Raw genomic sequence first — 70,590 nt, forward strand, 5'->3', positions numbered from 1 at the left:
AAACCTGCAGCTTCTTGTCTCTGACACCAGAAATCATTGCCACAAGGCAAAAAAAAAGTGGTGTGTGGAAAGGGAGTGATAATTCCCCGTTTGACTCAGCCCTGTTTAGAGCTGCAGTCTATCTCCGCGCATCGGGAGCTGTAAGCAGCCTGCAAGCTACGTGCTTTGCCCCAGGAAGTTTGTTCATGGGGGAGGTTGGAGCCTGGCGGTGGATGGATGCTGGAAGATGGTGGGTCTGAGCCGAAAGAGAGCGGCTCCGGCTGGAAATGAAGAGGAGCTTGTCCCGGAGAGGACGGTCCAGCAGCAGAGGGGGCTGCCCGGAGGAGCGGAGCCGTCCGCCTGGAGCCCAGGCTGGCAGAGGAGCCAGGGCATCGCACCCCAAGCCTTCCTCATCCCAGGCCTTCCTCACCCCATCCAAGCCCTGGGAGAGGAGCCGTGGCCTGACGGGGAGCAGGCAAGTTTTTCCCTTCTTGTTTCACCCGCATGAAACACAAAGGGAAAAACCCGCATGAGCCCCCAGCCCACCTGTTTCACCGAGACCTGTGTCCGTTAAATGCGGTGTTTCTGCAGGCTGTTAGCTCACGAGGTCACAGGCTCATTCCCTTCTGCTCCTTGGCTATCCGCCCCAATTAACCCCCCACCCCACACCCTTTCATATGGACACCTGGCAAACAGCACCTTGCTCACCTCTCGGACGCGTTTCCTTTGGGAGCCAGGCTTTGGATGACGATCAAGGGACTGGAGCATCGCTCTGCTGAGGAAGGGCTGAGCCCTGGGGCTGTTCCGCTGGAGAAGAGCAGGCTGAGAGGGGACCTCATCAACGCTCAGCAGGAGCTAAAGGGTGTGGGGCAAGAGGATGGGGCCAGGCTCTTCTCAGTGGTGCCCAGGGACAGGACAAGGGGGAACGGGCACAAACTTGACCATGGGAAGTTCCATCTCAAGACGAGGAGGAACTTCTTTGCTGTGAGGGTGGCAGAGCCCTGGCACAGGCTGCCCAGAGAGGTGGGGGAGTCTCCGTCTCTGGAGACATTCAAACCCGCCTGGACGCGTTCCTGTGCCCCCTGCTCTGGGTGACCCTGCTCTGGCAGGGGGCTGGAGGGGATGATCTCCAGAGGGCCCTGCCAACCCCCACCAGTCTGGGATTCTCTGACACAGGGGAAAAGGTTGGGTTTGGGTTAGGAAATAAGCTCATCCTTTCTCCCGTTGCACCCTGTGAGTGCTCGGATCACCTGGGGCGGGCCGGGCCGGGGCAGGTCTGGGTCGGTACCTGCCACAGAAGGGTCTGGAGGTCCTTGCTCATGCGGTGGAGCTGGCTGAGAGCACACTGTGCCTGCACCGAGCCGCTCTCCGCCTGCTTCCCGGCCACGGGGAATCTCCCCGCAGCCTCCTGCTGCTGGTTGATCAGCGCCTGGACGATGCTCAGCATCGGCGAGGTCAGAAGCGCCCTTGGGAAAATGAGCCCCGGGATTTCACAGGGGGTGGGTGCGTTTGGGGTGGTTTGGGGTGACGGGAGGGTGGCAGCGGAAGCGAGGAAGGAAACCAGCACCAGATGGCAGCCACCGCTGGATCTTGGCAACGCAGCTCCCCGACTCGGCCACAGCGATCCGGCCCCGACAGCCGATCCCATGGGACCGAGCCAGCCCCGGGCCCTTCGCCATTGCGGCGACATCCTCGGGGTGACGGGAAGGGCCACGCTGCTGTCACCGTGGGGTCAAACACGAACCGCTGCCCCGAGAAGAGACAGTGGGAAAATCCAGGTCCCAAATGAGATGCTGCCAACAAAGGTTGATTTCTGTATGGGTTGTTCTTAAGTGAATAAACACGTAAGATTAATCTGGACGTTTCTCTAAACACAGCATGTTTGGAAAGGTGTTTTCAAGCCTTAAATGTATCAGCATAAAGGTGGTTTTGAAAACGGGCACCGAGGAGCAGAAAACTGGGGAGGAAGCTCAGGATGTAAGTAAAGGGAAACAGAAAAGAATAAGCAAATTCCATCCCTCGTGGAAAATGAGCGAATATGAAACATGCGCCATTGTTAATTAGATCGACCACTGGAAGCAACTTGAGCAACAATTCCAGCCTGACGTCTGTCCCAACAGAACTAAATTAAAATAAACATCAGGAGAAATAAAATAAATAAGTAAATCTTGTAGTTACTTGTAAATTCTGTAAGTTTACTTGTAAATTACCGTAAATTCTGTAAATCCTAGGGATGAAGTCCCTAGGAACGGGGTGGGCGCGCGGGCCGGCCCTGCTGCGTTCCCAGGTCCCAGACCCACGGGCGGCCGCGGAGTCCCTGTCACCGAGCGTTGGAGTGATTCCAGGTGTTCCCGAGACAGGGAAACCCATCCCCCTGGGGTATCCCAGCTTTCGTCTCGCGGGCAGGCGAGAACAAAATCCAACCAGGCTCCTTTGCCTGCATGAAAACAGCTGATGCGGTAAAATAAATGGCACTAATATGCCATATAATTCCCTTTTTATAGGCTGTAATTATACAACGTGGTACGAATTCAACCCTCCCCGGTCGCTGCATGCACGGGGAAGGCGGCCGGGCTGGGCGACGGAGAAACATCCCCCGGCCTGCGACGGAGGAAAACCAGCTAATTGCTAAATGTGGAGTCCCCTCCTCCAGAAATTAATGTCCTCGGCCCCATGGAGAGCAGAGGACGGCTGCGTCCCCTGCTGGGGGGGTCATATGTGTGCTGCGAGGAAAAAAAGAGGAAAAAGAGGGAAGAAAGGTCTGAAGTAAGGGCAAGGGGAGATCTGAGAGCACAAGCCGGCGCTCCCGGCAGGCCGGCGGGCGCAGAGGGCACCGCGCTGGGCTCTGACACCGGGGCTCGGGGCCCGCCAGAGACGCTCAGCGCTTCCAACAAACCGCCCCCGCAGCCGGGCTTGTGCGGTTCGATCTCTGCGCATTAAAAAAGAAATAAAAATCGGTACATTCAAGGGATGGGGGAAAACACAGAGAATTCGCTCTTGCGCCCTGAGCCGTGGCACTGAGGGACGGGGGGAATTTACCGTCTGGGGAGGAAGGAGGGAAGTTTTCCCGCCAGCCCTTCCCGGGGCGCTCCATGCTTTCGACGCCACGGCATTCCCAGCGCGTGAAGCAGGGGCACTCTGGGAAGAGTCACAAACCGCTTCCCAGCGGGAAATCCTGCTGCATTTCCACAGCCTTCTCAAGCGCTGAACGCTGCCAGCTGCCGCCGTCCCCATCCCGGCTTTCCTTCGGGATTCTCCCTCCTCCCGGCAGAGAACCAGCGCCGCATCCCTGCTCCAGCAGCGGCCTGGGAATGGCGGCGAGCACGGCTGGGAAAAAAAGATGGATTGTTGATGAAATTATTGTATCATGAACCATATTATCTACAGGCACAGGGAAAACTCAGAGCAACGAGGAAAACTCCTCCTGAGAAACTGCCCGGAGTCCCTCCGGCGTTTGCCCGGGGGCCGGGCTCTTGTCGGCTTTGCTCTGGGCCATCACAAACCTGCGCTGGGGTCGGTGACACACGTCTCCGGCGTCCAAAAGACGGAATTAATTTTAGACAAGAGGCGGCTGGGACCCGTAACAGCCCTTCGCCGGGGACGCGGGCGCTCGGGGATTTACGGAGACGCCGGGGAAGGGTGTCTGGGACGGCGGCACCCGGCCACTGCCTGCAAAGCAGCGTCTCGTTCCCTTTCTTGCCTCATCATAAACCTCCTCCGAAATCTTGCACAATTACCAGAGAACGAAGTTTGTGGGATCCAGGCACCGCGAAGGCGGGCACTCCCAGTCCTGCTTTGCCCAGGTTTTGCTCGAAATCCTTTCGAAAACACCTCTCCGTGCGAACAGCTTGTTTGTCTGTTTTCTAATACGCGTATTCCAGCGCTCCGGCCGCTACGGAGAGCGGAAAAAATACTCATCGAGATGCAGGCTTTTGTCAGCATCGTTAAATTGATTTGCTTTTAAGAACTATTGGGCGGTCGAACCCGCTCCAACTCCAGCTTGTTTTTGCAGAACACTCTGGAGAGGTTTAGAGAAATATTAAAATTAAATACGAAGCCACAGAATAAATGGTGCCTCCATTCGGCGTATCTTGTAAATCCAGTTTAAATTGTTTCCTTTATTAAATATCCTTTCCTCTTAAAAATGGATTAATGGCTCTCACTGGAGGCTCTGACGGAAACCCCACCGTTTCCATAGCAACGAGCGACACAAAGGCACTGGCTGCCCCCCGGCTCCTCGGGAGCACCGCCCCCCCCCCAGCACCCACATTTGCCCTTGTCAACGGCCTCCCCGAGGGCAGCACCGGGACCCACGGCACCGGGGCTCCTTTTCGCGGGGGTCCCGGCCCCTGCGGAACGTAGGGATGGGAACGGATGGTGGGCGCGCGTGTCTCCCGGCGAGGCAGGCCATGCCAACCGCATTTTTCCTCCATTCCTAATTTGGGGCTCGTTGTTCTCCTTTTTCTCGAGAACCGTCCTCAATTTTTCCAGGTTGCCCGGCAGCCCCTCGTGGTAGCCCTGGGACTTGCCGCTGGCCGCAGCTTTGCGCGGGGGGGTGAAAGCGAGGGCCCCCGCCGAGGTCTCAACCTGCGCTTCAGGCTGGCATTGGGAAGAACAGACCCGCAGCCCCGCGGTTAAACACCCTGGTGGCGTCACAGGGAGAAGCGACGTGTAAAGGGCTGGGTTGGGTGAGTTTCTGGGGTTGGCAGGAGCCCGGAGCAGCGTGGTGCCGCCCGGTCCCGGGTGGCAATTCCCTTTCTGCTGGTGGCTTCTGTGGCAGGAGACGGCCTCCGGGCACACACATCTTGGTGTTTCAGGAAAGACGGAGCCGAGCAGGGTGATGGGTGGCTTTCCACGGCTCCCGGACCCCGAGGCCGCAGCAAGGGCCACGTTCCAGTCTCCGTTCCCCCGCAGAGGGATGCAGCAACCGGCAGAAGCAGCAGCCAAGACGGACGTTAAAAACAACCTCATTTTTATTCAGCTTCAAATGAATCAGCAAGCGTGGGAGCAACACAGAAAGCGGCGCCGAGAGGCTGCGGCCGTTTCCCGTCAGGTGGAGCCTGCGCCGAGCGGAGCCGGGGTCTTGGGAGCACCCGGAGCAGCACGGGCCTCGCGGGGGCAGAGCCCCCACCAGCACACAGGGCTCAGAGCTTGGGCTCCGTTATCCTCCCCCAAACCCCCCAAACTCAGTTGGCCAAGCCTTTTTCCTCTGTCGACGGGGTGAGAAGGGCACGGTAAAGATGGGGAATCGCCCCCGCTTCGGGTGCCGGGGGATGCCAGGTTGAGGAGGGGACATGTGTCCCTTCCCCCTGGGTGGCACCTGGGCCGGCCCCGCCACCGGCGACGTGACAGAGCCCTGGCAGACGCGCGGCTGCTGCGGCACAGCTCGTTTGTCAGCAGCCGCTTTCGAGGGACCCAGCCGGGAGAGTGACTGAGTGCTCCGTCACCTTAATATGACAGTCCAAATTGCTGCCGTCTCTTGGCTGGGATGGATTTTGGTGCAATTACAGTCAATTATAATTAGCGGCATTAAAGCAGCGGTTAAACGTAACCAGGAGCTTGTGGCTTTTGCTGCGGGTGGGAAGCCACAAGCGGAGCGCGCCCCGAGCGGCACGGCGGCACTGCTTGGCTGGGAGAGGTGGGGAGTGCGGTGGGAGCCCCGGGGGGGCAGCACTTGCCAGGAGCCCAGCTGGCACCTTCCCTGCCAAAAGGGGCTACGCCAACGTGAAGCCATGAGCCACAGAGTGAAGAGCCACAACCAGCATCCCCCAGGCTGCGGGGAACCCCGGCGACAATGCCGATGAACCGTCCCCAAGGATGGAATTCCCAAAGCTCAGGATGTGCTTTTCATAGAATCCTAGAGCTGCCCAGGCTGGGAGGGACCTTTCAGACCATCGAGTCCAACCACCAACCCAACGCTGACAAACCCACCACTAAACCATGTCTCGAAGCACCGCGTCTGCCCGGCTTTGAAATCCCTCCAGGGATGGCGACACCACCACTGCCCTGGGCAGCCTCTTCCAATGCTCGGCAACCCTTTCGGTGTCAAAATTGTTCCCAACATCCATCCTAAACCTCCCCTGGTGCAACTTGAGGCCATCTCCTCTTGGCCCATGGCCTGTTCCTTGGGAGAAGAGACCGACCCCCCCTGGCTACCCCCTCCTCTCGGGGAGCTGTAGAGAGCGAGAAGGTCTCCCCTCAGCCTCCTCTTCTCCAGGCTGAACACCCCCAGCTCCCTCAGCCGCTCCTCACCAGACTCCTGCTCCAGACCCCTCACCAGCTCCTCTGCCCTTCTCTGGACACGCTCCAGCCCCTCAAGGTCGTTTTTTGTGGTGAGGGGCCCAAAACTGGACACAGCCCTCGAGAGGGGGCCCCACCAGTGCCCAGTACAGGGGGACGGTCGCTGCCCCAAGTCTTGCTGGCCACACTGTTCCCGACACAGGCCAGGATGCTGGTGGCCACCTTGGCCACCCGGGCACACTGCTGGTTCACATTCAGCCGCTGCCGACCAGCACCCCCAGGTCCTCTTCCCCCGGGCAGCTCTCCAGCTGCTCTGCCCCCAGCCTGGAGCGTCCATGGGGTTGGTGTGACCCAAGGGCAGGACCCAGCACTTGGCCTTGTTGAACCTCATCAAGATTTCAAAATCTCCCACCCATCAGCGCACTTGTCCCAGGGCCCAAACCTTACCAGAGCCTCTGGAGGTGCTGGCAGCTCTGATGGCTCCTTCCCAGCACCCCAAGTGCCACCTTCCCACCGTTCCCGTGAGGCCGGCAATGCTCTGCCACCGCCGACACCGCGTGTGGAATCAAGGGGAGACGCGACGCAGCAGCCTGGCTCTGCCAGCACCTTAGATCACCCTCGGGTCATCAAACCCAGGCACGGAGCCACCACGAGATCCTCCGCTGGCCAAGGCGGTGCGGGGTTCAGGTGACAGTACCCCTCAGTGCTCCACAGCCGGGTGAGGCCACCTCTGCCGACGCACGGCGTCACCTCCAGGGACGACCCTGTGGCTGGTGGGACTCAGCCAACGTGGCAGCAGAAAGTCCCTGGCAGCATCAGCCGCGGTACAGGAGCAGGAGTTGGGTGAAGCAGACACAGGAGAGCCGGATACGGCCCAGCGCAGCTCCCTCGGGTAGCAGATTTCAACAGTAAATCCAATTTTGTCTGACATTAATCCCAACTTTTCAGTCCGCCACAGCTTATCCTTTTGACGACAGTTCGCCACGCGGGAAGAGCTGGGACAGAAAAGCTTTTTCTCAGTTTTCTCGTTAATTGACCCCTTCGAGGGCCTGTCCCTGCCCGGCGAAGCGCCGGCGCTGCCCAGGGGCGCGGGGCACGCACAGGGCGCAGGTTCCCGCTCCCTTCCCAGCGCCCACATCACGGATCCCTCCGGGCCGCCCAGTCACGTTAAATACAACTGGAAAATTTCCAATTGGTTCTTCAGCAGAACTCCAAGGCCGTGGGGTCAGGGATATCCCGCCTGCTGACCCCACGCCGGCTGGCAAATTTAAGTGTGACAGGACGAGCTCCTCACTCCCTTTGGGAAGACAATTCCCAGCTTAATACACTTCAGTATCAAGGCGGTTTCCTTTTTCCACCTGAATTCTCTGGTTTTTATCCGCTCCTCCGGGTTTGTGCCCAGCTGCCCGCGGGTCCCTGCGAGGGGCTGTGCTGTAACGCGGCTCCTCGCTGAACGCGATGGGTGCAGAAAGCAGAAACCCTCTAGCAAAAGCCCTAATCCCATGAAGAATTCCAGCCAGGAGCTCAGCGAGGGCAGGCGGTGGCGCTGGCGGGGTGAGGGCACGGCGAGGACGGCCGGCTGGGAGCAGGGTCGTGGCTCCCCTGTCGGACAGGCTCAGAACCCGCCACTGAAGGCCACCCAGGAGCGGAAGGTGCTGCAGAAGGCGGTGGAAGACGCTGCAGCGGGATCCGAGGCGCGTGCTGGGGATGCGGTTGCCGTTCCCAGCCCATCCGCATTCATCCCACAAACCACGCTCGCCGCTCGCCCCCCTCCCTATAATTAGGAGCCAATTCAGCGCCGGTAACAGCCGTTACTTGTTCTTCCTGCTCACTTTGTTCCCAGAACTCATCCTCTCCCTCCCCAGGCGCGCAAGGGTCCGGCTCTAATTAATACACGGCATTATTTCCAGAAACAGCCAATTCCAAGGGCCAGCCCCGGCGGCTCCCCAGCCCTCGGCGCCCACCCGGGTGTGGATGCTCGGCCCCGCCTGGTGACAGCAAGGACACCGAGCCCTCACCGAGGCCGCCACGGTTTCAAGGTGAATTCCCCTATTCCCGGGGAGAATCCCGTCCCCAGGACGAGCACAGGCAACAGCAAAGAGGGGCCGCAGCCCCAGGAAGACAAACACCATCTCAGCGGGGACTGGAAATCACGGAAGGCGCAGAGGAGCCTTTCCTGGAAGCGGGGAGACAGGCAGAGCTCGCTCCGCGGCCAGCGAGTGCTGCAGAGGACAGACAAGGCGGCCAAAGGACAAAGCTAACACAGCCAAGCGAGCGCGGCCGGACCAGAGCCCCGGGTACACGGGGAGCTTTACCGGAGTTGTGTTATCGTACAGAGAGAGCGCGGAGAGTCCCCACGTTCACCCACCGCCACAAAGGAAACCTTGAAAAAGCCTTTTTGCTCACAGAGAACACAGAGCCTGCGAGACAACGTCCAGGGGCTGCGCGGGGAACAGCCGGGCCACCACGCGGGACCGCACGAGCTGTTCCCAGGAGGACGGGCATGCGAGAGCCCTCGCAGCCCTCGTGCGCAGCCCTGGCACACGGCAGCAGCCCCGGCCCCGCCGCTCGCTGTGAGCGCCCCGAGCTCAGCGCCTGCAGACAGCTCGCGCCCGCGCTGAAATACCGGCATTTCCATCCGCGCCCCAGATCCCGCTCCTCGCTGCGGGACTTCGGGCAGGTTATCCCACGTGTCTCCTCCTCCCGGCCGTCGGGGATGGCCGTGCAGACCGCAGGGCTGTCGCACCCGTGCCCTCAGGACTCGGTGCCGGGACACTCCTTTGCTCCTCCAGAGCCAGCGCTCCAAGTGAGACGCTTTTCCACGTCCTTCCAGGATCCCTAACGCACAGGCCAATACACCAAGCCTTGCGGAGAGCGGCTCTGCCACTGCCACCGCCACCTTCCTGCCTGAAAGCACAGGCTTCAGCATTCCTGCAAGAGCAGGTTGGGGAAAAGTCAGTCACCCCCGCTCCGAACCTCCTTCCGCTCGCCCCATTTCCACCGCAACCCCCCCAGCAGCTCACCTCCGGGCTACCCCCGGCCCCCCAGCACCCGCTCGGCTCCCCCATCCGCACCTTCCCAGCGCTTCTGTCTCCTGCTCCCCGCCGGCTGCGAGCGCAGAGCTCAGGCAAGGAAGAGAAGAACAGCAAGAACAGCGCAGCACCGCTTTGTTTTCTAAATCAATACCATTTTTCAAATTTATTTTTTAAGAATTACTTCTAATATATCTTTCTCACAGAAGGAGGGTATAGGGAATGTTCTCATTCCATCTGTAAACACTGAAATACAGATCTGGGAAACCAGGGAAGAGACACAAAAAAAGTGCATTTTACAAAATTATCAACTAAAATATATTTTACATGTATTACGTTTCAATTTAAATTCTACCGACTGCATTTTCAGTTTCAAAAAATATTTCCATATCTAATAGATTAAAAAAGCATGAAATATTTTCATTATGGATAAGACATTTCAATTCATTTACATGCTGTTTGCACAACAGCATAAGCAACCACGTGAATCTCGAAGAATGTTCTTGGCCTGAAGCAGATTCTAACACGAGAAGAGTCAGGATTTGTCCTCTCCAGACGGGGGCCAAAGCCCGTTCCGGGCCCAGGACAAAGGGGGACATTTTCTCTTCTACCTGGAGAGGAGCCAGGACGAAGGCGGGAGCGGGGGGGAGAGGGCTCAGAAGGAGTTGCAGGGAGCTGCTGCGGTTCCCGGGGCTGGTTCCAACCCCTTCCCCGACTGCAGCGACGCTCAGGGTTTGCCGGGCGGGTGGGTTTTGAAGCATCCCCCGTCGGGTGGCACTTTCGCTGAGGAAGGTGGCCGCGGGCAGCTCGCCTGCTCCAGGCTGGGTGCCGAAGGAGTCCCTACCGAGTCAAGCGTGTGCACCAAGGGCTTCCCGTCACCTTCCAGGCCACCACCCTGCGCCACGGCCCCAGGGTGCGGCTCTCCGTCCCCCTCCACGATCCCCATCTGCGATGGGCAGGAGCAGCTCCGCGTCCCCAGCATCCTCCTGCCCTGCTACGGAGGGCGGCCGCTTAATCTCCTCCCCCAGGGGCATCCGACACCACCTTCTCCAACACCTCCTTGCACTCCCCGTGGCGCTTCCATCCGAGAGCCCCAGCAGCGCTCCCGACTCCCATCCCGCCACCCCGCTGCCGGATCAGCCGCCCAACCGCGTTCTTCCAAGAGACCACCAGTGCCCAAGCTAATTGTTAAGGAGAAATCTGAGCAATTACTTTGACACTAACAGTATCTTGAGGTATAAATGAGAGAAGACGCTTCACCCCCGAATTCTTGCTCGCACACCTAGGACCAGACCTCCCGGAGCAGGGTGTTTTCCCCCGGGCTACGCAGGCAAGAACAGAGAGGGCTCTTCCAGCATCCTCTGCAACACCAAGCAGGAATCGTCCACCAACGGCAGGGAGACACGTGCCCTGCTCACCTACTGTGGTGGGTACCGGATCTTCTCATCTCCTCTCGAGTCATTGTCTTCTAGACACGTTCCCCTCTTTGGTATGTAGAGCAAATCTCTGGAGAACTCCTGCGTTAACAAACTATCTCCACGTAACGGATCTGATGCTGGGGTTGGCAGCCGCTGGAGCGAGCAGCAAGCCCTCCGGTCCCACGGCGCCGGCGGGGAGCACGGGTAGTGCCACTTCCACTGACAGGACAACGTTAAAGCAGTATGAACACTTCCACCATTTAACACGAGTTCAGAAGCCCCAAAAGACGGGTAAAATGCAGATCCCTAGTTTCAACGAGCGACTCCAGCAGCAGGAACGTGGGCTGAGAGGGTGCTGATTCTCCTTCGTTACGTTAGTGCAATCTAGAAACGGACTCCCGGCTCGGTGCGAGTGACTCAACGGACTGTTGCGCTGGCCTTTGGTTTGCTTTAGAATTAACTCGAACAGTTTGCATGAAGATAAACTAACGTCTATCTAGGATCTATACAGGTAAGGCAAGAGGCAGTATCTGTGGGACTCGGGTCGCATCTGTCCATGCGAACCTTGACCGATGCTCAGTTCCTTTCAGGAGCCACAACGCCACTTTGGTGAGCTCGCTCGGACGCCGGGATGAGCTTGGAGGGGGGGAGGCTGCAAGGCAGCGCTGAGACAGCACTGCTGATGGCTTCAACAGTACGCCAGGGTCAGGACGGTCACGTAAGGGGGGTTAAAATCTTAAAAAAAATCCTAAAACACTCAAGAAAGGGTTTGCCATTTCACCCTCCAGCCTCTAGCTTCTTCACACTGAAGACGTATGGGGTTAAACAGGGACTGTAAACGGCGTTACAGGAGAACAAACTGGGAAGAAAGAGTGAACCCGCTTCTATCCATACGGCCCCCTAAGCCATTAGAGGCAGAGCAACACTCGGAAGGGAAGAGAAACCATGGTTCTCGCAGGTGGAGCCCACTTTGTGTGCTCCCAGCTTCCGAGCGCCGCATGGCTGCTGGCACCGTGCTCCACGGGGCAGGGACCCTTCGGGGCAGGGTCAGGGCATCTGTGGCCAATGCCAGGCTCTCCGGAACACCCCACTGGGATGGGTAAAGCCTATGGTCTGCCGGCTCCCTCTCTGCTCCGCCTCGGAGTGTGTTTCCAAGCCTGGCTGCCAAGCCCCGGTCCAGGCGGTGAGTCAGAGAAGGGCAAGGTGAGGGGAAGAGGAAGATGAGGGAGAAGAGGGGTCACCTCTGCCCCGACAGAGCAAAACCTATTCAAGCACGACGCAACGCCACTCGGCATCCAGGCAGCTTCCAAAGCAACGGCTGTATTTTGAAGCAGCTCTCACCCAGCGGGAATCCTCAGTCTGTCCTGCGGGACAAAGGAGACTCTCCTGTGCTCTCCAAGGAACTGGTCTGTCCTCACGCTCCATGTCCGGGCACGAAAGCCCACAAAAATGTCACAGCTTGACTCATACAATGCACCGACGCATCCCTCCTGCGCCTTTCCACCATTCCCACCAGTGATGGCTCTGGATTCAGTTTACTGGCTTTTATCCCCTGCAAATCCCTCCCAATATATGCATCTCTAGATACATATATAGATATAGATTTACATATGCAAGTACCTATATCTATATACATATATTTATTTTATACGTATATATTTTCATTTATGCTTTTAATGAAGTGCTGTGCTTTCAACTGCTGCCTTCCTCCACAGGGATCCACTCCTGCGCACGCTTTTCAGTCCGAGGAACGAGCGCTGGGCGCTCCCATCTGCAAGCAGCACAAGGTAAGTCGTCGAGAGCGCAGAGATGTCCCGGCCCGCCAGCCTGCCCTCGGCTCTCCGCTGCCGCTCATCCCCACTCCGCTCCGACCGCAGGACGGTGCTACTGCGGGTTCTTCAAGATGCGCCCGTGTCTGAAGTCGTAGACGTGACGACAGAGAAAAACCAGCTCGGGGTCAGTGTCCTCGGGCACCTTGCGGTGCAGAGGTGTGGAGTACTCTTCCGAGGGAGGAACCATAATGGTCTTCCTGCCTGGGATCCCTTCAACGCGACGCTTTGCCAAGGCACAAAATCTGCAAGGCAATTACGTTAGAAGCGTTAACACTGGCTCGTTTCATCCACGGGTCGTGTCACAGACTGCCTCGCCAGAAGCCGTGGCCATGGCTGCCCGAGGCCGAGGGGTGGAAGGGCAAGGGCAGGAGTGGGGAGGAGAACTGAGCTTTGCCCAAGAGAAGGACATGAAGTAACTGCTGCTTTTGATCCCACCCTGAACTGCGGGAAGCAGCACAACGGTTTATGTTTCTCTACTGGTGGATCACAGAATCATAGAGCTGCCCAGGTTGGAAGGGACCTTTCAGATCATCGAGTCCAACCATCAACGCAACACTGACAAAAACCATCACTAAACCATGTCTTTGAGTGCCACATCTACATGTCTTTTAAAGCTCTTGAGGGATGGTGACCCCACCACTGCCCTGGGCAGCCTCTTCCAATGCTTAATGATCCCTTCACTGTAAAAATTGTTCCCAATATCCACCCTAAACCTCCCCTGGCACAACTTGAGGCCGTCTCCTCTTGGCCCACCGCCCGTTCCTTGGGAGAAGAGCCCGACCCCCCCTGGCTACCCGCTCCTTTCAGGGAGCTGCAGAGAGCGAGAAGGTCTCCCTTCAGCCTCCTCCTCTCCAGGCTGAACACCCCCAGCTCCCTCAGCCGCTCCTCACCAGACTCCTGCTCCAGCCCCCTCGCCAGCTCCGTTGCCATACAGTACAGAGGATGACTGTAATTAACCCACGTTGCTTCTACTGCTTTGGCGCTGCTGCTTAGGCAAATGAAGAGCCTTAGGTTAGGAGCAGAAGGACTAAGAAGAGTGCATAGGGCTTAAATATCCCCTCCGTGGTAGGACTGCACCGTCAATAAGATGCAGCCAGCAAAACTGAAGAGATGTAAAGCACTTCTGCATTATGGATTTGGGTGTCCCTTCAACCCCTATTTCCATTCTGCCCTGCGCATCCATCCATCAAAGGACGGCAGCCTTGAATATGGATGCTCAGAAGTTCTTACTGACAGTTTCCGTTCAATCAGCAGGAGCAGTAAAAGCCTCGGTTGCTGCTCTGAGCGCTGCTGCTGCCAAAACACCCAGATCCGCGAGCACATACACCCGTGGCTAGGAGAAACGCTGACAAAAGCAGGCTTTTTGGCTGGCTATGGCACTGCGGCCCCCAGGGACAGATACATACACCATCTCCTGCCTTGCTTAGCTTTCAGCCCCGAGTTATGGGTTTTGCTGCACTGTCCTCCCCTGATGGCTACACGCTGTGGTACCAAGGTCAGACAAGTACAAACATTTGTGAGACCCTTAAAGCATAGATTTTACACAAAACAGACATGTAATGAACGTAGAGCGGAAGATGCACCCACAGGCTGCAGTCCCAAACTTCTACGTAGAGCGAGTCATTCATCCAGCTCCAGCTAGACCCAAGTCTGTAGGGCTGGGACGGTTCTGCTGGGTGATGGGGAAGAGTGACAAGAGCTGGAGACAGACGAAGGTCTCGGGAACAGCAGCAAGTTAAGAGCACCACCTACCTGCAGTACTCTGCAAAGGTCAGCACGTAGCATTTCTCCTCTATGCAGGCAACACTGTTTTCGTCCTGATGCCGGGATGCAAAGATCTCATTCTGCAAGAGAAGGAAGGAAGAGGTCACCCCGCTGACCAGGAGCCCCAGGGAGGCAGGGCCAGCTCCACACCTTCCCCCTTCACCTTAGAGGGGAGTCTATCAAAGCATGCTCAGAGCAGAGCCGAAATTTCACAGAATCCAGCCACCTTCCAGGTGTTTTGGGACTGACTGGCTGACTGGGAGTGCGCACCAGAATTTTATCCAGCAACGCGCGAGCAAAGCATGAAGAGTTCTCCCATCGTTTAACACTGCCCAGCACACTTTGTCCAAGTCCCACACATACTGCCAGCCTCACAGAAGCACTTCAGCAGCGAGGCCACCCCCAGGTACAGCACTCAGCCTCCTCTCTCCTCCTGGGGACGGCAGAGAGCTTGTGGCCACCGCTGAGAAGTGTCCCAGGAGACAAGCGCTTGCAGCGCTGCACTGGAAAAAATAAAAGCAGCGTTTTGAAAGTGCTATTGCCATGCCTGGGAAAGACAACGAGACAGGTAAGAGGGAGGAAGGCTGAGTTCATCACGGGAGGTACTGCAGAGAAAAAGTTCTCAGAAAGAGAAAAAAAACACTGCAAGAAAAAAACCTTTGCCCCAGCGTATCCAAGATCTGACTCCGTGCACAGACTCCACGTGGAAGGAGCCGCAACCAGAAACCCCAGTGAACAACGCTCCTGCAGGCAGGAGGTCGGAGCACTCCCCACCCGCACATTCCTCCGCGCTCCTAGGGATGCTCCTCATTCATGCTCCCTTTCTCCGCTGGAAACCCTTCCAATTCCTTTGTACAGCTAAGAGTTTCAGTGGAGGTTGAATGGCGCTTTGCTGTCCTTACTACTACCTGTGACACACAGCCGTTCTCATCCATCTCTGTATCGAAGCTAAAGGACTCCCTTCTTTTCCAACCCTTTCCTCATCCCAATTCAATTAAAACAGCTGGTTTAGTGAGGGAAGTAGCAATAACCTTTTTTCCCAGGGTAATTTGGGAAGCTTGGCTCTCCGGCAGGCAGGATTGGTTAGATATGGGGCAACCCAGAGGGAGCCACCTGAAAGAATGTCAGGCGTGGTTAGATCAGCAAAGATGATCTCTGGGAATAAGGATGCTCCGCACCAGTCTGGAAGCGTTACCTGCAGGCTTTGTTTCTGCTCGCAGCCCCGAGGAAGGACGCTGGAAGGAAAGACTGGCAAAAGGGTCACCGTCTGGGGACATGCTTAATCGGAGAAACGGGAAACGCCGCCCCTTGCTTCTGCATATGGGGGTGCTGCTCTGCTCCTTAAATCAAAACTATCTGAGTCATCTTTGGCAAGCCCGTCCCAGCTACTCAGCCCAAACGGCACCCTCTCATTTGCAGTCTTGTGTAATTTAGCAGGTGTGCGAAAAACCGGCCTAATTCCTCCTGGCCAGACTAGTGGTGCTCGCTCTCCGCTCTAAAATGTGACTGGATACAATCACGAGTCTTTTATGGACCAGAAAACTGTAACGTACCACATTTTGGTTTAGAAACTCACCTGTGCCAGCAGGTCAGGCAGGTACCGTCCCCCGGCTGTTCCCCACTCCTGCTCTCCCCCCCTCCCTCCTCTTTAATTTAAAAAAGGAAAAAAAGGAAAAAGGCACCATGTATGTTGGTGGGTTGAAAACAGCGGTAAATTCTCCATTCTCAGTTTAAAAACAGCTTGTTCTGTCACCCAACACAAGCCCATGCAAAGCAGAGCAAGGCGTGAAGTCATAATGATTCACACGTTTTTCCTTTTAGAAAGCGAACTCTATTACACTGGCACAACATCCGCGAGTCAGTCTTTAATTCTCATCATAAATCTATAAGGGGGAGGACGATGCACCCACGTTTCTGCACAAAACAAACAGGTTTCTGGAGGGTTAAGAAGAAGATTAAGGGATTTATGATAAAAAGGCAGCGCATGATATAGGTACTCCAACGGCCTGCAGAACTGCAGCAGGAGCTTTTGCGGGGAGCTCTGTGTCTCTGAGTGAATTCAAATGCCCTTTTCGGAAAGACGTCTGATCTTGATTCAGTATAAACTCATTTTTCCTTACTCCTAAGGTAGCAGCCAAAACACCTTCTCACTGAATGCGCAGGATTTTCTCACATTAAAGGGAGAAACATTAAAACTTCACAAAGGGGGCCACGTAAAGAACGCGGCAGCTTCTCTTACAGCCCAGCGTTTCTGCACACGATAAACTGGGAGAAAGCCCATCTCTAGGACACCACCGCTCAGCACATCTGGCAACAGCTGCGTCGCAGCCAAGAGACAGGTCCACCGAAGCTGAGCCTCAGCCCCCTGCAATTGAGGCCACCTGGGAACGCGGGGAGATACTTGGGCGAATCCCCTCTTCCCGCAGAAATCCAGACACAGTGGGATACCCGAGCTCAGCACTGGGATGGCTCACCTGGTGCATACTGGGATTGCGGCCGCCCTGAGTGTGCTCCGGTCTGTAATACCACAGGAGGCTCATCATCAGCTCCCCTGCAAGGAGATTTATTAAAATATGTCAAGCCTCAGTTTTCTCGTAGTGTTTTCCCACTAATACCCAGCTTCCTCCTCCTGCCTCCTCCCTTTCATTCCCATAGCGCTCCCGCAGAGGCAGCTGTGCCGTGATAAATATTTCATGCCGAACTAGGTGTCCTTTTGTTACAGCAAGGAGCTGTATGAATTCGGTCACGTTGCTATTCCGTTACACCTTCACCCCCTTCTACGTGTGTTACATCGTCACAAAGAGGTCAGTTTGCAACCACAAGAAAATAAAAATACAAAAACCAAACGTTTCCCTCTGAAAAAAGTATCTATCAGGACTGCAAGCTGGAAAAGATGCTCATCCAAAGCTCGGCACTCGCAGCGTTAGCTCCCAGCTTAACGCAGAACTGCTGCCGCAGGATGACAGGACCGAGATGGGCCTTGCCACACATCAATCACTGCTTTTACATGTAACTTTTTAATTATTTTTTTTTTATTTTATTGTTAAGGATGACCTGTACTTTACAACATTTGGCACAGCTTCCTTGGCTCAGGTATTGCTAGTCAGACACAGGATCTTAACAGCAAACCCCCACTTCTCCAGTCACCACCTCCCCTCGGGTCCCATCCAGCTGCTGCGGACCAGCCCGTGCTCCCCACCAGCCCCAGCCCAGATGTTGGAGACAGCATCCGAGTCAACAGCAGCTCCCGAGATGTGCGTTGCAATGAAATAATAAAGGAGATCATTGCTAAGACGGGCACTTGGCAGATACTATGTGCTTTCACGACCAGACAGATTTTGATTACCAGTCCCAGGCCAGTGATTAAAGAGCATTTCAGTTCCTGGAACCATCTGAATGAAAGCCATGGAGCTAATCTCTTCCTCTTCATCACCCGCTCTGGCAGCCGCGCAGTACCCTAACAAGCTCGCAGCTCTCCCGAGATCCATCACTTCCCCGCTTCCAGCTCACCCTCATCTGCCAAGCACACAGGCAAGGGGTACTCTTTTGGCACAGTACCTGTTTTGGGGTCTTCCCACAGCGCCGAGATCTTTGCGACGTATGGCATAGATTTCTTCCGGGGTCCTGATTTCAAGAGGACAGTGTCTCGTACCCGGATGATCTCCCCATCTCTCTCCACTGCCTGGTAGCTCTTGCGAACAGCCGGCTCTGGTTCATTCTGTACCATCAGAACACACACAAAAGATAAAGCAACCTGGATGTAGAGGCACAGAGTTAGTTTATGTTTTGCTGCCCCAGTCCAAGTCTCCTTTAGTCCTGCTGCGAATTAAAAACTTGCCTAAACCCACCCAGAGCCAAGGGCTCCCACTCCAGCAGACCTCCCAGAGAAGTCATACAGCACAAAACCACTCGTGGCATCTCTATTCCCACCCAGCTTGGTTTATAACAAAGATCAGGTCAAACAAGTTATTTTTTTTATGGGTAGGGCATTCATAGGTAAAGAAAGTTCATTGGGGAATAACATCCGAGTGCTCACAGGTCATACACGACCATCGTTTTTAAATTAAGCAAAACACAACTATTTCTCCTACGTAGCGCTGGCACTAAGGCGCCACTCACCAGCGGGACAGCAAGTCTCATAAAAGCATGTATTTCTGAAATTAATACCCTTATTTAAAATTAAAAAACAATTTCTCCTCCTATTCTGCATGCAAAAAACACCAAAATTCAGAAAAAAAATCACCATTTTATCTGCCTACCTCTAGGTACGAATTTCCTTCATATTCAAAGGCAGGGAAAACTAGGCATATTTTGAATGCTATGCATTTCTCCGATACACACGTTGCAAGAAAACAAATAAAACGTGAAATATTTCACATGAACAGGGCAGGGAGGGGCAGGGAGGCCGTGACATAAAGCTTAACAACATTGCTATCACTTCCTTTGTACCCTCTAACATTACAAAACAATCACTTTTTGGACTGTGAACTGGGGTTTCGTATTTTATTTTAGTTTTGCTCCAAAAACTCACTTCTGAATGCCTGAGCAGGATGGGTTTAACCTCCTGCCAGATCGCCCAAGCAAAGTCAGAAGCATCAGGCGCCGGGACTTAAGGAGATTAACGGGGCGCTGCTCCCTTCCACGTGTCAAGTCTGAGCGACGGACGCGAGAGGCCCGGCTCTGGCTTTCACGGGCTCCATCCTCGCACAGCCCCGGGACCCGGACACAGCCCCGAGGGCTGAAGCTGCGAACCCCGTCCCAGAGGATGCTCGCAGCAGCTCGGGCTCACACCACCGCGGCAGCGCAGGCGGCTCCGCTCGGCCCACAGCTCCTCTTCCCGCTGACATTTACTGCACGCAGCTCAACGCCTTGTCCTGCCTTCCCAGACAGCACGTGGGCCCAGATTCCAAGTCCACAGCTCTTCTGTTTTAGCAACATCAAGTATGCTGCCTCCTCTCTCAATTGAAGCGGACTTTGTACCAGAGTTAATTAAATTTTCTGGCAGGAAATCTCCCGTCTTGCAGGAGCCAGTCTCTGTCCCTGAACACAACAAATGGGAACGCACAGACGTGAAATCCTTGAAGGAGTGACTGGCCATGCCACCAGAGAAGCTACAAGGAGGAGGATACTGGGTGCTAGAAAAATTCCATCTGGGAGCCAGGACACTGTCTCAGTCCTCTGTGCTCTCTGGGAGATCCCGCTGGGCTACAGACACCATCAGTGAGAAGAGCCACCTTATGAGAGCTACCTTTAGACAACCGCCCCTTATAACAAGGCTAAAATGTCCCTCATTTTCTCAAACAGGTTTGCCCTAACTGAGGAGGAAGAAGCTGGAGGACTATCTCTCTGTAGGATGGACTCACACGTGCGCAGGTGCCACCCCTGCAAATGCCAAAGCCAGAAGTGTTCATCATCGTGGCATTTCAGCTGATGCTAGCACAGGAGCAGCAGGTTCTCCCTCCTTTCCAAACAGCCCGTCATGCTGTGCGGGGTAATACCAGGGTGCACAAGAAAAACAAAGCCAAGAGCAGCCTGGCCTCAAAGCCCAGCCAGAAGGCACTATTTGCTTGTCCAAGAGGTTCTAGATGGCATCTAGTGACCATCTCCACCTTGAAGCAAGGCCCAAAATGCTCGCGAGCCTTCATGATCCCTGAAGCTGCACGAACGGAGTGCTGGTTTTTGTGCATGTACGGCAATACCCACAGACACCTACCACAACGTAGACGGCCTTCTCGCAGGCTGTGCCGACGGGTATCCAGCCGTTGGTAGCTCTCCGCCGGCTGATGCGCTGCTGCTTTGGATGGGAGTGACCTCCTGCCGCTTTGCTGTCGGAGGCGTGGAGACAGCCCGGAGTATTTCGGAGCCCAGATTTGGAGCCGCTGGGAGGCTTTGAGCTCTGTGGACATTCTCGGGCCATGGTCTGAGGGTCAGAGTTGGGGGTCTGCAGATGAGGAACGGGTTCTGCAGCCGGTGGCACGCTGGGTACAGGACATCCTGAGAGCGGGTGGGCAGGTGACGCGGGGTGCCCTGCCACAGGGATTGTGAGGTTCAGCTGGTCCAGAGACTTGCAGCCTTCTAGCAGAAGGGAAGAAGAGAGACACGTATCTCATTTGAAGTATAAGACGACTACACAATCAAGACTGTCCCAAACCACCACTGCTTTCTCCCGAAATTCCCTTGATTGCATTATAGCAGTAAAGGCTCTTCACGTTGTAATTTCATTCTGCACTGTCACTGGATTCTAAAAGCAAAGATATTTCTAAGCCTGCGATGCTCCAACGTGTCGCTGCCGATGACACTGCACTACAACAAACCCATCTGAAATCCCCCAAAGTAATGCCAGCCGGGAACACACATAAGGCTGGCCAGTGTCCAAAGCAGTTCCAGCCTGTCAATATGTACAAAAGAAATAAAAGGCTTATCAAAACGATGGGAAGGATTAAACCACGCTGGCAGAAGAAGCCAGCTTCTTTCAAAAAGCCAAATTCTACTAATCAGGGAAAATTGAGAAGATTCTCTGAATTAACTCCAGAAAGAGGAAACAACATGGAACAGAAGTACGTAAGATGATGCACGCTGCTGCCTTCAGCAAAACCATGTCCCTAGAGCAGGCGCATTAAACCACAGGTTCCTAAGTTGGCTGACGCTGCCTCTCAAACGCATCCCAGGACACCTCCCTCCGCTCCAGGAATCACAAAACAAGCCCTCAACCCAGGCCAACGCGTCCGACAGAAGAGCAAGTCGGGTTTGAATTACCCACTGTCAGCAGGGAGAAAGCTGCCGGCCCAACATACAAAGCACCCCTGTTCCCTCAATCCGAAAGCGCGCTTTTTGGGGTGACCAGGAAGGCGGCTTCAGGCCAGCCCCAGGAGATGCCCCCGGAGTGGACAATGCCCGAGCAGATGTGTGTTCAGGTCTCCTGCCTGGCCCCGGCAGGCATGGGACCCACAGAGCAGTGAATCACCTCTTGAGTATTTTGCTTACAAAAGCATTTTCAAGCTGGAACTAAAGCAGGATGAAGCTTCACAAAAGTATCTACTGAACTCCAGGCGAGCAGCGCAGAGCTGGCCCCGCCGGCACCCCGGGACGCGGTCCTTGGCTGCTCACACACACACTGCTGGCCAGCCCCCACCCGCACGGGGGCTAAAGCATTGCACAGCCCATCCCGTCCCATCCCCACCACCCTGCAAACCAGCCACGGGACGGGGAAAGCAACCCCTCTCCCCCATGTATGGCAGACCACGACCGCCCAGGTCACAGCCTCACCCCTTGATTTGTCCCAAACAGACACCGGTGTTTCCATACGAACATCTCAAACACACCAAATAAGACAGATACAACACAAGGTATGCGACACGACTAGCTGGATCCCCTCGTACCAGTGCTCTCAGATGGGAGGCTCGCTTGCAGCCAAAGTACTCCTTTAATTCACCAAAATAACCCACTCCAGGGAAGGAGGAGATTTCAGAGGCACGCTCATATATAAAAATCAACTCCTAAGCACAAGTCCCTGTTAATATTCTAGGAGACCTCCTTATACACCTCAATCCACAAAACAAAGTCTAAATTATTCCAATGTTGTAGGCTTTTAAAGAACAAAGTTGCTCACAGGAAGGAAATGAGAATCAGCGAAGCATTTATACTTACAGCCAGCTTTAACCCAGAATGCACCGCATCCCAAAAATGTGCTAGGAAAGGAAATTCTCCTGCCACTTACAAACCTACAGCGAGAAAGATGTCAGCAGCGGGGTGACACGGGGCCAGTAAATACATGCCCCTGGAGCCAGCACTGCCCCTGCCAGCACCATGAGAAACCGCCGCGTTCGCAGGGAGGGCTGAACTCCAAAAAAATACTGTTCGCACCACCTGCACCCTCCCGGTTGCGCAAAGGTAGAGGCACCAGCATGCAAAATTTCAGGAACAAAGTAGACTGACGTGACCCGGGGGCAGTACAGGGAAAGCTGTCAGACGAGAACACGCTGCTGAGCGAGCGAGTTGTCTTGCAAGCATCCAACAGAGCAGCGAAGCCACTAGCCAACACCGTCTAGCTGCCGCCGTAGGAAGCGGCACCGTGACAGCGGGGATATTAAGGGAAAACGGAAATTACACTTCAACCAAACGCTCCCGGGTTTCAGCAGCTTCCTACGGCAGAAGACGATAAAGCCTGGCTCAAACCAAGCGCTGAACCAAAACTTCACCCACCTACCTGAAAATGTGTTTTAAGCGGGTAAGTCATGTCTCCTCCTGACTCGAGCACGTGGCTACGCGGGAGCCCGGTGTTTACACTCCCGGCGGCCGAAGCAGCCTGCTCTACAGACCGCCCTGTCTGCAGACCGCAGCGCTGTCTAGCACGATGGCTTTTATACAAAGTACTGGTGTCTGATAACCCCCACACAACAGCCACTTTTAAATATTTCAAAAGATATTTTTCAATAGCAAAGGCAAAGCTCTGAGATAAAGCACGTCGGAGGACAAAGTCTGAAAAACAGAGAGGGGACGGAAGAGGGCCAGGCAAGTAACTCCATCGCCTCTCACACCGCCACTGGGCTCATTTCAATGCCTCATTTTCAGGCGTTGTTTAAGAGCAAGGACGGGCCCACCGCTTGCCGGACTCACCGATGCTGCGGTCCCAGAGCCAGCTTTTGGGAACGGAGAAGCACCTCACCCCGACGGGCTCCAGACCCTCCGCTCAGGGCGGCACAGCAGGATGGCGAGAAGCCTTGCAGAGCACGTAGGAACTAAAACCCACTCATTTTACCCAGATCAAAGCGAAGCGGTTAGCTCCAGCATGACAAGTCATGAGTCACCTTCTCACTACCCAAATCCTTTCACCATTTCTATGCTTTCCACACCAATAAGAGCTTTCAGCGGGAAAAACCCTCAGGGCTAAAAATGGGGGAAGGGGAGGTGAAAGGCAGATTCTTTTCCAGCCGCAGTCGGGCTGTGAGGCACCACGCGCAGAGGGAACTTGCCTCCTGGCAACGAGATACCTTCATTAGCCACCGCGCCAAACCAGCCCTCTTCTCCTAGGAACGCCGAACGAGATCTGCTCGCACTTTGCACCTTACCTGCTGCAAAAGGCATTTTGTAGGGGTAGCTGTTCCGTCCGGCGTGCACGCTGCTGATCCTGCCCTCCGGCACGTGCACCACGCCGCAGACGCTGTAGCTGTTAATGGCCGTTCCTTCTCCGCAACAGTACGGGGAGTTACACCAGTGGAGTGGCTGGAAATGAGCACCTGATGGCAAGGAGCCGGGCGACACCAAGAGCCCCTCGCAGGTCGCAGACTGCGAAAGCTCCTCCTTGGGGTAAACGGAGCAGTGAGAGTAGCCACTGTATCCACTTTGGCCGTAATACACATAAAACCCATTCAACGGAGTCAGATCGGAGGATTCATAGAGACATCCACAATCCGTGTGATTCCCGGGCACGGGCAGGGGAGGGAACTGCTGCACGGGAAAGGAAGGCTGATGAAATTCCTGTTTGGGGGTCGGGGATTTCTCTCCGGGTCTTCCGTACTCCGGCTTCATGGAAGCTTGTCCACCCATGAGCAAAGGCAGTCTGTGGTAGAAACCCTCTGTGCTAGCATAGGAGCTAGACAGCGACTCGTAAGGGACGGGTTCTGTCGTCCCGTAGAGCCTAGAGGAGTCCCGCTGCTCTCCTTTCCCAAAGGCGCCTACAGCGAGGCCTCGCCAGCCGTGCTGACCTTCCATTTTCAAGCTAGCCATCTCCTTCTTGGATTTGACGCAGTTCTTCCTACCGGCTTTGGCCCATTTGAGCGTAGATTTTGAACAGTGGTTCTCGGACTTGCCCTCTCCATCCGATTTACTCCTCTGCTTCAGGGGTTGGTCTTTCTCATGGGTCAGCTTCAGAAAGGCCACGGCATTCAGGCTGGCCAGTCTCTTTGGGGTGGGATGGTAGGAGACGGCACCGTCCTCCCTCTTTGTCCCATCCTCAAAGACCTCATCCAGTGAATGGTCACAGCTATTGCATTTCTGACTGGGCTCGTGCCGGTTTTTGCCTTTACCTGTTTTCACGGCTGTTTTTTCCAGCGCGGGCCAGTTGTCCCCAGCTTTGCAATGCAAGCTCTTAACGGTACAGTCTCCACCGGCTTTAACGGAGTCCCTCCGAAAACGCCTGCCGGATAATAAGCCATCGTCCCGTTCAAAAAGCAGATTGTTGACGGCCTCTGCGTTCAGCGAGGCCAGCCTGCGTTTCCTGGGCTCTGAAGGAGCAGCATCAAGGTCCTGCTCTGTCCCTGGATAAGTTATTGTGCACTTTTCCCCAGATGAATCACTCTTCCCTGCTCCCACAGGCTGAACTTGTTCAGAGGAGAACAAAGCCGGTCCCAAACCCTCCATCCAGCTGGGAAGGTCCTTTTTTTTACAGCTCTGGGTCTGTTTGGACAGAGAGCCGGCCACATCCTCCAGCCTGGTGAGGAGCACTTTGCAGGTCTTTTTGTTCACTGAGGGGAGCAGACGTCTCCGCAGTGGGTACGTCTTTCGCACTTCATGCAAATTCTTGCTTTTATTTGTCCCCACAAACCCACTTGGACAGTTCGGAGCCTCGGTGGCATCTCCGTCCCTCTGCTCGCCGCACTCCGCGTCGGTCCTGTCCATCCTCCTGCTGCCTGTTGGTGACGACGCTTGGCCAGCAGAACCAGCTGGGTGTTTCAGAAGGAAAAGTTGTTTCTTCCGGGCATGCGTCATAGGATCAATGTCCAATCCTGAGAACAAACAGCAGAAAACATCTATTAATATCACTGAGAGGGACCCATCTCCTCACAAAGCGCCAACTGCCAATTAGGAAATATTTGGGGAAGCTCGTTTCTATACACAGTAGAGTTTTTTTGGGCGATGGCCAGTTAAGCCAATTAAGAGACAGGATGCAATGAGATGTGGTTTAATATCAAGCCATAGAACATGATGGTAATTAAAAGCAAGGTGGTGACGGCAAATGCCACAGCAGCTGGGAAAACCAGGGTACGGCCAGAAAGCTGTTTCTCCCAGCTCCCGGTCCAAGTACGGTCCCCGTTACAGCCATGCTGTTTCTAACACGTTACAAATTCTCATCAAATCCACTAAAGCCGATCCGAACGCTGGTCCAGGGCATCCAGCAGCAATAAATCCCAGGTATTTGACTGCCTGCATGTTGATACAGGCAGGCTGCTTCATTGTCATTTTCTGAAACAATTAGACAAAAGAAAAACAAAAAAGTCCACCTACTCATGTGAAAGGTAAACTTGGTCTATTAAGCAGAGATCTGCCAACATTAATAAATTAAATAGATGCAAATCCCTATGCAGGTTAGAACCTGGCTACTCGCTGCTGTTTTTCCCTACAGTTATATTTTATAAACGTTGCGGACATTAAACAACCAAATCATCACGTTCAGCAGAGGCGCCCTAAAAATACGTTCACGGGAGGAAAAAGAATTACTCAGCTGTATGTCATTCCCGACTTTTCATCTAGATGCTATGTCAAGTCACTCTTCAAAACCAACACAAATTACTAAAAGAAAGCGATAAGAATCTGCAGGCGGAAGAGGAACCGCCTGGCTGAAGGCCGGGCTGAGCGAACCAACACCCAGCACCCCGGGGAAGCTGCCGGCAGCCCCAGCACCCCGCACCTTCCCGGCCAGGTAAAGCACGACAGAAGCGGTCAGGCTCTGATTTACCGACAGAGGGAATTCTTCCTGCAGAGGCAGAAGCCGTGCCAGCCTCGGGAGGAGGACGGCTCCCTCCGAGCGAGGGGTCTGCGTGGAAAGGCGGGGAGGAAGCGTCAGGCCCAGGGGGAATGGAGACAAGTGCCGACTGCCTTCCCCAAAGCACCCGGAGCAGAGGCTTCTGCTCGCCTCCTCACGCAGGGAGTACATCCCGGGCTTTTGCCCCACACCACGGGTAGGAGCTTACCACTGAACGGCCTCCAAGTATTTAGTAAGCAAGCGACAGGAGAGGCACAGCACCGGCCGGAGACCCCGTCAGCTACACGTCGGCTTCCTGAGTTATCACAGAATCACCTGGGTTAGGAGGGACCTTTCAGACCATCGGGTCCAACCACCAACCCAACGCTGACAAACCCACCACGACCCCACGTCCCTCCGTACCGCGTCTGCCCGGCTTTGAAATCCCTCCAGGGATGGCGACCCCACCACTGCCCTGGGCAGCCTCTTCCAATGCTTAATAACACTTTCAGGGTAAAAATTTTTCCTAATATTCATCCTAAACCTCCCTGGTGCAACTTGAGGCCATCTCCTCTTGTCCCATGGCCTGTTCCTTGGGAGGAGAGACCGACCCCCCCTGGCTACCCCCTCCTCTCAGGGAGTTGTAGAGAGCAAGAAGGTCTCCCCTCAGCCTGCTGTTCTCCAGCAAACTAAATCTAATTTTCAGTTGTCCTGTTCCATTTTTAGCAGAAGGGTTACCACGTCTCCATACTCTTGCATTTCAACCTCAGCAAGTGACCTGCAGCAGGCTTGCGTCAGGGATTTGAGGAATTGAGCAATTTTGCACTCTGAAGGAGTGGACATTCACGTAAACAGCCGTAGGTCTAATGCTAAGAAAGGATATGGGTAGGTCATACTCACCTATAAACATTAAAAAAAGACAGCCTAATTGGGTGATAATGGAATAGATTTAATTAAGTCTGTATCTGAGCATCGGAAACAGCAGCAAAGGACAATCGCTTGCATTTAATGGTATTTATGAAATAGTCAGATTCCCTTTTTTAGCACCAAAGAGTTGGTCTTCATATTAGCATCAACCTCGGAGCGGTTTTATCTTCCCTGCAATCAGGTATTTGGCTGGAACGCTCCTCAATTGACACCATCGACGCTGGTCTGCCACTTCTAAGGCTCTTAATTAAAGCTACTACCGCTTTTGCAGTGATTAGAACAAAGCTACTGAATTACAAGAACCGTTCATTTGATATGGTTTAATCAAGCTGATAATTAGATTATCTATTTGAAATAAGCCCAATGTGTTTTAACTGACTTGCTTATATACACATTAATTAAAAGAAACTTAGGAATTGAAACCCACTGTGGTTTGCACATTGCTTTTCTGGATGTCAGACTCTTCCCAACATGCTTTGGGGTAACTGACCCCTTGCACCCCGTTACACACAGGATATCTCCCATGGCTCCTGCCCAAATGGAGTGCTCTGTGGGGAGCAAACATTTACCAATATCCACGTTTTTCTGATAAGAAAAACAGGTTCTGGAAATTAGAAGGATGCTTATCAAGTCAGACAGACAGTTTCCCCCCAGATTGGAATTCTTCTTGCACAATAGGTCAAACTGACCACACACAAGAGGACTGTAATTTAAAAAATAAATCAGGCAGAGTGGGGTTTGGCAGCGGTAGACCAGGCATCCTACACAACCATACCCTGCGGAGGCTATAGGGACCAGTGGTTTCCTACTTTCTGTTGTCCCTACCGAGAGACTGAGCCTCCGGCAGAGATGCTGAGCAGAGAGGTGAGAAACCCAAACTGAACAGCCGTGGCTTCTCTTAAACCCAGCATCAGCCACCTCCCTCTCCTCAAGCTTCCACAAGCAGCAGCCTGACCTTCTGGCCCCTCACCACACACCCTTCACTCGCTGGGGCTTTAGAGCCCGTTAGTAGTCAAATGAGTGAGAGTATCAATCAAAACCCCAGTACTGTAGGCATGACTTTGTTCACACCACGTCTGCTCTAAAGTTAGAAAAAGTCCAGCAGAGATTGAAGGGGATTTTTCCAATGGTAGAGTCCCATTAACAGCACAGTGAGGGCCTGCCCTCTTTGACCCCACAAGGATCGCCAAGACAAACAATAGCTTAAAGACAATATGCTTTCTGGAACCTAAGCATAGGAATGCTTTAAGTAGCAATACCCATAATGAAAACCGATTGCCACCCTCCCCTCTTTTTTTTTTTCTTCTCAACATACATTTGCTAGAACTGCGAGAAATCCCCCTCCCTCTCCAAAGGCCGGAGCCAAGACCCATCTCCCAGTGCGGAACAGGTACCAACGTCTTGCCGTGTTGTACCGCATTTACAGCTAATACCGTAACCCAGCTTGCAGCGCTGACAGCCTGCAACCGGCAACGTCAAGAGAAACACTCGAGTTGAACATGCAAAGATGACAATAGAGATATCGAGTCAAAAACGCATTAAAGCGGGAAGAGCACCACGATTCAATGCAATCTGCTTTAAGAGTCTCAGTCGCTTAAGCCCTTTGACACGACAAGTTCTTAGGCACAATAGTAATCAAGCAATCACAGGCAGCTGGCGTTTTTTTATTTCTTATTTTTTAATGCAGGGAGGTTATGCCTGCATAGATCTCCTTCTTGGCATCTGGTCTCTTGAGTTCTCTCCCCCACACCCGAGTTCTGCTGCTCTGACACTACGAAGCGCTTATCTACAGATGAAGAACTAAAATATCTGGGAAGTTGTGGAAAGACAAAATAAGCCAGCCCCACACATTTTGGCATTATAGCCAAGTAAATCCTTAAAGTGCCAGCAAGGAAAACACCAGCACCATCCAGCAACACTTCCACACGACTGTAAACCCTCCGAAATCCAGCTTTGCGGCAGAAACACAGGACGACATGCAGAAATACAATCAAAGTAGCTTAAGCAAATGCAGAAGTCAGCATTACTCTCTAAAAATTTCCACTGTGGATTCCTTGGCAAAAATCAGCCAAGTTTCTCCCCGACATGCTCAGCTTGGAGACGGAGAGAAGGTCATTCTTCCAGATCACACCCCACTAAAAACCCAAGTCCAAAGTCAGGTGAATTCTGTTTGTCTTCAAACAACTGAATGCCATTTGCTCTGCGCTGGCTCAATATTATCAGTATATTATTGGCAGAAATAAACCAATTTTGAGTGGATCAGTTACAAAGTGCGGTTAAAAAGGTACAGTTTCCACACAGGGAACTTCCCCATGGTATCACCACGATAAAACAACCACCGTGACCCGCAGAGCGGTCTGTAGAAGCTGGGGCCTTGTTTATCCTCCCAAGCCCTTTTTCTGACATAATACTCTAATGGAGGTGAGAACAATCAGGGCTAGCATCCGTAATGAACCTTGTTATTCCAGGGCCATATGCAATGTGAATTTATTACAAACCATCGTGTCCAATTAGGAGGAAATGAAAAAGATGGCTCCATATCCCACAGAAGGCAAGTATAATGTTTTAAATCTGTTCCTCGACATCTCTTTTGGAGAAACTCTCTCACCTCTCCACAGAAGTCACTCTCAGTCTGGAGAATTTCACGCATTTTTCTGTTCTCCATGAATTGTCTCACGCGGGTGCAGAAAGAGCCACCCCGAGCCTTGCTAGGAGGCTGCTCGAGCAACGCCGCTGCCAGTTTTGGAGAGGTATTGTGATAGGCACGAAGAAAAAAAATACTAAATCAGCAATTCAGCCACATGGCAAGCACACACCCAGCAGCAGGCGCCAAATAGTCTTACGAGATCGCTGTATTGAACACAAGTCATCGTTAGGATGCTGGGCCACCAAGTTTTTCCACGCCTACCAAATGTCCTGTGCCGCCTGGATGGGTTGCTACGGGGATGCTGCTGCTCGTTCCATTCCTGGGAAGAAGCAGCGAGCGGCTGAGGCTGCTGCCTTTCCTGGGATCTGACAATCCCTCTTCTACCCCAGCATGACACAGGAGCGGAGCTTTTGAATGCTGCTCCAAACTAAACCATCTGACAGTCAAGTGTATCGTGCCTCAAAATCAGAGTCCTGCCGAGTCGACTTACAGCACGTATTGTACGTGTTTCAGCTGGGCAGGGAGAGTGTCAGGGCTCTTCATCCTCTTTCCACCTTTGTATTGCTTCACAAAGCAAAGAAGAAAAACCAACTGTGCCCAGAGTCTCCAAGAAGTCATGAGATAATCTGCAGAACTGAAAGTGAAGATACTTAAACCAGAACTACCCATTTACTGCTTGCAGCCGAGGAGCTGGATCAATGGCAAGAAGACATTTAGGTGTAAATATCGGAAACGAAACAAGTTCCACAAAGCAGCTTGGTGTACGCAGCTGCACCCAGAGCCCACCAAGCCTTTTAAAGCTTAGTTGGAATCGCGGCCGCCTTCCTCAAACCGGACCAGTTCTCCAAATTGTCGTCACAGCTGTCGAACCCAAACCAGATCGGAATAAAGACAAATTAAAAAAAAACCAACACCGGTCCAATTTTCTGCTAGAATAAAACCACTACCCAAACAGCAAAATCAGAAGAGAGTTGATGCCTCATTAGTAGGAAAATAAGCAAGTGTGTTAACAGCTGCATTTTCTGTAATCACGCAGCTGCAGCATCTGTCTCTCCCTCTCCATCACTTGATTGCAAGTGAAATTAGAAGAAACTAGTCTGGGACTACCCGTTCAAGCACCATTTCCTTTCCAAGGCTTCACTACGGAGCTGCGCTTGTTCCAAGGAGACGATGCCAAAAGCACGGAAATTTAAAGCTTTTAAAGCTCCTAATCCATTTGGCACTTCAGTAATGTACAAAGAGTTACGACAACACGGATCTTCCTCTCCGTGCAACAGCACCGTTCTGCCGAGTGTCAGCCCCTGTCCACTTGCAGAAGTTATATCCATTTAAACCAGCGCAGCTTATGCTACAACAGCAGCCCTATAACTATAAGTACCTGGAGGATTGGCTCCTTTCTCCCTGCTGCTTTTACAGCCGAATTATTCTCGGTGCTACAAGGAACACGTTGCATGAAGGAAGCCTCCCAGGAGTTCTTGGAAAACCGGATAAATCACAGAAGCGTCAGGTATCCCAGGCTGAATTACACAAACGCTGCGCCAGCCCCACGAGTGGAAGCATCGTTTCAATCTCAAACATTTAGAAAAACTGTAATTGTTGCAGGCTGCAATTTGTCTTCCCAGAGTCCAGCCCTGATTTTTCTCCAGAGGCCCATCGGAAGCTCCATCATCCACACGCTCCAGAGAAAACTGTTTATACAGAGCTCATTAGGCTGCAGAAAAGGCTTGTTTCTCTCTCGCATCAACACAGCCCTAACCATTTGCCAGCACCTCCTGAAAACCATGTGAATGCCATACCGGAGGATGCAGCCCATGTCTGCGTAGCTTCGGGGAGGCTTGCAGAAAGGGATGTGGGGCAACTCTGTCACCGTCACCAGAGACCTCTGGAAGCAGCGTGGGACTCTGCTCCACTCCCTGGTCCAACACCAGTAATTACAGCTTCGTTGCGAAAGCCTGTGCTCCAGCCACATAGCTGGGAGTGTTGCAGAACATGTGTGGCCGTGATAAATTACAGTGCTCACACAACTGCAATTATAATCCGATGCTTTACAAACAGAAGCGCTCTACCTGCCTGAAAGCCGTGGCAAGCTGCGAGCGAGACTCGCCGGGGCGCAGTCCCTGCTTGCAGGGTGACCACTTGCAGAAACACGAGCCAGAGCCGGTAACGCCCCGTGGAGAAGTTCCCCAGCTGATTTCTTGGGAGGGCTTGTCCCAGCCGTGACTATCTGGTTTCAGATCTTGCCTAGTGGCAGTGCTCTGAAGTGCTTTGCAGGGAAGCCAAAATTAAATTTCTCAGGCTGTTCTCACACTCTCTACAGCCCCAGCGAGCAGCGCTCACAGGGGGAAAGAAAAAAAAAAAAAAGTAAAAAAAAAAGAAAAAAGAAATCCCAGCTGCACCGATAGCCCCAGCTACAGGGAGGTTTACGTTCAGGGTTTGGCATCTTTCGGCAAAGGCAGGCACGTGCTTTCGGAGAAGAGACTGTGTCAAGAACTGGTCAGCCAACCTCACTTGCCGAGTAAGTTTTTTCACTTAGGAGTAACTGCTTCATTCAACACATACCTAGCTGAGAAAAGCCAGCTCTTTCCATACCAGCAGAAAAAAACCCAATGTATAAGTTTGGGGGAGAGGGGGAAGATGTTTCCTCAAAAAACCCCATGACGAGGTGCGTTGTTTGGGGGACTGATGCAATATCTGGAAAAAGCACCTTCCTTTTTGGAAAGGCGCCAGCTTTCCTTCCCCCATGACTGATGCTAAGAAGCGTATTGCTGTGCTTTCAGTGAAAGGCTGCCACTTAAGTTGAATATTCAAGTAAATGCTATGGTAAAAAAAATAAATGTGGGAAGTAATATGTGACCTCAGCAACTCAAACATCAGTCACCAAAACCAGATCAAGCCTTGCAGACGCAGCCTGTGTACACATTGGTATTGAAGTAAACCCAAGGTTTCTGAGTGCGAAGCCTCCACTGAACATCTATTTGTAGAGCCACGACCAACACTTGCAAAATCCACTTCCTATGGCCTATAAGAACTACAGATTTCCACCCCCAGTGGTGGCCACACACCTTCTGCTTGTGACCCAACCATAAAGCAGTGTTTTGCATGTCCGTGGGGCGCTCTGATGGTTCTGCTGTGGTGTCCAGCCTTGCCCCGCTACCCTGGGAAATGGGTCCAGCCCGAGCTTAAAGCTCCAGAGGCAATGGCACAGCCCTGGGTTCACACTTGCTCTCCAGAGGAGACACAAAAGTTGTGCTTATCCAGCAGCAAAGCTGCCCTCACCTCCCCAAAACTCACCACGAGACCAGGAAGCAGTCGGAGAGCAGGGTTTTGCCCTCCCCCTTAGTTTGCTCAGAGGGACAAAACAACCATCTTCCCTTGCTCAGAAGGGACACATTTCTTTTGCCTTTCAACAAGTTAAAGAGGGATACACCAGGATAAGAAGGGAACTTTGAGCTAATAGATGCCTTAAGGGTGCCAGGGCATACGGCAAGTCCTGAGCAGCATTTTAATCCTGCATTCGTCACTCGTGCTTCTACAAGAGAGCCTCTCTGCTCTCGCAGCAGGAACCCATGGGCACTCCAAAATTTGGGGCCAGTAGGCCCAGTGTTATTGGATATTATTCTCTAAACTCTACCTGTTTATGCACTAAGCAGCTCAGGGCTCTAGGGAAAAATAATACCCAACCATGTCATTAAAGACACAAGCAAACCAGCACACACAGAGAAAGCCAACCTCCTCCCCGAACAGACACGGTGTCTTTGCCAGTGCGAACACTGGGAGGATTCCCGCAGCGCAGAGCCCACCGGCAGCTTCTCACCTCTCAAATCCGGCGTGGAAATAAAATTAAAAGACCGAACCATGGACAGCCGGCCCCAACCACGCTGCCGCAACAAAAGCCCGGGTAAGGCAAAGGAAATCCCTGGCATTTGCAAGCGCAGGAGATGAGTACGTGGAGGTGGGGGTGAAAATCAGGCTTAACTTGTCTCAAGGCTGACAACTTTGAATGAAAGCACGCACGCTTAGGAGACGCTTTGACGCTTGGCTTTTGCTATATCACTCCCCGGTGAATCAGTCATTAAGGTCCCCTTTTAACGAAGACAGGCAGATCCAGAGGTCAGGCGAGGCGAGCACGGGGGGCGCACAGCCGGGACCGCCCGAGACACGGGAAGGGTAGAGTTTACATGCATTTTGCAATTCTTCTGAAATATCCCAGAGAACAGCAGCAGCAACTACTACTACGCATAAAACACTCGCTACATCAAATATCACACATTTGCAAAGAATTGCCTATTAGAACTTTAAATAGGTTCCACACAAAGCTGCCTACGTGACAGATATGCTAACAACGCCCCGCAAGATGCTTATAAGTAGTTGGAGAAACGAAGTCAAAAATATTTCAGGACAGCTTTGACAGTCGTGTTTTTAGAAGGAGCACAAGCTTTGCCAATCAAGTTAATCAAGGTTTAAAAAAAAAACCCAACAAAAACCAAAACCCAAAACACCCCAGCCCTGCTCATCTGATTTTCCATATATGCAAAATGCAAAATAAATTCCTTCACGGCAGAAGGCTGAGTCTGGTAAAATATCAATCATATGTCACTTTGCTCAGATAGCTCTGGCACCATTCCTGGCGCGGACAAAACGGAATAGCAAATTATTTCCAAGGCTTTACTTTGAAGAACAAGGTGCAAGGTTTTTCTATAGTAAATATTAAAGCTCTTCTATATATTAAAATCACACCCTTCCACAATCGCTTTAGGAACTTCCTGCAAGCTGCTGGGTTTAAATAATTCAAGATGCGCCGTGATTTCGTGTATTACATGCGCATCTGCAAAGCCGTGCTGCCCCCGGGGATGTCACGGGCAGGTGCATCCCTGCCAGCTCCTCTCCGTCTCGCGAAGCCATCGCTGCCACCCTATCTCTGCGTCCCGACTTCCCTGCCCCTCTCCCGGCACGCCTGCCTCCACAAAGGGCTCCATTCACTCTCTCCGCTCTTTCAACTGGAAACTGTCAGCACGGCACCCTTGAGATCCAAAGACAACATGTTACTACTCGGTAAGCTCCAAAGTTGCTTTAGGGGAGAAAAAAGCAACGCAGGAAATTCAGGGAAGGGCAAGGCATTCCTTCAATACAGCATTTAATTAACCATCCTAAAATCTCACACAAAATGCAACTTCAGGAAGATTTTGTTTTCTTCCAAATCTTCATCATCTTTTCCTCACCTGAGAGCATCCCCCAGAACTGCCTGAAACACGCTGCCCCACCTCAGCGGCCGAATCCTTGGCCTTGCGGCCCCAGGTACTGACTCCATCGGTTACCAGCTCCGAGAGCAGTGCGGAACACAGACTGCATTTTAAAATTTAACAGACACGCGTGTTTATAACCTCAGCTTAAATTTACAGAAGCTTTAAACCCAGGCAGGCAAAAAAGGGCTATGTTAAATAACAAGTTCATGTAATATTTTCGAGGATTCCTGTGTCGTGACTCATCTCCAGCTGAAATACGCTGACCAGAACTACCTCTTCAGACTGGAGTCTGGATGCATTTTCAGTTCGAGAATAAGCAGTTAAGACAGTGTTGTCTTTCAGTTGGAAATACCTATTGTTTCTATGCAGGTTTAAAAGAAGTATCACATTACTGCAACCTCAGCTTGGTCTACAGACAGCAAGTTGTCCGTAAGGCAGAACGCCTTTCTGGGATTTCTGATTTCATCGTAAGTTTTGATTCCTCTTCACATTCAAAGTGCAACAGACATTTCAGAAGAAAATACTTTCTATTCCTTTATTCTCCCTTTCCAACCATCACTTGAAACACCAGCATCCTCCGAGCGCTTCCCCAGCTGAGGACACAGGTGACATAAAACGATGCACGAGCAGTTTTCCATTTGAGAGCTCCAACCCCAATCCAGAACCGGAGTCCAAGAAAGACCTTACGCAACTCTCGCATTCCCGCTGGAGTCCCTGTGACCACACACTCTCCTTCCCTCTGTCTTACAAACCGCAGCGCCGCACTGAATGCTAAAGGAAGCTTAAATCCGGAGCCGACTTTGCTGCATTTGAACTCATGGAATAAAACTTCAGATGTGGCTGAAGCTTAAGATATTCTCATCAAATTGGGCAGATGAACTTGGAGCTCCAAGCAGGGCAGAGAGTAAAGTCATAGGACACCCATTACCACCCCAGTACCTAAAAATTGTCAGGTGTCCACATAGGTTTCCTCAAGAGGCTAGCTCACCTGAAAATAACACTACAAAATACTTTAAAATACACATAAAATTATTTTTTCTCCTTCACAAAATACAGACTCGATCAACACCACACACCCAGGTGTACCTTCCCGCATCTTCTAGCGACACAGTTACGACCAAGCCTAACGAAACCTAAACCTACTGTAAAACCTTTCCTCCCTCTTTTCAATACAAGAGCACAGTATCTGCAAATGAGGACAAGGTAAGTGAAAGAGTTCCTCTTAAAATTTCACAACTTTACTGGTTTAATGTATTAGGTCACTCAGAAAAAAGTTTGGCACAACTGAATGGTGCTGCAAGACCTTCTCATTTCTCAAAGGAGAACAAGCTTCTCCGTTCCTACAGCGGTGGTAACACCCTCGCCCACCTGTATGAGCGAATTCAGACAAGGGTGGGTTTTCTGTTGTTTTGTTTTTTGAAGAGCAGCCAATTAACTGGCCCTGCATTAAGGGAATCAGCCCCCAGGAACACGCGCTCTGGCGAGGCAGCGGGCAGAAAGGCGGGAGGCAGGCAGAGACTCCGGGGGTGGATGTGGAGCGTGTGGGCAGCCCCCAAGCACAGGAAACAGAGGAGATTTTCGTCTGGGACCTAAAGTTATTAATGCCTTCATCAGACCAGCCTGAGCCTCCACCAGCCACTACGTGCTCAAAGTTAATTGCTTGGTGATTACGCTTTTCATTACTAAGCAATTAGCACTTAAAACCTTGAAGTGCCCAGCACTGGCTCTTTCCAGAGCCACGCGCGGTGGGCTGGGGAGACCTCAGCATCACGCGAGGACCACTCGCCAGGTCAAACACCGCGGCTGCCACACGCTCCTGGCCGAGGGATCCCTGTCCCCTGCGCAAACTTCATGCTGGGAATTTAAGCCCAGGAAAGCAGAGGGACCCAACACCTGCATTGCCAAAGGACCTGAGCAGGGCTAGGAGAGCGTTTCTGGTGACCAGCAGCCGGCACGAGGTTGCCATCAGAAATCCAAAGGGAGAAAACTCCCAAGCTGGACAGTTGGATGTTGTTATATGTCTCCATACAAGAACTGTTAAGTGGTACTAAAATAACAGAAGCCACAAGTCAAACACAGGCAATTCAGCCACTTTCGACTACTAGAAGCCAAATCACTGGAACACTGCTTCCACGAGAGCCCATTTAACTCCCATTAGAAGCTGGCCCAGCTCTTCCATCCTTCACCCATACAGTTAGAGGTGTATTTAAACACACACATTTGCTTGCGCCCCAGGTTTGATCGGTCATGGCAACAAATATCACCTTTAAATAGACTGGACACCATTTGCAGACCTGCGCTGGGAGTGATTTGTTTTATATCTATTCATTAACTTCCATTTATCTACCTACACACGCGTGACACTATTCGGCCATTCACAAAGGGAGAGATTAAACACTCTTAGCTTTCAAAGCAATGGGTACAATACGACGTTTTCAATAAGGTGAGCCATTTAAGCTGCACCCCACCAAAGCACGACTTCGATTTTGTTGCATCTTGCACAGCTGGAAGGAAAAACAGACTTAAAAAAACCCAACCAGGAATGATTAAGAACAATAAGTAAGTTACACGCTCGACCCCAAGAGCTCTGGATTGAATTTATGAGGGGTTTTGGCTGGAGAAGGTGCCCCATGAGGTTCTGCTCCCTGGGCTGCAGAAAGGATGCCCCAGGCGCGACGCACGAGCAGCCCCTGCTCATGACAGTTGTCTGCAAGGAAAAATATTTGGGAACCATCCACTGAACCTGCCTGGTCTCTGCCACTCAATATGTCCAGTGCTGTGGGAGCAGCGCGCTGGGTTCTGCTCCCCGGGACACCCGCAGGAGCCAGCGAGGGATACGTGGCCTGAAGGAAACCACCAGCACAGAGTCAAACACGGCCTTCCCCAAAGCAAAGGGCTCAGTGACGAACCACAGCACCAGACACAGCAGGTTCCCCAGGGCAGGCCTGAGACTATTCAATATTTTATTAGCAAGTCACACAGTATTTTATTCACAAGTCAGTCTCACCTGCAGGTGATACATGGGACAGCAAACAAGTCAGCAGACAAGCGGTGGGTTCACCTATGGTCTTGACGGACCAGAGAAGGATTAAAAAAGAATTTAAAGAGCCCACCAACAGGGACAAACACACAACTTCCACACTGGGCAGGCAGGAATCGTCAGTCCCACAAAGGCCAAGTGGGCGGCAGGCAGCGAGGGGGCTCTCTGCAGAACGCAGCTGAGGTTTGTCGAGGAGCACAAGCTGGATGAGTCAACAGCCTCCCACTGCCCTGAGGAAGCTAAATGCCCTCCCGGGGCAGATGCCCAGGAGCCCGTCAGCCCCACCATGCCCAGCACAGAAGGAGCCCCAACGGGAGCGCGCTCCAGCTTCCCACATCTTCCCTGCCCTGTGCAATCCTGGACGAGCTGGGGAGCAGTGAAGGACTTGGAGGGGACCAGCAAGGAGAGGGCGTAGGGGCTTAGTCACACGATTGAAAAAACAGCAGAGAGAAAACGTTCATAAAAGATGGTGATACAGCATTCTCTAGGGAACGGGAGCAGAAGGAGAGGCCTTAAACTGCGCTTAGGGAGATTTAGAAGTCTTTTCCTACGTCTTTCCTTCCTGCTGGACTAGAAAAAGCACGAGATCACCTAAAGAAGTTGAGGTTAAAAAGAAAACGCTAGAAGAACATCTGTCAGCAAGGTTTTGGTACAACCCCATCCCCTGCCCCACAGCAGGGCTGACTACAGCCGCTCCAAGTGCCTTCTCTACACCCTCTGCTGCCACGGGAACACACCCACGGGGCCATACAGCCAGCAAAGGTGCTCTGCAGCGCGAGTGCCATTTTCACCACTGATTTTTAAGACCACGCACGTTCAGCATTGCATGGCTCCCCAACTTCCACATCCATCTAGCAGCGCAGGTTCAGGCTAACGGCACCTCTCATAAGACTGCAGCACAGAAAGAGGGTGGTTAACTCAAAGCAGCGCCGCGGTAACCCTGTGCCACGCACGCTGTGTGTACTGCACATCCCGCGTTACAAGGAACCCCAGAAGTGGTCCGGCTCACTCAGAGCACAGGCATTTTCTGGTGCAGGCAAACTCCTGAGCACCAAGAGCTACAATTCGCTTTGAGACTAGAACAGTTTCATTAGATGACTTCCAGCTTCAATGCAAATCTCACCTACAGTTACTCTGGCTTTATTCATACCTGGACATCTCACATGCAAACTCGCGGCTACAAGAGCCACCGTTTAGACATCTGCTCCCGGAGCTGGGGAACCGTCTCATCTCAAGGGGAACCCAGCAACATCCAGCCTTTGATGACTTCCATTTTCACATCAGTGCAGGTCACCATGAAGCCAGTGTGAACTCCAGAAGGCAAATCATCAGATCTCTGGCAAAGCAGCATAGTTACGACTTCCTCTTGGGAACCACAATGCTTTTAAACAGTTCAACCTAGTTTCGTGGAAATGTCATGGGTGCCTCCAAATGGATTTTCAGGAAGGTCCCCTGAAGTCAGGCTATGGCTTCAAACCATCCAAGAGCGTTGAGTACTGGGGACAAGAGCCCTATGAGTGCTACACAAGCTGCGCTACACAAACGAGTGCTCTGATACTTCGAAGACACTCCCCGTGCTTCCTCCAGCTGTGGCTTCACGGAGAATATATTCGCAACGGGGAAGAAAAGAGCAAAACTTTTGAGGAACTCCGAGCACCGACAAGTGGAGAAACAAAAAAATAATCAGTATTACCCCTTGATTGTCAGCTACAGGATTTGAGAACATTGATTGAACACTGAGATGTTCAATACATGAGGCAGATGGATGGGGAAGAGAAAAGGACCCTCATACACCACATCCGAGTCACCAGCACAAGGGTACTAGGGTGAAAGATGCAAACCGTTCAGAGCTGCGGACTCTAGCAGGCTGGGGCACAAGCAGACAAAATGTGAAGCTCGACCGTTGTAAATCTGACCGGAGAGGCGACGGGAGAGGGATGCCTGCAGCTGCAGGACCTGCCAGCTGAAGCAGAGCCAAAGTGGCAGCGGGAGACGCTTGCAGCTACCGGTCGAAGGGCGGAAGGACTGGCAGAGAGTTTCCAGGAGCTGCTGGGAGATAGGGAAAGCCGCAGCCAGCTCTGCTTTCCCATGCCGTGCCCAGGCGGGGAAGGCAAACAGCCGATAAGGAGGTACGCACTGCTCAGCCCCCCTCCGCCAGAACCACCCTGCTGCCGCCGAGTCCCGGCCCCAAGGACGACTCCCAGCACCGTGCAAAGCTGGCAGTCCCCTTCTCTGGAGATTTGCTCCAAAAAGAGGATCTGATGCTGGACAACAGCTGCAAAGAGCTCTGAGCTGCAGAGTTCCTGCCTCGTATTGCGGTTACAATGCACAAGGACACAATATACCCACGCAGGATATCCCCAGATACCAGAATTTCAGCTCCTGCTTCAGCTATTCGTCACAGTAAAACATTTTAAGCCCAAGCGTGCTAGCAGCATTCTTTAAACTAAAATGACAGATAATATCCCGCTTTAGAGCTCCAAAGTGAGAACCTCGCTACTCATTTCAATAACCAAGATAAACATTTTATTTAACGGCTGTATTAACAAGCAGAAATACACTTCCCTTCGGAAAGCAAGGCAGACCTGCAATTCTGCCTTCTGCAGAATTTAAACTCTCAATTAAAGATGAATTCCTCTAAATGGGGGGAAAAAACCCTCCTATCTTCCAAACAGAAACCAAGTGCCTGGAAATTCTCAGGCCTCGGGTAAAAGATGAGCCCTCGGGGCACCGCAGCACCTTCAGCTGGTCTGAGTGATCAGAAGCAAATATCCGAATATTCATCTGCTTTCCTGCTCCTCGGGCAACGCAGATCACTACTGCTGCCCTCCAAAACCGCGCAGCAATGCGCACACCAGCATGCAGCACCAGGACGCTTTGTTACTCTTTTAACATGTCCAGGACACTGATCTTTAATTTACCTAAACACTTCCTATTTATATTTTTGGGGGGTCTAAATATACACATAAAGACTCCTTTGGGTAGAACAGGCAGAAAGCATTTACAGCTTGCTTTGTTCGGCCGAGTGGCTGGGCAGGTTTTTACATGGCTGCATGAGTTTTCCAGCCTGCCAGAAAGGAAAGAAAATTGGGACCCACTACACAAAACCACCGTCTATAGAGGAAAGTGTACAGCTCTACGAGCTGGAATGAGGAGACCTTGGGGCAGCACCTGAAGCCACTTTCTCCTTTTTTGTTTTATTTACTTTTAAATTGACTCTGTCTCATTTCCACACAACACGGACTCCTCCAAGAGGAACTATCTGACCTTCAAGCACTCTAAACACGGCTCTGTATAGGGTTATCACAGATAACTCAGTTTTCCTCACGGTTAAGTACTGAAAAGTAAAAATGCTGCTGTTGCGCCTGCTTCCCTGCCCCTCCGTGGTCCACGTCTCACCGTTGCCTCTGATGGTTTCCTTGGAAACATATGCAAGCTTAAATTGGATTGATATTCACTTAGTGGACAGATGGAGTTTGGAACAGCCCAGTGCCTGAAATCCGAGGCCGAGCCTTGGGATATGTCATGTTATCAGTACAAAAAACACCCCCCGAGCTCCCCAAACTTTGTGGAAAGGTTAAGGATCACCTAATTATTCAGTAATGAGCTCCGAGGTGGCATCTCAGGCAAGGTCAGCGATTACCCATTGTGCCTGCATGAAAGCATTGGGCTGAGCACGCGACAGCATTTTTGTTTGGAGGGAAGGATTTAATTTTTGTTAAGTGCCAAGAAAACAGAAGTGTCCTTAAGCTCATTAGTGGTTTCGGGCAGGACAACTGATGGAGATCACACATACGCTGAGCGCAGCCAAGAGCCTTTCGCAGGTAGCGACGCACTGTCCGCACTGTAATTGTGCTCCTCGCACCAAAACCTCCGGCGCTAGGCTGCAGTTATGGCCAACGACCGGCGCTGACCCGCAGCCCCACGCAGAGCTGCAGCCCCCTTCCCCCCCAGCACCAAGACGGGCACGTTTTGTATCGCACCTCTATAGCCCCGGAGGTGTCAGGACTGCAATTTCAGCAAAGCTGATAATTTATTCTGAAGTGGGAATTATTCCCTGTCTCTTCTTCCACTACATGGGAAGAAATGGAAATGGCAAGAAATGAAAATGGCTTTTCTTTTTTTTTTTTTTTTTTTTTTTTTTGCAGGCTAAACAGTGCTTTCCCAGCCACACTGTCTGTCTTCTCTTAACTGAATTACTGAATTGAAAGGATTCACTTCTTTGCAACCAGAATGCAAGAAGGACAGCAGAAATCCCAAATAACTACATTCCTAGAGATCTTTCATGAAATCCAGCATTTAAGAAAGGGAGAGAGACAAGAGGACAGGGCTCTGGCGAGGGAAAGGGGGGGCAGGCAGCAGTCATTGCATGCTCTGCCCGGCACGTGCTTGGTTATCGTACGCACCACCTCCGGGTAAGGAGGGTGTGCGGGAGAGCTGGGGTCACTAAGCCATTGTTCAGGGCACAAACCCCCAAAACGCCTCGCTCGCTTCTGTCACTCATGCAGTTTGCTGAAGTCTAAGGAATTCCCAGTTTGGGATTCACCCGTCCGAGTCATCAGGATTTTCATACCTGTCCCACCCCGTGTCCAGCCAGGATTTTAAGAAAATCTCTTCTTCTCTGCCTACACGTGGTTACAGCTGCCAAACCCTTTTCCTTTGCTGCCCTGCTCACCTGGGAGAGATCTGCTGTGTCTCCTTACCCTGAACCACCTCCAACCTCGCTTTCTTGAGCCAATTTTGACTCGGCTGGACAAACAAAGAAACAAAACCAAACACCTCTCTTGCATCTGTTTTGTTTTTTTAAAAAATTTTTTAACAATCTCCTGCTGCCCACTAGTTTCCTTCAGAAGCCTGTGCCTTCCTCCTCCTTTCAAATCTTCCATGTTTATCAACATGTGATTGTTGTCGCTTATTCCTCACCACCTGCATTCCCCCGGCGCCCCTCCATCCTTTCTCCGCAGAGGGGGATGCCTCAATGCCCCTTCTCCACCCTTTCCCCCCCGCCGCCCACCAAACCCTTTTCCTTTTTATGGTATTCCCAAACCTAAAATCAGCGAGAATGCGCTCAATCTGCCAAGCGCCCTATCACTCGCAGCAAACCATCATGTAAAAAACATCATCTTGCAAAAAAAACCTCGAGCCCCCCCTTCCATTTCAGGGTCTACCTAAAAGGCTTTTTAGCGTGAAGCGTTCCCGGCGAGGACGGGGTGCTGTGCCAGCCCCGCGCTGCCGCTCCCCGCAGCCCCGGCTCCCTCCCTCCCGCCCCCCCAAACTCAACTCAACCATCCTTTCCCCGCATGCCTCGAACTCCCAATTTCTTTCCTTCAGCCTGTTCCAGGTATTCCGCAGGCACTCGAAGACATAACAAAGCCAACCGGCAGCGGATAATGCTGTACGGCGTGAAGGCAGGCTAAAGCTTGCTATTTTCAGTGCTTTACACAGGCCACAGGCAGGAACAATAGAAGGCCACGCATGGTGTACGTATGAAGCAGCACAGTTCAGCGACGTCCACGGAGCTCGATGCTGCTCCAGCACCGCAGTTTTATTTAAAGGATGATAATTCAGACACCAAAAAAAATAAGCTGCCAGCAAAGCGGTTTTATTCAAATCAATGCTAGGAAAATGCCTCTTTTCTATTGCTAAGAGCATCGTAAATAATTTGAAATATTGATACACATGCAGTCACTAAAAGCCAAGATCTTTTATTAAAAAAAAAAAAATAATAATCCAGCCTGCTGAGCTGGGCAAGCTGTATAGTTTCAAAGCTGAGCATGAGAAAGCCCTTCAAAAAACTGCTTGAAGAACAATGGGTGCCAGCAAGCGCTCCTGTGATGTGGCTTACAAAGAGGAAGAAAAAAAAATAAAAATCATAATTTTCTTGTTTAGTCACACCTTTGTTCAAGAGAACTGGGACACAAGGAATACAGCAACTGGCAGCTCTGAACCGAAACATCGTCTTATTCCTGAATTCGACAGATTTAACGTAAATCCCAGGCTCTTCAATGCCAAACCCACTCCAGATCAGCCACGCAGTGGCCCACCCGCTTCGCATGCCATTTGCGGAATGCTTCCACCCCCGACGCAGGGGACAGCACCCAGAGCGCAGCGTATTCCAGCAGGGAAAAGCCCCCCGGGGCTGCAGGACACCCCTCGGGGGAGGGGAGAACATCCCCAGGCTCCCACCCCGAGCCGCCCCAGCACGGTACCCAACGTGACACCCTGCCGATGCCACCAGACCCCTCTGCGTCGCCGCATGTGTCACGGCAAACACCTCGCAAGAGCCCGCACTGCGCGTCTCTGAACAGGCTGGGAAATTTAAACAGCAAAGGAAGGAGAATTGCAAAACGGAGGACCGAAAGCAGCCCTCAGCAATAATTCAACCGAGCACCATTAATGGAGATGCACCTATAATTTAAATCAGGATTTATTAAAAAAAAAAAAAGGTGATAAAAGCAGCATTCCTGGCCATGCGACATGTGAAAAGCGTAGATGTAAGGCCTGAAGGCACCGAGAGGCTGTTTAACACCTGCCCAAGCAGCGAGCAGGCTCGCACCAGAGAGAACCCCAAGACAAATCAGAAGTGTCTTATTTTTGACTCACCTGGAGTTAATAACCACACACCCACTACGAAAGATTTCGTGAAATTCAATGAGTATCAATTATCTGAATAAGGGAAAAACGACCGCTTCTCCAGACAAGTTACCTTCATTTTCAACCACATTCCGCCAGGACCAGAGCACAGCCCTGCCATCACCTACACGAGGGGCTTCCACTACGACTTAACTTGAAATATTCTTTGGAAATTATATTACTGCAACGTCAGTAATTCAGAGGTTTTAAGAAGAGGTCCGGGTTGCTCACTTCACTCAGCTGACCACACTTTTTACACCTTGCCAGCCCTCCATACTCTCTCCTATTTCCTACGGATTGTCACACACACCGCAGGAGTAGTAGTAACATGAACAGATGAATTCAATTCCAATGCCACAAATATTGACAGGGGACAGAGAACAGGTGCAAAGTTAATTAATTTTAAATCAGTCTTACATTTATTCTTCTTAATGACATCCTTTGGTTTAACTTTTTAATGATACCATCAGTCCCTCATTTCGCTTTACATCAAGATAAAGATTCCCATTCTCCTGCTCTTCCAATGGAAGACTTTTTACTCTGACATGAAATATCACTGCGACTCTACTTTATTCTGCTTTTTTTATAATAAAGTTTCATGCTAGAACACCAAGTCTGGGCGGTAACTGGATAAAGGGCTATCACATTGTCCCATACAATCACATGGCTTTGGGTCTTAGGAAATAAAACCACTAGCATCACATTTAAGTGCATTTTCCCCATTTAGAGAATATTGGTTGCCAGTACGGGGGTTGCAACTGCAAAAGCGTAGAGGGTTAAACTGTAATAGTCTTGTTACAAATAACTCGTCCTGACTCGCAGGCTGACCATGAATTTTAATATTTTTTGTCGTTAAGAACCATGCCTTTGGTCCAAATGAGAAGGGATTTGGCTGCGCTGGACAGGGATGAGCATCCCTGCAGAACCCCTGCCCTTACAGCCCCATGGGGAAGCAGGGGCACAATCCCCCGGGATGATGCCTGCAAAGCCGCCCCCTTTTTCCCCTTAAATGCGGTTTGCAAACAGCAGTAACAAACACTGCCCAGGCGCTCAGAACGGCCCCGCGACCACCCGACCCCCCCGGCCTGCGACAGCCCAGCTTCTGTTGGAAGCTATTTTTAATTTTATGACTTCTTTGGGGTGTTTGTTTTTCGGTTTTTGTATTTCCCAGTTATACCAACTGCCGTTTCATGTATTATTAACAATGTGATAGTTGTGACTTAATTAGTTCGGCAGGTTGGGCATGAAGCGGGGGCTGCTCCTGTCGTTACCTCCACGGGGTGTATCGCCACGGTTAACTGAGTATTAGACGGGGCAAAAAGAGCCCCACACGGCTCCTTTCACACGCAGTATTTGCCCGTCTGAGCATACCTTCCTATTTTTGCAGCACCGGATATCATCATTCATTCATTTTCTCGTGATCCCAACTTAATGCCAAACGGCGAGCATGCCTTTGCCTACGATTTTTAATTATTTTTCAATTGTTTACTTTGGATAGATTTGCTGCTAAGGGTTTATTTTGAGCACTGCAGTAGTATTAGAAAAGCATTTGCTGAAGGGTGTATTTCCCCAAAATAATCGCCAAGCGCTATCTAAATCGGATATCCACAGACTGTACCAGCACATGCGTCCCGTGGTCCGTACAGCCCCCAAATCACACAGTAGCAATTAACACCATCACAGCAAACAAAATTAGCTTACGTATTCTGCCCAGAGAGGTTAAAAAAAACAAGTAAGTAAAACGGCTGTCAGACGGGAGACCGAAAGGTGACGCAGACGACTGGCAAGACGGACAGAACGCCAGCGTTAGACTAGTTACGCAGTTGGATGAGGAAACCTCAGTGGCTTCTGAAATAACAACGTTTCTGCTGCGGGACCAAGGTTGTGCCTGTTTCCAACCCCCCCAAATGCTACATTTCTGAGCAGTAATATGTTGTCCTGTGCAATTGTCACCATTGACCCGCAGCAAATGGAGCATCCAGAACGGATCCACTCTCACAAAGTGGAGGGAGTTATTTTCACCCGCAGGTTTGGGGGTTTCCAGCTGATTTTACACCTATCAGTGGTGCTACACTTCCCCGTGGCAGCAATTCTGTTCTGCTGGAGAACAGCAGTTGGAAAGCCTAGGCTGCTGCTCCATTTAAAATGCTGGACTGAATTCATTAGGAAAACAAACAGAAATCAATGTTTAAATCCAAAATGCCCTGTTAAATCAGACTAACACACAGTTTCCTATCACAAGCAAATATTTAGACAGTTCCAGCTGAAGCTGGAGAAGGATCCAGGTAGCCAGAACATGACAAACGTGAAGGATGGTTCGGGATGAATATGTTAGCAGGATATTTCTGTTAAAGCGATCAGTTGCGTGCTGGTATTTAAACCACATTAAGATTTCAAAAGCATCAGTCTATCACACAGTTCGTGTCACCCTACCTCTCACAACCGTAAGGACTGGAAACCTTAAAAGAAGAACCTGAGACCCCGGGGCACGATCCTGCCCCTGCAGCACCAACGATCACCCAGAGCCCGCCAGTCTGGAGCGAGCGCTTTCTAATTGTGGCAAACTGATGGACAGATCAATTAATCAGGCTAGTAAAAGCCCAGAAAAGCCTTTCGCTTTGAGGTTCGCCTGCTCCTGACAATGATGACTTCAGATGGAGAGCGAGCACGAGGGGCAGCTGTATTCTTTAACACAAAACCAAACCACAACCTCTTTCAGATAAGCACTCGTGGAAAGGGGGCGGGAGGCGGGGAGCGGGGGGAGAGAGGGCAAACAGAATAGATCCCAAACCCTCGTGTTTTTCAAGTTTTCACGGCTGCTCTTTGGACAGAGGGGGGGTCCCCACGGCATGCCCGCCTGGGCGGCTGGCTGTCGAGCGGCGGCCGGGAGAGAGCTTGCTCGGCTGCCGAGATCTGCCCAGTCACATGCGCTGGCTCCTGCGCCTCGTAGAAGCAGCTGGAAAAGAGGGAGCCAGCGGAGCTGCCTCCATTAGGAGCCACCGCTACACAAAAGGAGAAGAGGAAACAAGCTCTGGGCCACCGGAGCTACCCACAGGAAAAGAGATGTCCAGGGCCGCGGGGAACGGGCGGCAAGTGCAGCCGGGAGGAGGCCGGGGGGGGGGGTTAAAACACGATGAAAATTAAAGCTGCTCCACGTCCCCCAAAGCAGCTGGAAGCCACCTGCGCTCACCTCCATCCACCGCCCGCGACCTGCGCGGCGTCGCCGACACCACACGGCCAACGGCCACAAAGTCGACGATGACGAACTCACCCGGTTAATTAACGGCCATCCAAGCGAGGGGGTTTATCCCCACGCTGGGGGGTGGGGGACCCCTCCAAAAAAACACAACCCACCAACCCACCGCCACGGCCGCCCTGGGCGAACTTATGCCCGGTTTGGCTCCCAAACCTCCCCCGTGCCCCGGGAGGGGGCCGGAGGAGAGCGGCTCCGCCGACCCACGCTCCCGCCCGTTTTCGCCGGGAATGGCCTCAAAACCGGCGATGTCGGGACCACCCCTCACCTTCCCGCCGCGCAGCCCCCCCGCAACGGGGGCAACAACAAACCACCACCCCCCGCCCCCCCGAGCCCGCACCGGTTCCGGCCCCCGCAACTTCCCCGGCCCGCAGGCCCGGCCCCCCCCCGCCGCCGCCCCGCACCGCCTGTCAGCCGGCCCCGCCGCCTTTGTCCTGACGAGCCGCGGGGGCCGGAGGGGCTCGCCCCGGGGGAGGCCCCGCCGGGCCCGGGGGGGGGTTCGGTTGGGCCTGGCACCGCCGGTACTCGGCGAGTTAACGGCCGCCGCGCGCGCCCAACGGCCGCCCGCACCTGAGGGCGGCCCGGCCCGGCCCACCTGCCGCCGAGGCCGCTTCCCCGCGGGGACCGAGCCGCGGCCGCCCGCCGTGCCCTCCCCTCCCTCCCAGGGCTCCCCCGGAGCCGCCCACCCCCGCCGGCGAGGAAAGTTCCCGGTGGCCCCGCACCCCCCGCTCCCGCCCCGGGGCGGCGGCACCTGCTCCCGGCCCGCCGGAGTTCCCGGGGGCGGAGGGGACGAGGCGGCGCCGCCGCCGGTTCCTCCGGGCGGTCGGTCCGACGTCGTGGTCGGGGGGAGACTCACCGGGGCGCGCTCCCGCGCCGCGGGGCTGCCGCAGGCCCCGGTTGTGGGGGGAAGAGATCCAGCGACGGGAGCTCTGCCGGGGCGCCCGGGTCCCGGGCTCCACGCTGCTGCGTCAGCGCCGCCTCCTCGGCAGCGGGATGGGGATGAGGCGCCCCCGCCGCCGCCGCCCGCCCTCGCCGCGGGGCGTCGCGATCCGGCGCGGCCGGCGCTGAGGCCGGGAGCGGGCGGGGGCGGGCGGGCGGGCACCGGGGCCGCGGGGGGGGGGGGGGGGGGTAGGGGGGGCGGAGAGGGGAGGGAGGCGCCACTCGCCGCCGCCGCCGAACTCCCCGCAAGCCGCGAGCCCCTCCGTCCTCCTTCCTACTTCCTCGTCCGCAGCCAATCGCCGCCCGCCGCTCCGCCGCTCGCTCCGCCGCGCCGGCCAATCGCGCCCCCTCCTGCCCGCCGCCAACGGCCAATCGCCGCGCGCGACCCCGCCCCTCTGTACCCCCCCCCCTCCCCTCACTGCCCCCCCCCCCCCCGGCACCCGCCCCCCCCCCCCCCCGCCGCCCCTCACCGCCCCGGCGCCCCCCATCCCCGGTTCTCCCCGCCCCGCCGCACCGGGATGGGCCCGGGGGTGCCCCCCCCCCCCCGGCTTCGCCCCGGAGCTGGGGGCGGCGGGGCAGCCCCCGACGGGGACGGTTTCCTCACGGGACGGCAGCGTGAGGCGCTGCCCCCCGGCAGCGCGGCGGGGAACGGCGGACACCGGCGGGTCGGTGTGTCCCGTCCACCCCCCGCTGCCCCGGGACGCCTTCGCACCCCGCAGCCGTTCCCAGCGCCCCCCCCCGCCCGGCCACCGGCGGCCTGCGCGGCCCGCGGGCGGCGGACGGGCCTGCGGGTCTCCCACCGGCGGGTGCCCCCCCCCATCCCCCGGTAAACCGAGCCCCGGCAGCCAAACTCCCGGGAAGTTTTGGGGTGCCGGGGGGTCGGCGGGCGGCCGGGAGCTGCCCCGGGGGAGAAGAGCGAGGCTTTGGGTGGGAGATGCCAAAGGTGGGACGTTTGGGGATGTAACGAAGCTGCTTCGTTAATAAAACTAATGACGCTTTAGGTTTAATATCGCCTTTACCCGACGGTCGCGCCGGGAGCTGTGCGGAAACTTTTATCCCACGCTCTTCGCGAGGAGAAGGCTGGAGAAGCGAAAACGGGGCTTGAACAGGGTGGTTTGGGCAACGGAAGGTCGGGTTGGGAGAAGCGGGAGGCAGAGCCCGTTCCGCTCCCGGCATTCCCGGGTTCCAGCCGGGCCCTGATGGCTGGGGAGGACCCGGAGCAGCCCAACAGCCACCGAACAGAAACCTCAAACGATCTGGGCGATGTGTTTAACACGGCGCAAAAGTTGGCTTAGCGGTTATTGCACACGCGATTTAACGATGAAATACGGCAGCGTCTCCGTGGAATGGAGGTGAACGGGGATCAGAACAGAGCGGTGCTGGTCTGCGGCCCGTGCGTTATCCAAAATAACTCCTGCGGCAGGAGGAATAGCTCGACACGGTGCTTTCTGGAGAACTTTGCACTTTTGGTGGTGTGCTCGCCACCTGCACCGGGCACCAGCAGAGGACACGGCGCCGGGGGTGATGCCCCGAGCGCTGCTCGGCTGAGGACGGGTGTGCGCGAAAGGCCAAGAACCCTCCTTGGCTGGTTCCCCCGAGCAGCCCGGTGAAATTCCCTGCTCCTTTGAGGGGAAAAAAGGCCAACGGGGGATTATCAGGTGCCCCACAGCTTGCCCGCGTAGCCCATCTCCACCAACGTGTGTTGTGTCCCCACCAGGACGTGGTCTGCGTGGGCTCCACCAACAGGCCTGAGACGCGGCAGCGATTTCTTCTTGTTCCCAACCAGGAGAGCACCTATAGCTCTCCATCTTCTCCTGAAAATGCATTTAAAAACCTACAGGAGATACAACAGTTATTTAATCAGTGAGTGGTCTTTGCCAGCACCACCGTCCCCTACCACTGAAGTCTCTCCTGTTGCAGAATGGGTTTTTTTGTTCAATTTCTTTTAAACTTAAGAAACTTGTGAGAAGCAAGCAACTAGCTCATGGGACAGGCACCCAGGGTGCACCAGGAGAGAAACACACACAGACGATGAGTTAAACCCCCCCGAGCCCCAAGGGTCTGCTCGAAATACAGCTGAACTGCGGGGAATCTGGGAGGCTGAAACACCTTCTCTGCCTTGTTCCCGTGGCCCTGGGCCCACAAGGACTCGCAAGCGGGAGCAGGATCCGCCACCGGTATGGTCTTCGCAGGAGCTGGATGCCGCGTGGGAGAAGATGGAGGGAAAAATCAGCTATTTGGAGACACTGACTCCAAAAATGTGTGGTTTCCTTCGTAGCTGAAGTTTGAAGTGAGGTTTCTCTTCCTTCCTCCGTGTAGGAGTGATAAATCCAGCCGTTCTCCGCAATGGGGATTTGCGAGCTCCAAGCAGCAGCAGCTCTTCCACCACGACCGAGTGACACCGGGGACAACCGAGGCTTGGCAGCGCCCGCTTCAAGCAGGGCACCACGCATAAGAGAAGGGATCCGCACGTTTTTCTTGCCTGGTCAAACCGTACCTGATGGTTTATCGGTGCAGATGAGCCGGGCGGATAAATGGTGCCCACCATGGTGTTCCTGGCGTGCCTGGGGCGAAGAGGGGGCCCATCGAGAAGGTGGGAGCCTGGCAGGGCAGTGGCCAGCAGCAAGCGCTGCGTCTCAGCGTGACGCACGGATAAACCGCCTGAAACTAATACCAACCACGGGCGACGCAGGAGAAAAGAACAGAGCTGAAATAAATAACCCCAACAGCTACAACCCTGGAAGCCCGTGAGGGCGACGGGCAGCAGCATCTGCACCTCCCCAGCGCCAGATCCCCTGCTTCAGCAGACTTGGAATATAACATCGGACCGAACGATTAAGCTTTCCCGGCTCTTTGGGCAGCGTTCAAGTGGGCAACCGCTCAGGCAAGGAGGTGTTTGTGAGACCCCCACGGGGCCGTTACCAAACGAGAAGTTAGCACACCCCTTACGTACCCAGCAGGACGGAAGAGGTGGAAAAATAGGGACACCTGGATGCCACTGAAGAGACGGACCGTGTTTCACAGTGCAGTTACACCCTCCGCTTAGTCCCTCGCTCACTGCGTCCTGCGCTCGGTGGGGTAAAAGATGCAGCCCCATGCAGGACTATACTTGTTTTTTTTAAAAAAATAAGTGGGTTTGTGGCAAAAAGCACGTGAGAGCCTGCTCGGTGCTGCACACTCACCCTTGCTCTCCATCGCTTGCCTTAGGGGTTGGCAATTCTCCTTAATTATTACCCGTTTCACTGGTTCCTTTGGGGGCAAAGCCCCCTCGGGTGGGACTGTCACAGGCTCCGTTTAACGCAGCCGAGCATCACCCGGAGCCGCTCCGGAGGCACAGGGGGTGGTCTCCTTCTTCCTGCCTGGATCATATTGCTGCCAAAGTGCCCCCAAAAATGCCATTTTTAGCAGAGCCCTCCCCTCTGCCGGGAGCCCGGAGGAGGGTAACAGAGCACTGCTGGGCACCGGCGTGGGTTACGTTTTGGTGACTTCAGAAATCCACCACCTCAGGCTCGCCCGGCTACACGGGACTCGTATTTGGAGCAGGAAAACGAGGAGGCTGGAAATGATGGTTTCCGGAGCTGTCTGTTGCTGCTGTGATGCTCACCGCGGAGATGCGGTAACTCAGCAGGGATGCTGAGGGCTGGCTTCGCAGGGGACGAGGACCAGAGCCCGTCAGAGCGCTGCCACAGCAGCCCGCCAAAAACCCGCCGCCAGGAGCCACGCGCCGGGAGGCTGCAAGAAAAACCAAACGCGTTCTCCAAAGGGGCTCTTTGGAGAAAAAACTTTCACCTGAGGGTCAGACAGCCCCCCCCGGAAGGGCCAGCCCATAGCAGGGATGAAACTGCTACTGGGGGCGGAGGTTTTGTCTCCCCAGAGGAGCAGAAGTTGCCCCAGAGGCTGAGTCAGGGGATGGGGACCTTCATCCTGGCCAGGTCCAAAATCCTGCAAAACCCTTTTATGGGATAGCAGCGTAGGCGTAAAATGCCCCTCCTCGCACACACATTGAACTCCTGCACTTCATGAAGAAACAGAGCACATGAACGAACCCCCCATCTTAATTAGTGGCTCATTAATAGCCACCGACCCATTCCCACCGCCGTGCCTGGTCCATGTTGGAGGTGGCTGAAGCCATATGGCAACCCCAGCGATAAACCTACAGCTTCACAGCATTTGGGTGGCAAAGCCTTGGACAAAACTGATGCTGAAGCTTAACCGTAAATATCAGACATTTATCAGCCGCTTTTTGGGGAAGGTGGAGGTGAGGCCACCTCCCCTCATCCAGGTGTTGGGAACAGGAGAACATCTGGAGCACGGGCGGGCTGAGGGTGGGGGACTGTGTGCTCCAGAGCTCTACGAGGGTGGAAAGCGCGACAAAGCCATCTGCAGAGCTCCCTCCCTTCTGAGAAACTAATTTATTCTGAAGTGGGGCCTTTCCTTGTCCCTTTCTCAAAGGGATGAGGGGGGAGAAAAAAAATAATAAAGCTAATTGCTGATTACAGAACAATATGGCTGCGCGTCTGCTGTTCTTCAGCCTGTCAGCACAGAGGCACAGACGAGACATGGGCTTTGGGTTTTTTTCTTCCCTCATTAACTAGGAAGAACAAACCACCAAAGCCCCAACACAAGATCTTCCTACCCCAGCTTCTGGCCTGTTTTTTTGGGAAAAGGATGACATCCAGAGCTGCTCTGCTACGTACAGCCTGGATAGCAGGGGGGTGGATCTGCTGCGGCCGCGCTCCCCATCTCATTATTTGGGCTACGGCAGCGACTTGCTGAGGTTGTTCCCCCTGGGAAAAGGGGGTGTAAAGCCCCCCAGCTGCGGGAGGAGCTGGGGCAGCCCCAGCACGGGCCAGGGAGCAGCAGAGATTACGGGACAGATTTTCCCTCCTTGCGCCCCTCATCTGAACAGGGACCGGGGTGGGAGAGGGACGCACGGCCCGGCCGGCGCGGAGGGGTGAAGGAGGCGAAAAGAGGATGTCACCACCAAGCAGCGGGAAAAGGATCTTACATTTCTTCACTCTTAGTTTCAGGAGTAAAAGCTTGATTTGTCCCTCAGGAGCGTAACTGCGGAGAGACCAGGGAAGAGCCCCCGCATCCCCCTGCGGACCAGCCGCCGGGGCTGGGAAAGGGGTGTTTGCGCTGTGCACCCCCGGAGCAGCGCTCGCGGCTCGTCCGACCTGCGGGAACAACTGTGGCAAGCCTTAAAAAGTGACACAAAAACCTAAGAAGAGGACAAAAAATCCTCCAGCAATGCTCAAGGACAAAGAAAGGAAGGTTGGGGCTCGGGGGTCCGTGCTGGCAAGGGGCTGTTGGCCCCCCCTTTTTGGCAGCAGCGGGGAGGGAGCGCACCCTGGGACACGCAGCCCCCACAGCTTCACCTGCACCCGCCGCACCTGCGAAGGGATGGAAGGCTCCCGTTGCCCGGGCAGGGCTGGGTTAAAAACTCTTTACTTCGGTGCGTCATCTCTATCCCCTGTGCGTCCCTCCTTTTCCAGGTGTCTCCTGGAATGGGGGGGGGTCAGCACCAAGGAAACATCCCCAAATCCCCGTCAGCTGAGTTATCCCATCCCACCCGATGCCCCAGCCCAAAAACTGCTTGTGCTGCACCGGCACCAAAGAGAGGTGGGTTTTAGTGGTCCCCCTCCTTTTCTCCCCCCCGCCGGGGCTAACCCAGCAGCTAGGGAAGGCCAGGAGACTCCCTGGTGGAGCTCCATTGACTGACGTGGAATTGTGTTACACCAAAGCAGCAAATTGGCCGTGGGTATTTAGGTACGCAGCACACCAGCTGTGGTTACACGGGCAGCTTCCTTTGAGATTTCTCTTTAAACATCAGCTTTTGCTCCTTTCGTACTTGGGTGAAATATTTCCCCTTTTCCATGGGAAGAAGCCAGGAGGGATTCGGGCTGGATGAGCGGGGTCTGCCGGCACAGAGGCATCCTGCAGCATCTCGTTACCCGCCTGGCAAAAACGGCAAATAAAAAGTACTGTATTTCTGTCTCAGGGAATCATCTGCAGGGTTTCAGCTTTGTTACTGCCATGAAGGTTTAGTTTATATTGTATTTTAGTTTCAGAAAAGTTGATGCTGCTTGTACCAGGTGCTGTTGTCTACCGAGCAGCAGAGCCGGGGAAGTTCAGCCCACGTGCGCTGCAGAAGAAGGGAGATTGCTGCCTTGCGTTTCTTATTTCACCCCTCATCTTAAGACTTTAAATTGCTTTAGTGAGGAATATATAAGCACCATTAGTCGAATTTAGTGATGGAGAGAAAAAACGGAGGGACAATGACCTCTGCTTGAGATGAGCTCGGTGAGGACCAGCGCAGCCAGGAGGTGAGACCTGGATTAAATTAAAGCAGAAAATCACAGGAGTAAGAGTTAAAAAAAACCCCTAAGTGTTATCATGGACAGAGGGGAATGTAGGTGTGTGCTTACGTATATTGCAAAATAAGGATTAAACCCGAGGACTCTGCTTTATGAGCTGCATCGTGGCACTGAAAAATTCATATGCACGGGAAGAATAAAACGTTATGCCTTACGTTCCCCGGGTAGCCATTATTTTATGAAGTGTGATTCACAAAAACAGGGAGGCTGGAGAAATCCGAACGCAAAACACATGTCCCAAAAGGACACGATGGGAAAGCAAACGGTGATTATACGGCCATCTGCGGAAGGCTGGGGATTCGGGGGGGCTGCGAGCACCAGCACGGCTGCCTGCGGGGGCCGGCACTGTCCCCTCATCCCACGGCACTCGGCACGGCCCGCTTGGGTACATCCATGGGGACAAAGCCATCGCTCTGTCTACAGCCCCAAACACTGGCTTTTTTCCTTGCGCAAGGCTAATACAGGAAACCTAACCAGAAATCCCGAAGGCAGGGGCTCAAACCAATCTGTATTTCCATAGGAAACAGCTGCACCACCGGTAAAAACTTCACCCCTCCTCTCTTTGTGTCCCCCAGGTGGACGGGAGCCACACAGAGGTGACGGGGACGTTCCGGGGACGTTCCTTGGCGTGGCTGCCCGCGGCAGGGGGGACCTGTGTCTGCTCCTCCACGCTCCGGGGTGGTTGCATTATCCCAACCTGTTTTGCTGGCTGGGCCGCCGGGAGGTGATGTCCGCGGGGAAAGTGGGGAGGAAAAGGGGTGGCAGCTTCGTCAACCACTGCGGCTGCTCCTCTGCGCCCCGGCCCCCGCAGCTCTGGCTCCCTGGGCTTAAGACAGAGAAGATCCTAGAATCACGGAATGGTTTGGGTGGGAAGGGACCTTAGAGATCATCCAGTGCCACCCCCTGCCCTGGGCAGGGACACCTCCCACCAGCCCAGGTTGCTCCAAGCCCCGTCCAACCTGCCCTTGAACCCCTCCAGGGATGGGGCAGCCACAGCTTCTCTGGGCACCCTGGGCCAGGGGCTCACCACCCTCACAGCCAAGAATTTCTCCCTCAGATCTCATCCAAATCTCCCCTCTCTCAGTGTAAAACCCTTCCCCCTCGTCCCATGGCTCCCCTCCCTGCTCCAGAGTCCCTCCCCAGCTTTCCTGGAGCCCCTTGAGGGCCTGGAAGGGGCTGGAAGGTCTCCCCGGAGCCTTCTCTTCTCCAGGCTGAACCCCCCCAGCTCTCTCAGCCTGTCCTCCCAGCAGAGGGGCTCCAGCCCTCCCAGCATCTCCGGGGCCTCCTCTGGCCCCGCTCCAACAGCTCCGTGTCCTTCTGCTGTTGGTGCCCCAGCGCTGGAGGCAGCACTGCAGGGGGGTCTCCCAGAGCGGAGCAGAGGGGCAGAATCCCCCCCGGGCCCTGCTGCCCACGCTGCTGGGGATGCAGCCCAGGATGGGGGGGTTTCTGTGCTGCCAGCGCACATGGGCAGCTCGTGTTGAGCTTCTCATCCAGCACCAAGATGGTGTTGCTCTGCTTCTGGAGGTGTTGCACAAGCGGCTGAATATCCACGTACGGTGCTAATGCTGCTGCCTTGGCCCGGAGGGTCCTTAGAGCAGGCGAGAGAGCCCCGGGGCAGATGGAGAGCAGGACCAGAGGCTCAACTGGGAATTGCCCCCCTGCACACCTCCGTACCAGCCCGGCACTGGCCCCCCTGCTGCTCTCATGGCCCAGGCAAAGGCGAAATCATGGGTTCTGGAGTCAAAATAAAACAGCGTGACTTTGTGGGGGTGAGGAGCATCCCTGCCCTCCCCACGGACACTTCTGCAGGAGCTCCGGGCACCCAGGAGCACTGTGAGCCCCCGGCCACGAGACTTGATTTAATAACCGAGTGGTTCGAGCTGCCGAGGAGAATCATCCCTCCTCCGCCTTTCTGCTCCGACTCGCACCAGTCCGGGAGACGTCCTCCAACCTGGCACGGGCATCACCATCTAGAGTGATACCCACAAAAACCATCTCAAATATTACGAGCTGGCCGGGAATTCGGTGACCTCTGCAGAAAAAGCCCTTCCGTTACCCGCATTTTCGGGTTCACTGAAAGGTGCCGTTGTGCAGAACCTCATCAGTTTGTGGTGAATCCCCCTGCAAACGCCTGGAGTTGTGAACTAGCGCCTTAAGCAAAGGAAAACACAGGCGAAAAGGAAGGTAATGTTTCCCAAAATGGACTTTGCTGGTTTATTTTATCATTTGTAGCTTCGTTTGAATTATTTATGATAATACTTGGTAGTGGCGTCTGTAGCGTATGTTGTGAAAATAACGAAATCCAGTCCACCTGAGATTTCCCGCTATTAAATCTCCGCAGAAAGGTGAGGGGGGCCTGCCGGGTTTTGCACGTTTGAGTGCATTGGCGGGGGGGCAGGAGGTTCCCTGGGAGTTAGAAGCAGTTCCTGGTTTTCCGTCACTCTGCATCCACCACTGCTCGGTGGCCACCCGCTATAAAAACTCTCTGGCGTGGGATATCCCGCGGCTGGAGCCTGCACAGAGCGGGATTTCCGCCCCCCCCAAGCCAGAGCTGATGCTGTCCGTCTCCGTTGGCGTGCACGCAGGTGATAAAAACCCCAGATACATCAAAAACCTGAAACTGGGGGTGTTCATTCAAGCATCAAGAAAACCCACTGTGGGGTTTTGCAGGTTGTGACATCAGAAATGCTGATGCCTTGATGGAGCCCGGGGGTACCGTTCCCCCCCAGCTTCCCGATTCCGCTGAGCTTTAGACCGCTGAGCAGGCAGGGAACGCGTTTGTCTCCGGATCGCTCTTACTCACGGATTAACGCTTCAGGCTTTTCCCACTGAAGGTGGCTCAGCCTTTACAAAGCAATTCAGCCCCAAAAGTGTTTTATAGGGAGCGCAGGGCTTTCTTACCGGACGGGTGATGAAGTAGGACCGGATGATCTCCAGAGGTCCCTGCCAACCCCTACCACTCTGGGTTCTCCTCGCCGCTCTTCGCTCCGCGCCAGGCCTCGGGCACCCGCACAGATGTCAGATGCAGCTGACCCCCATCCTGGCTCACGTTGGTGGGCACGGGTTTGATTTCAGCGGGCGAACCGCGATGTGGTTGGAAACTGAGCAAATCCGGCCTGTGGCCACTGAGACCTCGTTAATGCGGGACTCCACGGTATCCGGCTTTTCGGAGCACAACCCCCCGTGCCCCTGCCTCAAGCACTTTCTCTCTAACGATGCTCTTGAGGTACCTCACCCCTGAGACTTTAGAGCTCAAGGCACATTGAAAAGCACCTGGGGGTACATTGGCATGAGATAAATAAACCCCCCACCACTTCCAGTGACCCTGGGAGGTCGCACCCGATCCCGGGCACAAGGACCTTTGTGGAGAAGCGGTACCAGTACCACTAAATACCACGAGGGAACAAAATCAGCGACAACAAACACCATTTCAGGGGTCTGGAGTTAGTGTCAGAGCTTGGAGGTTCCTCCCTGGAGTGTCTGAACCCCAAAAGCCCCCAAAATGCCAGGCTGCCATTACCTGGCCAAGCTTTTCCCTGACTTTTCGGTGCCAGGTCGCCCCTGTGAGGTGTGGGGCGGGTGGAGGGAGCGGGGAGAGGCCCCACAGAGCCCGGCCCCGACGGACCCTGGTCCGTACCACCCCCACGCCAGCACCCCGGGGCAAACCGTGGCAGCGGCTCTTTGCTCAGCGATGAAACGGGGTGTGAAGCAGCAGCAGCAGCAGCAGCTTTGGCAGCCTCTGAAGCGACGGTGGGTGCTGCCGAGAGCAAGATTTTACATCTGAAGTGCTGAAAGGGGCTGAAATGTGGTTACCACTGGAAACCCATCACCCCAAGCCAGATCACAGAATCCCAGACTGGCAGGGGTTGGCAGGGCCCTCTGGAGATCATCCCCTCCAGCCCCCTGCCAGAGCAGGGTCACCCAGAGCAGGTGGCACAGGAACGCGTCCAGGGGGGTTGGAATGTCTCCAGAGACGGAGACTCCCCCACCTCTCTGGGCAGCCTGTGCCAGGGCTCTGCCACCCTCACAGCAAAGAAGTTCCTCCTCATGTTGGGATGGAACTTCCCAGGGGCAAGTTTGTGCCCGTTACCCCTTGTCCTGTCCCTGGGCACCACTGAGAAGAGCCTGGCCCCATCCTCCTGACACCCCCCCTTTCAGTATTTACAAGCCTTGATAAGATCTCCCCCCTCAGTCGTCTTTTTTCCAGACTGAAGAGACCCAAATCCCTCAGCCTTTCTTCATCAGAGAGATGTTCCCGTCCCCTGAGCATCTCGGTAGCCCTTTGCTGTCCCCTCTCCAGCAGTTCCCTGTCCCTCTTGACCCGGGGAGCCCAGAGCTGGACACAGCGCTCCAGCTGTGCCCTCCCCAGGGCAGAGCAGAGGGGGACGATGACCTCCCTCCACCTGCTGGCCACACTCTTCCGATGCCCCCCAGGATGCCATTGGCCTTCTTGGCCCCAAGGGCCCATTGCTGGCTTATGGGCATCCCGTTGTCCCCCAGGACTCCCAGGTCTCTTCCCACCGAGCTGCTCTCCAGCAGGTCACCCCCAACCTGTCCTGGTGCGGGGGGTTATTCCTCCCCAGGTGCAGCACCCTGCGCTTGCCCTGGTTGAATTTCATAAGGTTCCTCTTTGCCCAGATCTCCGACCTGTCCAGGTCTGGCTGGATGGTGGCACAGCTTTCTGGGGTGTCAGCCACCCAGATCCTGTTTTATTGCAGTTTTTATTGTCCCGGGGGCCACGTGTGGGAGCAAAGCAGCGGCGAGTGCCCGCAGGGGCGCAGGCAGGGGCAGGCCCCCGTGCCTGGGTGAGGGGTGCTCCTTGGCGGGACGGACACCTCTCGCAGGAACGGACACCGCAGGGCGTCAGTATTATTTTTTTTCTAGCTGGAAAACTGTTCCATCTCCCAGGGTACGGCAGCTCTTGCTGTTTCGGGCTTGTGAAGCTGCTTCTGGGGAATTTGTCCCAGTTTCCTGCCACCGAGGTTCCCACCTCCCTGGGGTTTGGTGGGAGAAATCCTGGAGCGTACCCACCAGCATGCCTGAACGGATCGAGCACGATTCTGGGCACATTTCTGCTTTATTGAGGAACTTCTGCCCTGAATTTTCCCAGGCCCTGCTTGTCTGCTTTCATGCTACGGAGGAACGGGACGTGCAATATTTAATATTCTACTGACAAAGGCCAAGATTGGGCAAACTCGGCTCTGCCCAGGCAAGTCCTGAAGGAGCACTCGGGCTCCCGGGGCTCTGCCCGCCACTCCCCGGTCTGCAGCGAACATCAGCCTGGAGTCTACCAGAAATTTTGTTTTTAATTTGGAAGGGGCTTTGCCAGATGTTTGTGTTTCCGTAAGAAACTACACCTGCCTTTGCACACACCAGGACTCGCCGAAACGGGAAGCGCGAGCGATTTCTGTGCTCATTTGTTTCGAAACTCTTTCAGGTGTTGAGATTAACATACGTGTAACCTCCTGCCTCACGCACCGCTGCAAAAAGGAGTCTTTCGCGCAGCTCGTCGAGGAGGGATATCCTCACAAGGTGTCCTCGGGAAGGTCCAGGATCAGCTGGGGTACTTGCTTTCCTCCCTCTTTTTTTTGTTCAAACAGAGAGAAAAAGTGAAACAATGAGGTTAGAGTACTGCTGGAGTGTTTCTGTGTGTAACAAATACGGAAAACGCTAAGCAGAGCTTTTGTATGCCACCTCTAAGGCTTTTTAAGAAAAAAATCCCACTATAAAGTGAAAATAAAACATGAATGAAGCATGTGCAGTTTAAATACGGGGCGATACGCAACGCTGAAGTGATATTTGCCTTTAAAAAACGTGATAGATCCGTTGGCTGTATGTGTTCAGAGTTGCGGGTCCTGTTTCCCCACAACTGCCGTACTGCGTGTGTGACTGGCCCCCACACATCAGCTGCTCCCCCCGAGGCCAGCGCGGCTCCGGGCCAGCGCGGGACCCTGCTCTGCTGCACCCGCTCGTCACCAGAATGGAGTGGGAATGGGCAGGTCTGGCAGCGCAGACGGACGGGTCCGGCTTCGCTTCGGGTCTCCGAGCCGAGCTGGCAAGTGTGACGTGCAAAAAGTGTGGGTTCGTATACACGTGGTTTCAATAATATTAGATACACGCCGTTTGGGCTGTGTATACATAGGTAACCATTGTAAATAAAACAAATTCCGACCTAGGAGTTGAAATAAAAAAGCGCCCCCCCCCGGCTCTCTCCTGCTCCCCTCTGCCCTCAGGGGCTCACCCCCTTCTCTGCCCCCTCCCCACTGCTACGGGGGCATGGCACTCGGGGTGAGATCCTGGGGGGCACAGGGCAAGGATGCTGGGGGGCATGGGGAGAGGATGCTGGGGGGGACACAGTGAGGATGCTGGGGGGGGGATGGACAGGGTGAGGATTCTTGTGGGGTAGGGGGTGAGGATGCTTGGGGGGATAGGGCAAGGATGCTGGGGGGCATGGGGAGAGGATGCTGAAGGGGACAGGGTGAGGATGCTGGGGGGGACAGGATGAGGATTCTTGGGGGTTATGGGGTGAGGATGCTGGGGGGCACGGAGCGGGGATGCTGGGGACACCGGGCGAGGATGCTGGGGGGCACTGGGCGAGGATGCTGGGGCCACTGGGCGAGGATGCTGGGTGGCACTGGGCGAGGATGCTGGGGGGCACGGAGCGGGGATGCTGGGGGGCACCGGGCGAGGATGCTGGGGGGCACGGAGCGGGGATGCTGGGGGGCACTGGGCGAGGATGCTGGGGGGCACGGAGCGGGGATGCTGGGGGGCACTGGGCGAGGATGCTGGGGGGCACGGAGCGGGGATGCTGGGGGGCACGGAGCGGGGATGCTGGGGGGCACTGGGCGAGGATGCTGGGGGGCACGGAGCGGGGATGCTGGGGGGCACTGGGCGAGGATGCTGGGGGGCACGGAGCGGGGATGCTGGGGGGCACTGGGCGAGGATGCTGGGGGGCACGGAGCGGGGATGCTGGGGGGCACGGAGCGGGGATGCTGGGGGGCACGGAGCGGGGATGCTCGGCGGGGCCGGATCCCGCGGTCCCGGTGCAGCCGCGGGCGGGGCCCGGGGGAGGTGTCGGGGCCCGGGGCGGGGAGAGCGGGGACAAAGAGGGGAAGGGGCGGGACCGGATCCGGCGGGGGCGATCGGCGGCCCGGGGGCGGGGGCGGCGGCAGCGCTCCCTCCCGGGGAGGGGGATCCGGGGGGAGCTTCTGTTACCCCAACGTATCGGACCGAAAAAAAGTTTCTCTTCTAAATCTCTTCGCCGTTTTCCGAGGGTGGGAACCTCCCGGGTCCGTCTTTGGGCCGGGCTTCGGGGAACCGAGCCAGGACCCGAAAGCGGCCGCCTCCGGAGGACAGCCCCGGGCTTGGGGGGGGGGACACACAGCCGCATCGGGGGGGTTCTGCCTTTCTGTGCCCACCAGCACCCGCCAGCTCCGTGTGCTCGGCCCCGACGGAGACCTCGGGTGGGTTTTCCTGGCTGTCATCGCGTGGTCCCACCAGTTGTCCCGAGCGGTTATCCCGAGCAGTTATCCCAAGCGGTTATCCCGACACTCCTCAGGGCAATGTTGGCTCCTGGCCCGTAGCCGTCTGAAACCACCCACCCCATCTGCTGGGGCGGACACCCACCGCAGGCTTGTTGGACACCCAGCAGCACCCATTGAGTCCCCGGGTGGGAAAGGCTTGGTTGAGCTGTGACCATTTGTTCATTTATTTCTTCAATGTGAAAAAAATGTGGTTGCTGGATGCTTTGTTCTCATCTTGTCCCCAAGCTCCCAAAGATGCCCAGCACCCAGCGTCCCACTTGGAGATGTTTTCGGCCCTGAGGGTTGTTTTTTGCTCCTTATTTTCAGTAGCTTGAGGTCAGAGCAGCACAAGGAAGGAGCAACACCCCCGTGGGCTTTTGGTGGGGACACCAGACAAAGCTCCAAAAGCCTCATTAAGACAATACGGACTTCTCACTGGAGAAGGAAAGTACACGCAGACATATCATCTATTAACCTCTGGTTAGTCCCATGGGTGGCAGGGATGAATTAGGGTTCAGCACCCACATTTTGAGGCTCATGCGGATGCTGGGGAGCGTCTGCGCCTCCATCCTTTGGTGGCCGTAGGTCAGGTACGCGGTGAGCCGCAAAAGGGTTCGGATAACAACGGGGCAGTAAGTTTTACGGGGAGGTTCGGAGTTTAGCTGTACAAATCCTATTAGCATTAACATCAGCTGTATGGCTAAATCCTCGCATTCTGCACAGAAATTGAATCCCTGAGGGGCTGGCTTGAATCAACAAATACTCGGAAAGGCAGAGTCGGGAGCAGAGGAAGATTTGTCCGGGGACGGCGGTTCCTGTGGGAAGTAAATCGGGCAGCGCTCGGGGATTTGGGGCTGCCGTGGTGCTGCGGAGAGTCGTTTGGGTCGGGGTTGGCAATTAGCTGGGGCAAACGATGCGCCCCGTGCCCCGAGGGGAGGGAAGGGGGGCGGCAGGGGATGAGCATGGGGAGAGGTAAAAGTGAGGGGAAGGGGCTTCATGTGAGGAGCAGAGGAGAACAGCGGCAGGGGAGGAGGATTTGAGCCGGGGGACGGAGTGGGGAGAGTGAGCATGAAAGAGGAGGGGAAAACGGGGAATGTGGGAAGCGGAGGGGCTGGGTGGGTTTTCGGGCAGCCGTGGAGATGCTGCCCCGTGCTCGTAACTCCCAAGAAGACCCAGCCCTGGCGCAGCACCAGGCAGGAATGAAGCTCTCCTGAGCCGGCGGTGGCTGGGGACGGGGTTTGGTTGGAGGTTCTGTACCCAGCCCCCAGCCGCGCGTATTCCAGCAGGGATGAGCACCCAACCTTTGGAAAGGCACCAGACTTCTCTTTATTTTCCCTTTCCACAGCTCTCCTTATTGTTGTTTTATTACCAGGAGAGAGAAAAAGGAACGAAAAGAAGGAAGGGGCGATCCAGCATTTCCTCCCAGGCTCGGGAGCACATGTCAGCGTCAGGATGGGTTTTGATCCTGTGGGAAAAGAAAAACCGTTGCAGCTCTACTGCCTGGGAACAGGGCATCCATGATGGGAGGCAAGGCCAAGGATTCTCCGCTTTGGAGAGCCCGGAATCCAGCTCCCGTCTCCCTGCCAGCCCCAGGCTGATGGCCACGGGGAGTTTCACGCCGTGGCTCTGCTCTCTGGTCATTTTTGCCCTTTACTTTGCTTTTTTTTTTCAGCGTGGGTTTGTCCCCTGTGTCGGTGCTGAGCAGCAAATGTCACTAAGTACCTTGTCAGGGTCAACGAGCTGTGAAGCGCGGAGCCGGGGAGCCTCCTTCTCCCGCCTCCTTTTCCTCGGGAAGAGTGTTGGGCTGTGCAGAAGCCGCCGCAGCGCCCAGCTCCCCGCAAACAGCCCGAGGAAACGCGGCAGCCGCTGCCACAGAGGCCGGAGGAGCCGTGGCGGGGCCGCAGGCGATGCTCACGCAGCACAGCTGCGCAGAAAGGGGCTTTTCTGGGGGGATAACGGGAAGTTGGGGGAAAACAGGGCTGGTTCGCTCGGCGATTCCGCCGGGGGAGAAGCCAGAGGGATGAGCTGAGCGGATTTTCCCGGCTTGTTACAAGTGTGTGACATTTCCCGGGGAAGCGTCGGCACCGGTGTCGCGAAGGTGTCACCCGATGGTGACAGGAAGGACAGGGGCTGGCAGGGGAAGCAAACGCTGTCACGGCGGGGTGAGCGCGGGGACGTCCCAGCGCGGGGACACCGCGGCAGGGAGGAAGAGCAGCGCCTCGAGAAGCCGGGAAACGGGTGGAGCTGCTACAGCCATCGATGTTGAGGCCCTTTTGACATGTCTGATGGCAGCATCTCCCCATGGGATGGGGTGCGGGATGCGGGGATTGCAGGATGCGAGGGGTGCGGGATGTGGGAGGTGTGGGGTGCGGGGGGTGCAGGATGCGGGGTTGTGGGATGCGGGGGGTGCGTGATGCTGGGGATGCGGGATGTGGGAGGTGCGGGATGTGAGGTTGTGCGATGTGAGGTTGCAGGATGTGGGGGGGTGTGGGATGCGGGGTTTTGGGATGGGGGAGTGCGGGATGCAGGGGGTGCATGATGCTGGGAGTGCGTGATGTGGGAAGTGCGGGATGCGGGAGGTGAGGGATGCTGGGGGTGCGGGATGCCGGAGGTGCAGGATGCCAGGGGTGTGGGATGTGGGGTTTCAGGATGCAGGGGGTGCGGGATGAGGGAGGTGTGGGATGCCAGGGGTGCGGGATGTGGGGTTTCAGGATGTGGGGGGCACGGGACGTGGGTCCTTCTGCAGGTGCTGCCCCATGGCTGCGGGTGGCCACAGCCGTGGGCTCGGCAGGAGGCTTAAACCAGCGTCCTGGCTGCTGTAGCCCCTGCAAAAGTAGTTATTAACCCCAATATCCTCACTAGACACTCATGTGAGGATCTGCGCTCCACCAGTCGGAAGCATTCCCGCTGCGTGAAGATTTCTGCCTTCCTGAGATACGAACGTACCCGGAGCAAAGGGAACTTCAATTCATGAAGGCAAGTTTTTGGCGAGGCCTCGGCTGGCCAGCGGAGCTGACTGTCTGGGACAGTGACCCGCGAGCTCTCAGCAGTCGGGGCGGTTGCTTATCAACAAAATTAACCTAAAGAGGGGGTTCATTCCCCAGGGTGAGCAGCCTTGCTGCCGAGGCGTGAGTTCAGCCATCAGACGTGGACTTAGTGCCAGAGTCTGTGGGAAGAAGAGTCTGCAACCTGCTCACGAATCCTCTGTTTCGGGCAAAACGGTCCTCGCACCGGGGTCCTCACGATGAGCAAAGCGTTTGGGGTTGGATCATGCAGGTTGGTGCGATTGCCTTGACCAGAGTGGCCAAAGCTGTGCCAAACACCGGTTTGGGTGGACACACAGTTTGACAAGCTCAAAAAAAACCCCAAAGGGTCCGTACTCCTCGTGGACACCTCGTCAGCATCCACCGAGTTTAGACGAGGAGGGCTGTTCGCGCTGTTTGGACAGAGCCTTATATCAAAAGCCATTTATTCTGCTATTACTATCCATTATTCCCCCCAGTGTTACCCTGGATGTTTGAGCTGGGATCTGCCTAATCCCGTAAAGCCCGGCTTCTCCTCGCGCCGGGAGGGGGAACAGAGTCATAATTCTCCTTTTGCGGGCTCCCGGCTGTTGCCATGGGAATGCCGCGGTGTCCCCGTTCCGCAGTGCCGCTCTCCTGCCAGCGCAGGTGGGAGAAGACGCTTTCCGGGGGGAAGACTGCCCTGGATTGAACACCGCGCTGGCAATTAGCCGGGGAAGTTACAAATCACTCCATCAAAAAGTGACGGCGCCGGCCTCGCGGGGCACCCGGTTTCTGAATCGTGAATGGGGACCCGGGCAAGCCCGGCTCAGCTGGGGGTATCCGAAGGCGCCCAGATGTGTGTGTTGGGGTCCTGGATACCTGCAATTCTCCTGCTGGGTTTGCCCCACTCGCGGCCTTCCCCACTCCTCCCATCGCAGGCCCCGTCCCGCGGTCCCCAGCTGATCCCCCCCCCAGCACAGGGGCTCAGCCCCCGGGCAGAGCCCAGCCTGCGCTTAAACAGGATCCAGCGGAGACTTCAGAAGTACAAAAATCCCCCTGAAAATACCCCCCGGGGATGCTGAGGGCGCACCTGGGTGCGAGGGGCTGGGGGGGGCCAGCCTGTCCCCAGGCAGGACGCACAGACTCCACCCGGGAGCCCCGGCGCCGGTAACTCCTCCTCCGTTCCATTCCCGGGGTCAGCAGTTGCTGCCAGACCCACCTCACCCCCGAAAACCGGGGGAATTGGGGCACTGAGCTGCTCGGGACGCTGGGTCTCAGCCAGCCCCCATCCCGTAGAAGCATCTTTCTGGGTTCATCGGAGGAAAAGTTGCTAAAAGGTGTCGCTTAGGGGCTAAAATTCAGTTTTGCATGGGGGAGTGGGGAGCCAGATGGATTTTCAGCGATCAAACGGGCAGCGAAGCTGGTCCTGGCGGCGGACTTGTTCAAACCTGGGGGGATAAACCTGATTAAAAGTCACCAAGTCACAAGCAAAGAAAATCACTTCCACGTCTGTGCTATAAACTTTCTCCTGAGTTTGGCAATGCGTTATGCCAGGGTTATCGACCTTGGGCAGACAGGGGGGTCAGCCCGTCTCTCCAGCTCTGCCCGGCGTTCGTAGGTTTATCCCGGGGGCTGGAAGGACTCGCTGTCCTCCCACTGCCCCCCCGGATTCACTCCTGCTGCCGGGGCAGGTGAAGGAGACTTTTCCAACCAGGAGAAGAATGAATTCCAAATGATATACCGTGGCAGACATGTAAAGAAATACTCGTTTTTGTTGAATAGCCGGTGCTGGCAGGGTGTCTGGGGGGCACAGCCCGTCCGGGCACCACGAGCCGTCCCGGCAACTCTCTGGGTTCTTATTTTGCTGCAGAGCTCTGGGGGAGCACCCTGAAATACAGCGGAGATCGGCCCTTTTTGTCCCCCTCCTGTTTGTCTTCTTGGCAGACACCAATAAAAGCGAGGCCCAAAACCCTTGGAAACGTCAGATGTGGCCACGGGGATGCTCTTGGCCCCGGCCGGCCCCTGCTGCAGGCTGGGGGGGGGACAAACACAAGGTGAGAACTTTTCAGCAAGCACCAGAAAGAAAAAGACAAAAACCCTTTAAAAATCCGCTGCAGGGCTCGCCGGCCTGGCCGGCACCTTTGGCTAACGGTGTGGGATATTAGTCGAGTGCTGGAAGGCACACACAGAGCTGGGGGGGAGCGGGGGCGGCTCCTTCCTCCCTCCTCTCCTGGGTGCTTCAAGCCATAACCCGAAAAATCACATCGGCACGTGTTTAGTCCTATCCCTCGCCCTAACCTTGGGTCTGGACACGCGGACCGGCTCCGTATCCACCCTCATCCTGCCGTTCTCCGGCACATAAAAGCCTGCGCAGCCCAGGGCCGCCTGAAGTCGGTGCCTCCTCCCGGCAGTGAGCTTTGCTGCTGCCCGGGGCAATCCTTTCTGCTGCACCCGCACTGGATTTCTCTGCAACCCCCTGAGAGGAGGGGGCAGCCAGGGGGGGTCGGGCTCTTCTCCCAAGGAACAGGCCATGGGACAAGAGGAGACGGCCTCAAGTTGTGCCAGGGGAGGTTTAGGATGGATATTGGGAACAATTTCTTCATTGAAAGGGTTGTCGAGCATTGGATCAGGCTGCCCAGGGCAGTGGTGGGGTCGCCATCCCTGGAGGGATTTCAAAGCCGGGCAGACGCGGTGCTGAGGGACGTGGGGTAGCGATGGTTTTTGGTAGTGTTGGGTTGATGGTTGGACCCAATGGTCTGAAAGGTCCCTTCCAACCTGGGCAGTTCTGGAATTCTAGGATTCTATGGTCCTAGACCATAGGGCTGGTCCTTCTCTTTAAAACAACGCCCTCTACACAAGGGGACTGAGGGCAGGGGACCGAGACGGGACGCTGTCACGGGGGAAGACGCTGCGCAGCTCAGTGGAGGCTGGAGCTCTGTTGCTCTCCAGGGGATGCCTGGATGTCCGCCCGGCACCGGTGCCGCATCCTCGCGCTCCAGTGCCAAGAGGGACGGAGGGAGCCAGTGGCTGTCCCAGGCCACCTTGTGCCGCCTTGTGCCCGGCGTGGGACGAGCCGCGCCGGAGCTGGGGAGCAGCAGCGTTACACGGGCATCCTCCTGGTCGGCAGCACCGGCTGCTTTGGCCAGGTTTGGGTTTTTCCAGAGGGCTGGAGGGTTTGCTGTGTCCCAGCGGGAATCAGGACACATCAGCCATCGCCTTTTCCCAGGACACGTCCCCATGGGAGCACCTGCAAAGCACCCTCCTTGTCTGCAGGGCCCCTCCAACCCTGCTGTGCGGGAGGGAAGGTCTGGGCGACTGTGGCCAGCCCAAACCGCCTCATTTCCTTCCCAAAATGTCACGCAAGACCAGGTCTCAAGCCTTCCTAAAGTCAGAATATGTCCCATTCGTGGCTTCTTCCTCATCCCCTCAGCCCCTTCCCTCCTCAGAGAGGGAAATTAGAGAGGTTTGATGTGATCTTTTCTTGACAAACCCACGCTGGCTGCTTTTTATCACCTTGTTATCTTCCCGGTGCTTAAATAGATTTAAAACCCCCGGTACTCCAGGAGCTTTCCAGGCATCAAAGAACAGCAGAGAGCTTTATAATCCCCTTGGTCTTCCTCTTCACACTTGGGAAGAGGAGAAGGAGTCGAGCTGCCCTTCTCTCCCCCACCGCAGGTCGGGATGCTCAAGGGGTCAGAAATGGCCAGGTCCTTACGCCCTTCAGCAGCAGCATCCCCAGCCCCAGAGGGGCAGGTCCATGTCCCCAGCCCCAGGGGGGCAGATCCCACATCCCCAGCCCCAGAGGGGCAGGTCCATGTCCCCAGCCCCAGAGGGGCAGATCCCACATCCCCATCCCCAGGGGGGCAGGTCCATGTCCCCAGCCCCAGAGGGGCAGATCCCACATCCCCAGCCCCAGAGGGGCAGGTCCATGTCCCCAGCCCCAGAGGGGCAGATCCCACATCCCCATCCCCAGGGGGGCAGGTCCATGTCCCCATCCCCAGAGGGGCAGGTCCCACGTCCCCATCCCCAGAGGGGCAGGTCCCACGTCCCCAGCCCCAGAGGGGCAGGTCCCACGTCCCCAGCCCCAGAGGGGCAGATCCCACGTCCCCAGCCCCAGAGGGGCAGGTCCCACGTCCCCAGCCCCAGAGGGGCAGGTCCCACGTCCCCAGCGCCAGGGCCACAGCGGGCAGGTCCCAAACCCCCTCCCACCTCCTCTTCCCCCAGCAAAACCCCTTCCCTCCCCTCCCGCTCCTCTCCTTCCAGCCGAGCTCCGTGCTGGTGGTGGGAAGGGGGTTTAACAGATGAAAGAGGAATCACTAAAGCAATATTTTCTTTCCAAAGCTCTGTTCATTAGCTATAAACGCAGGGAACTGCTGCGTGGGATACACGTGTTTGGAAGAGGGTCGTAGCTCTGTGGTGAGAGCAGGAATTGGGGGACGCAGATAAATCTCTGATTTTCTGTTATTTTAAGAGAAAATCATTAGTCTTGGACCAGGGCAGACCTCCTTACCTTTTGGCCAAGCAAGAGCACCCCAAATCTACGACACCCGCAGCACATCAGTCCCGGCACGCAGCATCCCCCATGCGGGCTGGGGAAACCTGGGCAGATGGTGCCGGCGGCCCACGAGCGTCCCTCCTTGTGCCGGGAAATAACCCGGGAAAAGAAAGGAAAACGGTCCCGCAGTGTTCGGACACAGGTTTGGTTCTTATTTAGTATTTTCATTAGTGGCCTGGAAACAAGCTGGTGAGCGGGAGCGATCAGCTGAGGGGGGGCCAGGTGAGACGATGCTCACGTAGGCTTCCAGGTTCACTGTGATTCTTTGGTGGGGTGGAGGCACTCATGGGGACAAAGGGGGACGTGGTGCTGGAGAAGATGGGGCTTTCCCTGCACACGGGGAGGTCTGTACCCAGCATCGCTCCAGCAGCTGCATCCCCACCTCCAGAGCTAGAGATGCTGCTGTGACGTGGCTCCAGGTTTCCTTCCTCCCGTTAGCAGGGCTGGGACGGAGTATTGCGTTAAAAGCCTGCTAGTCCTGTTTCGGTGGGGAGAAAGAGAAA

The 70,590-nt window shown here is 54.8% G+C and overlaps 1 protein-coding gene across 1 annotated transcript; it reads right to left on the reverse strand.

Annotated features, from left to right (window-relative positions):
- Window positions 1-9,410: 9,410 nt before the first annotated feature.
- On the reverse strand, window positions 9,411-48,785 carry BAHD1 (bromo adjacent homology domain containing 1). Its single transcript, XM_063332639.1, has 7 exons — window positions 48,545-48,785; window positions 23,334-24,989; window positions 19,979-20,340; window positions 17,824-17,983; window positions 16,740-16,816; window positions 14,254-14,345; window positions 9,411-12,743 (listed from the first exon to the last, which is right to left on the reverse strand). The coding sequence occupies exons 2-7, from the start codon at window positions 24,970-24,972 to the stop codon at window positions 12,554-12,556; spliced, it is 2,520 nt and encodes an 839-aa protein (XP_063188709.1). The 5' UTR covers window positions 24,973-24,989; window positions 48,545-48,785; the 3' UTR covers window positions 9,411-12,553.
- Between the last annotated feature and the right edge of the window lie 21,805 nt (window positions 48,786-70,590).

This window comes from Chroicocephalus ridibundus, chromosome 4 (genome assembly GCF_963924245.1).
Source record: "Chroicocephalus ridibundus chromosome 4, bChrRid1.1, whole genome shotgun sequence".
In the NCBI taxonomy this organism is placed as follows: domain Eukaryota; kingdom Metazoa; phylum Chordata; class Aves; order Charadriiformes; family Laridae; genus Chroicocephalus; species Chroicocephalus ridibundus.

Coding starts and splice junctions, on each gene's coding strand:
- BAHD1 (XM_063332639.1), bottom strand. CDS start 24,972: ATGACGCATGCCCGGAAGAAACAACTTTTCCTTCTGAAACACCCAGCT. Junction 20,341..23,333: donor CAAAATGCCTTTTGCAGCAG/GTAAGGTGCAAA, acceptor CCCTTCTGCTAG/AAGGCTGCAAGTCTCTGGAC. Junction 12,744..14,253: donor ACCTTTGCAGAGTACTGCAG/GTAGGTGGTGCT, acceptor ATTGCCTTGCAG/ATTTTGTGCCTTGGCAAAGC.